The following is a 72089-nucleotide window of genomic DNA, read 5'->3' on the forward strand; positions in this document are numbered from 1 at the left end:
TATCTATATTAATAGTGAGATAACTGAATCATATTTAAAAATATAGATTTCCAAGTATTAAAAATATTCTTTAAAAACAGATGTTCTGATATGAAATATATATGAATTCAAAACATCATAAGATCATAAATTATTTGAGTTTTTTCTTAGAAGTGTGTTTTGTCCTTTTTTTTCAGAGGGAGACAGCATTCACAGTAAAGACAAATGTCTATTTTTAACACTATTATTACATTGCCAACTATTTTTTTATTTTTTATTATTATTATTATTATTATTATTTTAAATGGTTCTCTGGCCAAACAAGTGTAAAGAGTTTTGCTATCTATATTCTATCTTTTGAAGATTCCTGAAGAGTCTATGAAATTTTACAACAAATTAATGGATTTAAATTTAACTCAGTAATTTCTAAATCTGCCTACTCATGGGATATTTTATATGGGGGATGCCTAATAGCAAAGCTTTGGGAAATGCAGAACAAATTCTTGCTGTCTGTCTCGAGGTCATTTATGAACTTAGAAGATGGCTTAACAGTTAAAATCTGGTACATAAACCATCAAGTATTCTCTATGGTACTTCAACAATTGCACCATTATTAAATAAGAGAATTCCAACAGAGAGAGAGTCCTTCTATTTGTTAGGTGTTATAAACCTACTACATGAGATGGAAGAAATGAAGCTGCCGTTTTAATAGCTCTGATATGATTTTCGTGACCTGAGGACTCAGGAACCCACAAAGTCTGCTCTATTCCACCTCCAACAAATAGAATTAATAAGCCACAATAGACTTTGACTCTCTTGGTAGCACACCTTCTTATCAAGGGCCGCCCATACAGAATAGCAAAGATAAAAATAAGTAGAGACAAAATGGTCTTTGCTTTGAGATGAAGTTTATTTTGACAAGCTAGATCTAGTGTCACTTCCATAAATTAGGATTTTCCTAATGAGACCTTCAACATCTGTCTGACTGACAAATTTCCCTGCCTTTCCAGACCCTCATAGTAAAATTAAGGTACAGATTCCACATATGATAATAAACCAAGGGCTACAATTAATGCATGCAGGGTACCCCATAATATGTTCCTATTAACAGAGTCAAAGCTAAGGAAAGAGCAATGAAAACAATTCTCCGTTATTCCTGGAAGTCTACTCCATAAAGTGATGGTGAGTAAAAACAATGGCAAATTGTAGAACATACATATTTGCCTGCTCTGCTTAGAGATGATTGTCTCTAAAGTCCCATGTCTATGACACATAAAGAAGAAACTGGGATAAAGAGATCCTTCATGCACAGCAGATCTGGAACTCTGGAATACCTGAAATACCTACCAAAACCTTAAGCTTTCCCAAGTGGAACACAAGTCTCTAACTTTGCCTAATTATCTTTTGCCTGCTATTATACTATCCTGGCATTATATTCATTGTATTTATTCTATAGTTTGGAACACCAGTTAGATCTAACTTAATTCCTTTATGCTGATTTAGCTACAATTTTTTTCTGCTATTCTCTAGACATTAATAGATTATGCTCTGTATTTTTTCCTAAGATAATGCGCCCAATTCAGTCTTTCAACAAATATTTGTTGTGCACCCCCTAAGTGTCACACATGACTCTAGGAACTTTGGGTATCTCTGTTAATAAAGCAAAGATCCCTGACCTGTGGTTCTTATACTCTAGTAGGAAAAGATAGACAATAAACAATAAATTGAAGTAAACGCAAAGGGAAAATGAGTAGAGTAGGGCAAGTAGTGTGGGAAATGTGGGGTGACCCAAACAAGTAAGAAAATTAGCCAAGCAGACATGGAGAAAAGACGGTTATGGGCAGAGGGAACATCTGCAGCACAGGCTCTCAGGCAGGGCACCCCTGGCATGTTGGAGGAAAGCAGAGGCCAGTCTGGAAGACAGACTGGGGTGAGTCATAGGAGAGGGGGTCAGAGGGCGTGTTGGGAGCAGTGAGACCTTGAAGGGCCTGTGGGCCACAGAGGAGACTTTGGCTCTGACTTGAGTGAGATGGGGAGTCATTTGCAGGGTTTGAGCAGAGGGGTACCCTGATATGATGCACATTTTAAAGGGATCATACCTCCTGCAGTTAAGAGAGTAAACTCTGGGGGGCTAAGGGAGACAAACAGGAAACTCATTAAAAGGCAAGTGCCATAATCCAGGCAAGATAATGTGATAGCTTGGATGTGGGTGGTAACACGAAGGGGGTGAGAACTGGTGGAGGAAGCCAAAAACAGGACTCAGGGATGACTCCAAGCCCAGTCGCCTGAGAAATGTCATCAATACAGATGCAAAAATTGTGGGTGGGTGGAACAAGTTTGAGCTGGAAAGATTAGGAGCTCTGTTTTGAACACATCAAGTTTGAGATGTCTTTTAGATGTCCAAGTGGATATGTAAGTAGGAAGTTGGATACATGTGTCCAGAGTTACAGATAGAGGAGGTAGAGATTCCTTTTTATTTCTGATCTAACACTCTACTCAAAACTAATAATACATTCATCCAGGAAATTAGCACATTTCCAATGTGGACACTGAAGACGGTGAATTTTGATGAAAGCTTTGAAAACAGTTTCTCTGATTCTGGATCTTAACTAAAAATATATCCCAAAACATAATTTGACTTGATTTTGATTTGATTCTCTCACCTTAACATTCTAAGCAATGAAGGAGTGAAATTTCTCTAGATGGCAATGGCTTTCTGCATAAAAACCACTATTCATTCATTCATGATATAAACACTTATTTAACTCTTACAACATGTAAGGCTCCTATTCTTTGCCCTTATCTAATTTGAACAGCAAACCCAGCCAAAGGGTCAGGGGGTAAAATGGTTTTGAAAGAAACAAGTTGAGATCAGAGCAGAAATCAATGAAACAGAAACCAAAAGAACAGTAGAACAGATCAATGAAACTAGGAGCTGGTTCTTTGAAAGAATTAACAAGATTGATAAACCCCTGGCCAGACTTATCAAAAAGAAAAGAGAAAGGACCCAAATGAACGAAATCATGAATGAAAGAGGAGAGATCACAACCAACACCAAAGAAATACAAACAATTATAAGAACATATTATGAGCAAATCTATGCCAGCAAATTAAATAACCTGGAAGAAATGGGTGCATTCCTGGAGATGTATCAACTACCAAAACTGAACCAGGAAGAAATAGAAAACCTGAACAGACCTATAACCACTAAGGAAATTGAAGCAGTCATCAAAAATCTCCAAACAAACAAGAGTCCAGGGACATACGGCTTCCCAGGGGAATTCTACCAAACATTTAAAGAAGAATTAATACCTATTCTCCTGAAACTGTTCCAAAAAACAGAAATGGAAGGAAAACTTCCAAACTCATTTTATGAGGCCAGCATTACCTTGATCCCAAAACCAGACAAAGACCCCAACAAAAAGGAGAACTGCAGACCAATATCCCTGATGAACATGGATGCACAAATTCTCACCAAAATACTAGCCAATAGGATCCAACAGTACATTAAAAGGATTATTCACCATGACCAAGTGGGATTTATCCCTGGGCTGCAAGCTTGGTTCAACTGCAAATCAATCAACGTGATACAATACATTAACAAAAGAAAGAACAAGAGTCATATGATCCTCTCAATAGATGCAGAAAAAGCATTTAACAAAGTACACATCCTTTCATGATCAAAACTCTCCAGAGTATAGGGATAGAGGGTACATACCTCAATATCATAAAAGCCATCTACAAAAAACCTACAGCGAATATCATTCTCAATGGGGAAAAGCTGAGAGCTTTTCCCCTCAGGTCAGGAACGCGGCAGGGATGTCCACTATCACCACTGCTATTCAACATAGTATTAGAAGTCCTAGCCACAGCAATCAGACAACAAAAAGAAATCAAAGGCATCCAAATCGGAAAGGAGGAAGTCAAACTCTCACTCTTTGCAGATGATATGATACTGTATGTGGAAAACCCAAAAGACTCCACCCCAAAACTGCTAGAACTCATACAGGAATTCAGTAAAGTGGCAGGATATAAAATCAATGCACAGAAATCGGTGGCATTCCTATACACCAACAACAAGACAGAAGAGAGACAAATCAAGGAGTCAATCCCATTTACAATTGCACCCAAAACCATAAGATACCTAGGAATAAATTTAACCAAAGAGGCAAAGGACCCGTACTCAGAAAACTATAAAATACTCATGAAAGGAATTGAAGAAGACACAAAGAAATGGAAAAACGTTCCATGCTCATGGATTGGAAGAACAAACATTGTGAAGATGTCAATGCTACCTAGAGCAATCTATGCATTCAGTGCAACCCCCATCAAAATACCATCCCCTTTTTTCAAAGAAATGGAACAAATAATCCCAAAATTTGTATGGAACCAGAAGAGACTCCGAATAGCCAAAGGAATATTGAAAAAGAAAAGCAAAGCTGGCGGCATCACAATTCCGGACTTCCAGCTCTATTACAAAGCTGTCATCATCAAGACAGTATGGTACTGGCACAAAAACAGACACATAGATCAATGGAACAGAATCGAGAGCTCAGAAATGGACCCTCAACTCTATGGTCAACTCATCTTTGACAAAGCAGGAAAGAATGTCCAATGGAAAAAAGAGTCTCTTCAACAAATGGTGTTGGGAAAATTGGACAGCCACATGCAGAAGAATGAAACCGGACCATTTCCTTACACCACACACAAAAATAGACTCCAAATGGTTGAAAGACCTAAACGTGAGACAGGAGTCCATCAAAATCCTAAAGGAGAACACAGGCAGCAACCTCTTCGACCTCAGCCGCAGCAACTTCTTCCTAGAAACATCGCCAAAGGCAAGGGAAGCAAGGGCAAAAATGAACTATTGGGATTTCATCAAGATAAAAAGCTTTTGCACAGCAAAAGAAACAGTCCACAAAACCAAAAGACAACCGACAGAATGGGAGAAAATATTTGCAAATGACATATCAGATAAAGGGCTAGTATCCAAAATCTATAAAGAACTTATCAAACTCAACACCCAAAGAACAAATGATCCAATCAGGAAATGGGCAGAGGACATGAACAGACATTTTTCCAGAGAAGACATCCAAATGGCCAACAGACACATGAAAAAGTGCTCAACATCACTCAGCATCAGGGAAATCCAAATCAAAACCTCAATGAGATACCACGTCACACCAGTCAGAATGGCTAGAATTAACAAGTCAGGAAACGACAGATGTTGGCGGGGATGCGGAGAAAGGGGAACCCTCCTACACTGTTGGTGGGAATGCAAGCTGGTGCAACCACTCTGGAAAACAGTATGGAGGTTCCTCAAACAGTTGAGAATAGAGCTACCATACGATCCAGCAATTGCGCTACTGGGTATTTACCCCAAAGATACAAATGTAGGGATCCGAAGGGGTACGTGCACCCCAATGTTTATAGCAGCAATGTCCACAATAGCCAAACTGTGGAAAGAGCCAAGATGTCCATCAACAGACGAATGGATAAAGAAGAGGTGGTATATATACCAATGGAATATTATGCAGCCATCAAAAGGAATGAGATCTTGCCATTTGCAATGACATGGATGGAACTGGAGGGTGTTATGCTGAGTGAAATAAGTCAATCAGAGAAAGACATGTATCTTATGACCTCGCTGATATGAGGAATTTTTAACCTCAGGAAACAAACTGAGGTTGCTGGAGTGGTGGGAGGTGGGAGGGATGGGGTGGTTGGGTGATAGACATTGGGGAGGGTATGCGCTATGGTGAGCACTGTGAATTGTGCAAGACTGTTGAATCACAGATCTGTACTTCTGAAACAAATAATGCAATATATGTTAAGAAAAAAAGAAGAAGATGATGATAGCAGGAAGGGAAGAATGAAGGGGAGTAAGTCGGAGGGGGAGACGAACCATGAGAGATGATGGACTCTGAAAAACAAACTGAGGTTTCTAGAGGGGAGGAGGGTTGGGGGATTGGTTAGCATGGTGATGGGTATTAAAGAGGGCACGTTCTGTGTGGAGCACTGGGTGTTATGCACAAACAATGAATCATGGAACACCACATCAAAAACTAATGTAATGTATGGTGATTAACATAACAATAAAAAATTTAAAAAAATAAAGTAATAAATTTAAAAAAACTAAAAATAAATAAAAAAGAAAGAAACACGTTGTAGAACAAAAGTTAGAACGACACCCTGGCAAGTCCCTGATTTTGAGAAGAATTGCACTGAGGTGTCCTGATGTGAAAGCCACATTTCAGAGAACATAATGGCAGCAAACAAAAGCACTGTCTGGTGCCATGTGAGTTTCTGTGGCCCACATAAGATTGTTGAAGAAATATTTTACATGTAATACATGCATTCTTTCCAAAGAACCCTAAGGTTCTTTGGAAACTAAAAACTGTCTTCACATATTCAGGGTTTAAAAAAAAAAACTGGAGAAACAGATGGAATCAAGAAACTAATCTTAAAAAGGTATTTTAAAATTTCCTCTTTATTTTAAATTCCATGAAACACAGTCTTAGAAGGATGAGGGATCCTTGCAGATAGAATGCAAAAGATAGCAGATAGTAGTAGAAGTCCATTAAAAGTAGAAATTCAATTCCACAAATATGTGTTTAGTGTCCCCCATATTCAAGGACTGGCTGGAAATATGAAGAGTAATGAGAATCCTTCTCTTCAGTGTTCATAGCATAATAGGATAGAGAACTTCACATGTACACACCAATGGCATTAATACTAGGCCGACTGTTAAATAGGGGAGAAATAATTAATTGTGAGAGTAGTATGATTATGCTTCTTAGAAGAGTAAGGACTTCTGCTAGGTGTTTAATAAAATACTACTACTACTACTACTAAAGACTAGAAACCTGGATGGAGTGGAATTTCTATGCAGAGAGAACTTGAGCATAGATCTGGAGGCAGGAATGAAATGAAAGGCATATGTGGAACAGTTAAGGTCCAACATTAGCAGACCCTTAAAAAGGTAAAGGCTAAGTTAAATGTACATACTCAGGTATGTATAAGTAATATTATGCAAGTGAAAGCATCTGAGCATACTGCTCAGCATAAAAGCTCAGAAAGTTAACCAAATGTTATCTTGCATTTGACTATAATTCAGAAAGTGTGACAATAACTAAGAATGAGATGAAAATGGTTCTGGAAAAAGTAAAACTTAGTAATTATGGATGGACACAGCTAGTGAAAATTTTTCAGACTGCATGCAATTAGAGATATTTTTACAGCTTTTGAAATATGTTTCAAAAGTTTGATTGAGGTATACTTCACAAATAATTAATGGCATATATGTGAAGTGTACAGTTTGGTAAGTTTTGACATATGTATACAGTCATTGAACTAATTCCACAATCAAGATAATGAACATATCCCTCATCCCCCCAAATTTTCTCGTGTCCCTTTGTAATCCCTGCCTCCTTTTCCTCACAATTCCCAGGCAACCAATGATCTGCTTTCTGTCAACCATAAGTAGTTGGCATTTCCTAGAATTCTACATAAATGGAATTCTAAAGTATGTTCTCTTTTTGTCTACAACCTTTCACTGGACATAATATGGCAGAGTCAACCACAGTGTAGTTTGTATCAGTAGTTGATTTCTTTTTATTACTGAGTACTATTTCTTCATGTGGATATACCACAATTTGTTGCTAGCCACTTGTTGACAGACATTTGGGCTGTTTCCAATTGGGGGCTACGATAAATAAAGCTGCTATGAACCTTCATGTACAGTCTTTGTATGAACATATGCTTTCCTTTCTCTTGGGTAAATATCCAGGCAAGAAATGGCTGGATCGCATGGTAGGTATACATTTAACTTTTTAAGAAACTGCCAAATTTGTTTCCAAAGCAGTTGTGCCATTTTACATTCCCAGCAGCAGTGTGTGAGAGTTCCAGTTCCTCTGTATCCTGGCTAATATTTGTATAATCTGTCTTTTTAGAGGCTTATTATCTCACTCAAACAACCACACACAAATAGCCCTTCTCCACAGATGGGTTAAGTTCAATAGACAATGTTTTCAATAAATTTAGAAAATAGCAAAATATCTACATTATTCAGAAAAATAGATTAATGCCATGGAAAATAGCTAAAAGAGTTAAAGGGAGTGATTTCTAGAAAGTAGGATGAGAGGTGGGTGAAAAAAGGAGAGAATACCACTGGTATTTACTGCATTTTACAGACTATTGACTTTTTAAAACATACCATGGATTATTGTAACAGAAAATTAAAATATTTTTGAATGAATAAAAAATAAAATAAAATAAAATAAAATATTTTTGAATGAATAAATGAAAGCAGTCTTAAAGATCTTTTCACAAATGCATATAAGGACCCCATTAGCTATTTTTAATTAAAATTTACTATAACATAAAATCCTTATTAGTTACTTGGCATTTTCTTTTTTTTTTAATTTTTATTGTTATGTTAATCACCATATATTACATCATTTGTTTTTGATGTAGGGTTTCATGATTCATTGTTTGTTCATAACACCCAGTGCTCCATGCAGAATGTGCCCTCTTTAATACCCATCACCAGGCTAACCCATCCCCCTACCCTCCTCCCCTCTAGAACCCTCAGTTTGTTTTTCAGAGTCCATCATCTCTCATGGTTCGTCTCCCCCTCTGACTTACTCCCCTTCATTCTTCCTCTCCTGCTATCTTCTTCTTCTTTTTTCTTAAAATATGTTGCATTATTTGTTTCAGAAGTACAGATCTGTGATTCAACAGTCTTGCACAATTCACAGCGCTCACCGTAGCACATACCCTCCCCAATGTCTATCACCCAGCCACCCCATCCCTCCCACCCCCAACCACTCCAGTAACACTCAGTTTGTTCCTGAGATTAAGAATTCCTCATATCAGTGAGGTTTCAATATACACTGTGAATTAATCATCATAATTAATATATTTTGTAGCCCTAAAATCAGAGAAAGCATCATTTCAGATAACCTGGAGATGATAAAGTGTTCAAGAATCTCTGTTTATCCTGAGCAGAGTTCACCCTGAAACAATGCATAAACATTATGAAGACAAGTAGTTTTTATAGTTATTAATCACACTTCATTAAATGTTTCGCTTTTGGAAAGTACTGGCATAGATTAAATTTAAATAACTGACAAAGGTTAGAATCATTTATAATTAAAGACACACAGCTTTAATTCAAGTGTATCAAGGTTGTGGAGTCTTATTATTGCTACCGGGACTACTCTGATTACAAAACAGATAAGGCCTGGAGAGGCACATGGCCTTTGGCTTCAGAGCCCCTGTTTAAATCCCGACATCACTATTTACCAGGTATGTGCCAATATATGTAAAGCAACATTACAAAGTCTCAGTTTCTTTATTTCTAAAAAGATTAAAAAAATTTAAAAACCCTTAATCATATAAGCAATATTTGTAAGTTATAAAAAGGATATTTTTCTGGGTCAACTATTAGGACTTAAAATGAATATACCTCTGGTTTTCCGAAAATAGGTCTGTTTTTATGCTAATTTACAAAACTATAAACTCTTTTATTTAAATAAAAATGGCTGACTGTTATAGAGCAATAAGTTATTCTTTGACTAAGTCTGGAAATGCTGATGAGCTACTCAAAAACCTGGCCTTATTTAAGAATGAATCAGTTCCATAAACACTTCATAAGTTACTATACTGCCATAAGATTGCGCTCCCCTTCAAAAATGCTAAGTAGAGCAAACCAAATACAGACAAAAGCCAACTTCTCCAAGATCTGTTCATAGAAAGCACCTCTCTAGAGGTGACTGCACCATCTCTGACTGAGCTGCTATTGTCTGACTCCATCAGGCCCACACCTACAAGAGCTGTGTGAGGAAGCATGCCGATGGTTTCATGAACTGCTCCAACATAAGAGCATCCCACCGCTCAACCCACAGCTAGGAGTTATACAAAGTATGTTCTGGCCCGGACCCTTCCACAACACCTTTGTAAGTCTTCTGCATTCTCTATTTCTCACTTACAAACCCACATTTGTTTTCCCACTGAAATGCTCATACCTCATACAGTTATTATCATAAATACTCATCTATATGAAACTACAATGATTTTTTTTTAGGGTTTCTTCATCTTTTTCTGCATCTCATTCATGTAAGGATGCACTTTCCATCCTCTCTTCTTGTACTCAGCAAAACAAGCCACCAAACTGGAGATCTTTGCATGTGATCCTATGCCTGATACATCACTTATAACTAGTAAAACCATTTTTAAAGAAAGAGTATGTGTCACAATGAGTGAGGTAATTAATTTTTTATGCAGTTGACTTTTCAGTCAGCTGTGGTGCCTTTGTTTGGTTAGGTTGTAATCATCTACTATTCACACAGAAATGCGAAGTCATATTAAGTGCAAAGTGTAGATGTCTTAAGTGGGCTCTGAAAACGCCAGTGTGGTAATCATTGAAGCTGGATGATGAGTTTATGGTGGCTTATTACCATATTCTCTCTAATTGTATGTTTGAAAATTTCTACATTAAAAATTAAGTGTAAAAAAATAGGGGATTCTTGAGTACAGCAAGTCACTCTTGAGTCTCCACTTGACTGGGACCTATGAACAATTGACACCTTAAAGTGCACGTATTTAGAATTGCTGAACTGTATTTGGATTAATCTCCTACTTCCAGGTATCTATGGTCGGGAACTCTGTGGAAACTGGAAAATGAAATAATTAGTGGAACCAAATTCCCTTTCCTACAACACTAATTTTTGAGAGCAGAGTCCTCATCATCTTTATCATCCCTATGTCCATGTCACTTGCCCTTCACCGGGCATTTAGCTATTACAGAGGTGACGCGCACATTGTCACTTCTAGTGTTGACTGTTGCGCCACCAACCTTGATCCTCCCAGACTCATCATGAAAAATGTAACTGCTACTTAGAAAAACTTGAATGCCACTCTATTTAGTTATGGAGCTCCTGCTCCCTGGCCCCCTCATCACCTAAGAATGCCAGATTTATGAGGAAAACCTGCTAAAATTTCTAGAATTAAAATTTTATGTTGGAGTGATTACTGAACAGTAAATTGTGGAACCTTAAAAACAATCATTCATCCTTTCAAAGACTTGAAGAAGTTCCTTGGTATTTCTTAGCATGTTTCTATTTATTGAACATGTTTCATTAACAGGAAATTCTCTCCCTTATTCTTTAGCTATATACTTCATACTAGAATTAAGTTTTATAGGTCCCTAACTTGATCATTTCCATGGGGTATTATTTACTCTATTATTTAGTTGAATCCTGAAAACATGCCAGGCATTCTTTCAAGTGTTGAGTATATAATGATAAACAAAATAAACAGGGAGTTCTAAAGGAGCTTATATTAATACAGAAACAGACTATAAAAAAAATAGTATGCCAGATGCTGAAGAGTGCTCTGAAATAAATAAAGCAGTAAAAGAGGGACAGTGTTGCTGAGGGGGAGAGCTGATGTTTTATAAAGGGTGACCAAGAAATACTTCATTGATAAGTTGATTTTTGACTCCACAGAGTTTTGACATGAGAAATAAACAAGAAAAATATTTGAAGGAAGAATGTTACAGACAAAAAGAATAGCAGAGGTTTGAATGCAGCAGCATACTTAGTGAACTCAAGGAACAACAGGAAGCAGGAGGAGGTAACAGAGTGGGCCAGATCCTGGAAACTACTGAAAGGAAATTATCTTATAAACTGAGCCAAACGCAAGCAGGGCTTCAAGCATAGGAATGACAGGACACAATTTATCTTTTTACATGGATACCTCTGGCTACTGTTTTAAGAACAGACTGTAAGGGGGCAAGGTTAGAAGAAAGACCAGTAAGGAGGCTAACGCACAATCCAGGCCAGAGCTCAAGACCAAGTCCACCACAAGAGTAATAGTGGTGGAATTGGTGAGTGGTGATTAAACTCCGGAAGTATTTTTAAGACAAGGTCAACAGGATTTACAAATAGAATGTATACAAGGTATAAGAAATGTGAAGAATGACTTGAAGATTTCTGATCTGAGAAGAAAATAATTGCCATGTGCTGAGAAAGGGAGGACCAGGAGCAGGCAAAGCAGTATGTAGGCCTGGGTTGGTTGCTTCTTACTCCTTTTTTCCCCCAAATTGCATGAAATTCACAGGTACATTATAAGAGCCATGAGATAGCAAGGTTTATCACTACCCTCTGAACAAACACAAGAATGGGCTTCCAAGAGCATTTCCTTTCTACTCTCTCTACCCCATGCCTCTCTCCTAGAATACAGAATAGAAAACCTAAGTTCGGAAATTTGGCATATCACTGCTGAAAAGCTGTGAACTTAAAGTATGAAAAAATATCCAAGGGCTCTTTTCTTCCCCATGTCAAGTAAATACATACTCTTTCATCTCTCTCTCTCCCCTGTCCTGTTTGTCATTCTCATTGCTCTTTAAGAATTCTAGGTGTGCTCTTTCAAGAAACATAAAGGTCCAAGGACAGATGTGTCTCATTCAGGACACAGGTTTGTTCCAAGTGACCATGTGGGCCCTAGCACCTGTCCTGAGTTTACATTCCTCTTGTTTTGTAGGCAGGGTTACTCAAAGGTAGTTGCCAGAAGTCAGAAATCAGAATTTCAGACTCTACCATCAACAGGGTAACTTCCCCCATAACTGAGAGCTAGAAAGATAACTCATTTTTCTGACAGAGATTATAAATACTAAGCCATCTCACCATTCAACACCACATTGCTATTTTTCTTTTCTTTATTATGTTATTTAGTCACCATATATTACATCATTAGTTTTTGGTGTAGTGTTCCATGATTCATTGTTTTCGTGTATAAAACCCAGTGCTCCATGCAATACGTGCCCTCCTTAATAATACCCATCACCGGGCCAACCCATCCCCCCACCTCCTCCCCTCTAAAACTACATTGCTATTTTTCTTTGAAATAAATATACCCAGTGATTTGCCTCTAAGGTATTGTTTCTTAATCTTCATTCCCCATATGCATTTATCTTACTTGGTTTCCTACGTCTCTCTTGAAAGGCTATGCTTCATCCTGGCTTGCCTCTGTAAGAGCATTCCCTTCCCTATACAGCCAGGATGGGGATGTGAGCCCACTGGGGCTACAGCGGTCAGTCCACTTGATTGTGAACTTTGACTCTACAGCAAAAACAGTGAGTACAAAACAATTTTCTAAGGGTTACAATGTGCAACTTATCATGCTGGATAGAGATAAAATGTAAAAAAGGGCTTACTCTCTTGAAGGCATGAAAAATCTCACAATTTTTTCTGTAGACATACTAATCACTTTAAGTCAGAAACTATTTAGTGTTTTAAGATAGAAGGTAAGATCTATGAGAGCTGAGAGGCTGCAAACTGCCTACAGCTGTCAGAGAAAAGAATGCCTCATAAGAAGCCAAAGTCAAAATCCCTTCCCAAGGCTCAGATGAGTACAGTGCAGGTACCACCTGAGTTCGGGGCAGAAGCAGGATTGAAATGGCTCAGGAGCCTGTCAAACAGAGAGAAGGAAGATTACTCAGCAAGAATGAGGTTCCCAAGGAGCCAGGTCATGCATAGGTAGCCTAGGGAAAAAGTATGTGTCAAATTCTAGGTGTGGTAGTGGGAAGTCCAACAGATGGGGCCGTGGGTCAAGAAGAAAATCTGGGTTGAGGCTGTAGATGGAGGGTAAATATAGCAGGAAGGCAGAAATCTTGCCTGGCTGGATAATCACCTCCTGTGGGATTTCTTCCTGGATTCCCCCTCCCTCAGCCTCATCACCCCCAAGCAGAATTGATGTCTCCCTTGGCACCACCACATACTTTGTACCCTTAGTGCCAGTACCCACGTTGTATGTATGTTTATGTGCCCAACATCTGGGCAGTTCTCGCACACAGTGAAAGTTCAAACACTTGTGGAACTGAGCTGAAGGCAGGGGGTCGGGGGATGGGGAGGGCACAAGAACAAAACTGAAGGCACCTAGAATCTCCTCTCAATGCAAAGAAACCAGAAGACAATTGTATTAGTTTCCTATGGCTGCTGTAACAAATAACCACAAACTTGGTTGCTTAAAGCAATACATATTTATTCTCTTACAGTTCTGGAAACCATAAATCCCTGTGTGTGTGTGTATGTGTGTGTGTGTGTGTGTGTGTGTGTGTGTGTGTGTTTATATGTGTATACGTGAGCATACATTTTCTAGAACTGCCCCCCTAGGGACTAGAAGCAAACACACCCCAACAATAATGAGCACAACTTTGCACCCAGAACTTGATCTCTAATACCATCCCCTATTTAAAAAATAAATAAATAAATAAAACAAACCCACCAGGGCCCCTCAAAAAAAATGGTTAATTCCAGAACTTGAACAATGCAGATTATAAGAAGAACCCAGAATGTCTTACACTATAAAGTAAGGAAGTAGTCAGAAAATGGAGGAACAGGGCACTTGGTGGCTCAGTTGGTTAAGCGACTGCCTTCAGCTCAGGTCATGATCCTGGAGTCCTGGGATCGAGTCCCACATCAGGCTCCCGGCTCAGCGGGGAGCCTGCTTCTCCCTCTGACCCTCTCCCCTCTCATGCTGTTTCTCTCTCACTCGCTTTCCAATAAATAAATAAATAAATAAAATCTTAAAAAAAAATGGAGGAACATGTCACAAGGCACAGAAGCTCCCATTGGGACTCCCACTAGTCATATCTATGATACTTTGAGCACTAACATAATTAAGGGCAGTAATGAATTACAAGCTACTGAAAAAGTTGGAATCAATGATCTATTTTCTAATATATAGATGAAGGATAAATCCATTAATGAAAGAGAATAGCAGGTTTTTGCTCATAGTAAAATGCCAGGTACAGATGGAAAAATGCAGGAGTGCTGGTGTTGGCAGATCACCATTCTGCAGCCATCATATTAAAGGTTGGTTGAGCACCATCAATGGGCACTAAACCAAGGGGAAATTTTAATTAAATTTGTGTTGTCTTAAAGTTTCTCCCCAGATTGTTTATTAATTACAAGGAAAAAGATAGTGATTATTCAGTGGAGAATTGAACATCTTGACTGGGTTCACAAGTTAACTATCACCATTAAGGGGCAGATGGGCAAAATGTACATCAAGATGCACACCTGAGAAGGATAAAACATCATTTATGAAATGTTCCAGCCAAGAATATACAACCTGAATGCAAGCGTGAGAAAACATCAGACAAACTCAAAGTTAGAAATATTTTCTTTTAAAAATATTGTATTCTTTAAAAATATCAATACCAGGGAACCTGGGTGGCTCAGTCAGTTAAGCGTCTGCCTTTGGCTCAGGTCATGATCTCAGGGTCCTGGGATTGAGCCCTGCATTTGGCTCCCTGCTCAGTGGGGAGTATGTTTCTTCCTCTCCCTTAGCCCCTCCCCCACTGCTCATGCTCTCTCCTCTCTCTCTCTCTCTCTCTCAAATAAATAAAATCTTTAAAAAAATTTTTTAAAAATCAATACCATTAAAAGACAAAGAAAGACTGTGGAAATATCCCAGTTTAAAAAGCCTGAGAGAGGGGCGGCTGGGTGGCTCAGTTGTTAAGGGTCTGCCTTTGGCTCAGGTCATGATCCCCGGGTCCTGGGATCAAGCCCCAAATCGGGCTCCCTGTTCAGCGGAAGGCCTGCTTCTCCCTCTCCCACTCCCCCTGCTTGTGTTCCCTCTCTCACTGTCTCTCTCTCTGTGTCAAATAAATCAATAAAATCTTTAAAAAAATAAATAAATAAAAAATAAAAAGCCTGAGCGACATGATAACTAAATGCAACACATGATCCTAAGCTGGATTCTGTACTGGGGGAAAAATATTATAAGACATTATTAGATCAAATGATGAAATTGAAATATGGAAGATACATTATGTAAAAGTATTGTATTAATGTTGAATTTCTTGAAGTTGGTAACTATATTGTGTTTATGTGAGAAGATATCCTTATTCCTTTTTTTTTAAAAAAATTTTATTTATTTATTTTATTTTAGAGAGAAAGTGGGGGCAGGCAGAGCGAGAGGGAGAGAATCTCAAGCAGACTTCTCACTGAGCACAGCCCAACACAGGGCTCGATCTCATGACCCTGAGACCATGACCCAAGCAAAAACCAAGAGTCAGACGCCCAACCACCTGAGCCACCCAGGCACCCCAGGATATCCTTATTCTGAAGAAATAATACAGAAGTATTTAGGGGAAAAGGACTATGCAATTTACATGCAATTTACTCCTAAATGGCTCAGAATAAATGTTATGTGCATAAATAAGAATATATGTATGTATATATATGTGTGTATATATGTATATGTGTGTATGTGTGTGTGTATCTCCGGGGGGCACAAACCAGTTATAAAGCTTATGGAGTAAAATGTTAGCAATAGGGGCGCCGGGGTGGTTCAGTTGGTTAAGTGTCTGCCTTCAGCTCAGGTCATGATCCCAGGGTCCTGGAATCCAGTCCCATGTTGGGCTCCCTGCTCAGGGGGGAGCCTGCTTCTCCCTCTCCCTCTGCAGCTCCCCCTGCTTGTGCTCTCTCTCTGTCAAATAAATAAACTCTTCTAAAAAATAAAATAAAATATTAGCAATAGGTGAATTTGAGTAAAAGATATACAGGTGTTCTTTGTGCCATTCTTATTCTTGCCATTTTTCTGTGACTATGAAATTATTTCCAAATAAAGTTTTAAGAAATAACATTTTTCACTGTCATTTTTAAACTATTAGAAGACATAGCAAAAATTAATGAACCAACAATAGACCTCTTTGAAATGAAAATAGTACCGTGAAGAACTTTAAAAAGAGGCATCACTTCAGGCAGATTTTTGTTGATGCTAAGCCCTCGATTTTCCAATTATCTCATCATAAAAGTCTGCACACCCAACAGCAACATCTCAGGATCTTCACATTACTCCTCGTTCTGAATTCAAGCATGAATGAATCACTATTAAGTAAACCCACCCCTTATAGAAATCCTTCAAAATAAAAGATAAAGGTAACAACATATGAAAGATAAAAAAAAAATTCTAGTAAAAACTTGGTCTAAAGAACCATAACTCCACAAACTATGGGCTGATATTTTATTGATATTTACAACACAAGGTTAGCAACCAAAGATAAATAAAATTCTTGAATAATAAGGCTGAGGTAGGCTCTAAAAGGATTGCTAATTATTTGAGCCAGAGAACAGACAAACTTTACACAGTATTAGACATTTTATTTACTTGAGATCTTCTATATTAACCTTGAAGAGGAACTTTCTTTCACAGGTTGGGTTCTCAAAGCAGAACCTTAAATGGGACTAGGGATGAGATGTGAATTAGGAGTGAGCTGTGTATCACATTACCTGTGAAAGGTAGGGGAGGAAGCAGATTGGGCAGAGGGAGAAGCCAGATTGCAAGCCTGATGAAGGCTTTGTCAGCCTGCTAGGGAGCTCTGAACCAGCAATTGCCCATCAGAGTTGTCCTGCATCATGCAGACCCAACTGGATGTACTCCTGATTCGCTCAGGCACTGGTTGTAAGATACCCTGGGAAGGACCCAACCTGAGGGGAGGTACTCTCTGCAATGGAGACAGATTCTGAAAGAGCTAGCAGCTGGGTAGCTGACCACACTTCCTAGAGTTGGGCAGCAAATCTTGCCTTGAAGGGTGAACCTGATGGCACATATCCATTTCTACCACGGTTAACTCTTTGTCCCACTCACCTCCACTTCTCCATATATATTCATGGAGCAGCTCCTCCAGAGTTTTGGTGAACCTCTCTTCTTGAGGGAATCTTAGAAGAGGGACTAACCGCAAGCCCCACTGTGGAAGCTGGTCTCAGGGCCACAATTCACACATTATCTCCCTCCCCCACTATCCATTCTAGGTTCCTTTTACCTTCCAGAGCCACCTCGTCTGGCCTTGCTGGCTTACTGGATGGTGTGACCCAGACCCTGAGAGGTCTCCATGATTACTTATTCCAGGTTTGCCAAAATTTGTATTCACTGTTGGCAAAAGGGTGCCAAGAGGTACCCAGATGGATCACCCTGGATTCTACACATGTTTTTCCATGTCTCTTATTTCCCCCTAATGATCAGTATCAATTACCCCTGCCAAGACAGTGACTTTTTTTGCCTGCCAGTCTCTGGACACAAGAAACATAAAGTGCCCTGGAAGCATCCACAGCTTAGAATTCAGTGAGATGCTTCCTGGGTTCCCTGGCTAAAGTGCTCCATTGTTAGAAATCAGGCTTTTATCCCTGCAAAGCCCAGAGGTATAGGAATGAGAAGCATGAAGTTCTCCACTGAATCATGTAATAGTAAGTGCAGTCACTGCTGTTTCTACTTCCTGATCCCAGAACCCAGTACCACACAAAGGAATGGTGCCAGGTAAGGGTCTCAGCATTGGTCCCTACTGTTGACTGGACATTCAAAGGCAGCAGTACCTAGATCAGTAAGTTTGAGTTTAGGCTGTTGGGCCCATGTGTAACCTCCATCTCTGCTGCCGTGGCCACTTTGTTCATTTGCCTATCATGACAACCCTGGGCTGGTCAACGATGGAGGCTTGCTGGCATATACTGTACAAATCATTTTGTATACTTCTCAGTCTAGTGCTTCTTCCAGGGTGGATGCTCTCTGGTGGGTAACATGTGATACCAAAATCTTTGCACTTCATGGCCACTCCCATATGTCCATCCACATTTCTCTAATCCAGAATCCTTGTTACCAAACATCATCTTTTCACTCCCAGATGGACCATTCACGATGTCCATGGGTCCATATGCTTTCTTTTTTTCCTTCCTTTCCTTTCCTTTCCTTTCCTTTCCTTTCCTTTCCTTTCCTTTCCTTTCCTTTCCTTTCCTTTCCTTTTTTGAAGTCATCTTATAATTTTGTGGGGTTTTTTTAATTTAAATTCAATTAATTAACATATAATGTATGACTTGTTTCAGGGGTACAGGTCTGTGATTCATCAGTCTTACATAACACCCAGTGCTCAGTACAACAGAGTCCATATACTTTCTAATTCAAGCTATTTCTTTTTCCACAAATAGTAGGTAACCAGGACCAGGTACACCATCTGATATCTTGCCCATTGGGAACAATTTCCCTTCACCCTATCTTTCAAGCTTACCTCTGAGTGGATTTTACTGACACTGCTCTCTATTTTCAGCTTGAGCTCATATACAAAGCTGACTCATCCATAAACCAAGCTCAAGCTTTTCCCTGCTACTTCAGGTGTTCTATTGGAATCCCTAACACAATCATAGGCATGAATTGGAAACAAGGTGACGGTGCAACGGAGGTGGATACTTAGGGGCCCAGATAATGTGCTCCCAATTTGCTTATTCTTATTGGTCCCAGTTGCTCCACTTCTGTCTTATGAAGGATTGTTTCAGTATTCACATGGCCTTATGACTCTGTATCATCTTACATCTCCTGGATCTCCAGTCAGCAGATTCTAGATCTGAAAACTGGCTCAGGTCTAGAAACTAGAAATGAAATTGTGGCTTTTTATAATCAACTTAGGGCAATCATCCATGATTTCTTCTTCTCATATAGACTGACTGATAGTCTTATTGGCTACCCATCTAGAAACACTGTGTGCTATTAATCATCTCCATACTTCTCTGCAGGTCAGGCCACCTTGGTTACCATTCCATTCTTGCTGACTGGAATTATAATGGCAACCCTCTGGTGTCTGGCAGTGAAGTGTCACCACCTGGTCTTTATGTTTCAGGTTTCTGTCATCTCCACTTTTAGCAGCATGCCACATTCAGGAACAACCTCACCTACTGTCAGTCCTGGCCTATAGAGGACAACTACCACTGAAATTCTTAGTGATGTTGGTGCCCCTCTCACTGGTGCACTTTGTGGCCTTGGTAAGTGATGTGTCTTCCAGGCCTTCTTGTGGAATCCTCTCATCCATTCCAGCATATCAAATCCTGAAGCCTTTTAGTCCCTAGCAATTCTGCACTTCAATATTGTTTAATTGTAGGATATGATTTTTTCCATGCTTCTAGAATGCATCTTAATAATAAATTTGCATCATCTCCTGGGGTCCTTGCCAAAATGTCAAATTCTGTATCTTGGGAGAATGTTCACTTATCAGATCTTATCTTCTGGTATCTTGATCAAGCACCCTCAACATCCGCGCTCACACACATATATCTGACTCCCACCATAACATGTTGTTTAGATCTTACAGTTCCTTTGGGGTATACTGTCTCTTCTCTGTTTCACACCCAGCATAGCCCTCCCTGGATTGTGCTGAGAATTAGCCCTAGTTCTAGGAGTAGTTGACAGAATGGGAGGAGGGAGCAAATCCTGAGATGGGCAGCTGTTGCCTTGTGAGGGAGAGTCTCTTCATTGTCTTTTAGCATGGCATTGTGTTGGCTTTTAATAGGGAGGTGTGGGTCCCCAGAAGTGGACCACACCAGATGATTCAAGGACTCTGAGAAATCAAAGTATTTGGGAATATCCACTCATTGTCTCCACCCTCCATGTCAGGGGTCTCTAATTTTCCCAGTCAGGGCTCTAACCTTGGCTTAACAATCTGCCTTGGGCAGAAGATCAATAATTTTTTTTTTAATGCATCCACTCTGACTATTAAGTTCTAGTATTGGTCCTCAGCTTGCTTTACCCTCTCATTCAGTACATGCAAGTATCTTTTCATAAAACCAAAGAGTACCTCCAGATTTCACATCTAGCTTTTAGTTGTATGTTGCTCACTCTCAATTATTCCTGTAATAAAGATAATAACACCTACTAAATCTTTATTCTATTCCTATTATTTTATTCTATACTTATTTTATTTATTCTACTTGTAATTATATACTTATTCTAAGACAGACAAAGTGAGGAAAATTAAATCAATAGACAACTTTAAGATTTTGAAGTAAAAATTTCTGTTTCTGGCTTAAAATACTTAAAAGTTTCTGAGAAGTAAAAGTATAAAATAAAAAGAAAAGATGATTCTTGCATCTCTGTCTGTCAAGAACAAAGAAGAAGACCTTGGAAATGGAAGGACAGGAATTGTTCATTGCAGTGGGTTCATCATAAGATAACCAGAACCTGAACTTGAGGAATATTCCCTCTATCCCTATACTCTGAAGAGTTTTAATCAGGAAAGGATGTTGTATTTTGTCAAATGCTTTTTCTGCATCAATTGAGAGGACCATATGGTTCTTCTCCCTCCTCTTATTAGTGTGTTCTATCACATTGATTGATTTGCGAATGTTGAACCACCCTTGCATCCCGGGGATAAATCCCACTTGGTCGTGGTGGATGATCCTTTTAATGTATTGTTCGATCCTATTAGCTAGGATTTTGTTGAGGATTTTGAAATCCATATTCATCAGGGATATTGGTCTGAAATTCTCCTTTTTAATGGGGTCTTTGCCTGGTTTGGGGATTAAGGTAATGCTGGCCTCATAGAATGAGTTTGGAAGTTTTCCTTCTGTTTCTATTTTTTGAAACAGCTTCAGTAGAATAGGTATTATTTCTTCTTTGAATGTTTGGTAGAATTCCCCAGGGAACCCATCAGGCCTGGACTCTTGTTTTTGGGGAGGTTTTTGATCACTGCTTCAATCTCGTTACTGGTTATTGGCCTATTCAGTTTGTCAATTTCTCCCTGTTTCAGTCTTGGCAGCTTATAGGTTTCCAGGAAGGCATCCATTTCATCTAGATTGCTCCGTTTATTGGCATATAGTTGTTGATAATAATTTCTAATAATTGTTTCTATTTCCTGGTGTTAGTCGTGATCTTTCCCCCTTCCATTCGTAATTTTATTAATTTGGGTCCTTTCTCTTTTCTTTTGGATAAGTCTGGCCAGTGGTTTATCGATCTTATTAATTCAAGGAACCAACTTCTAGTTTCGTTGATCTGATCTACTGTGTTTCTGATTTCTAATTCATTGATCTCTGCTCTAATTTTAATTATTTCTCTTCTAATGCATGGCTTAGGCACCGTTTGTTGCTTTTTCTCTAGTTCTTTAAGGTGTAGAGTTAGTTGGTGAATTCGGGATTTTTCTATTTTTTTGAGTGAGGCTTGGATGGCTATGTATTTCCTCCTTAGGACCACCTTTGCAGTATCCCATAGGTTTTGCACAGATATGTTTTCGTTCTCATTGATTTCCATGAATTGTTTAAGTTCTTCTTTGATTTCCTGGTTGACCCAAACATTCTTGAGCAGAGTGGTCTTTAGCTTCCAAGTGTTTGAATTTCTTCCAAATTTTTTTTGTGATTGAGTTCCGGTTTTAAAGCATTGTGGTCTGAGAATATGCAGGAAATAATCTCAGTCTTTTGGTATCAGTTGAGACCTGATTTGTGACCCAGTATGTGGTCTATTCTGGAGAAAGATCCATGCCAGCGGACCTCAGAAGAAAGCTGGGGTAGCAGTTCTTATATCAGACAAATTAGATTTTAAACTAAAGTCTGTAGTTAAGAGACACAGAAGGACACTATATCATTCTTAAAGGGTCTATCCAACAAGATAACCAGAACCTGAATGCAACATAGCTGACCACCTCCTTTCTTCCAAGCATCCTATTACTTTGGCTGCCACACTGTATACCCTTGGTTTTGCTTCTCCTTTGCTGCTTTTCAATCTCCTAAAGTCACTCTTAGGAAAATCTTTAAAACTTCCCATTCTTTAGGGCTCTATTCTAATGCCTTAAATTGACATTCTGTCCCTGGATAATCTTATTCATGCTCTTGACTGTGACTGTCATCTATGTGCCGGTGACTCCCAAATCACTATCTCCAGTTCAGACAGGAGTCCCTGAGGTCCAGAGTCACATACACAATTTTCTACTCAATGTCTCCAACCCATAAGTGACACAAATTCATGTCCAAACTTCCAAAGCTGTTTCTTGGTGGTTTCTAGTTCAGTAAATGGCATTATCATGCAATAATCACCTGGGAGTCATTTTTGACCACTCCCCATCACACTCCATCCATTCCTACTTAATCCCCAAGTCCTGATGATCTTCCCACTTAATATCTCTCAAATATGTCCACTTCATTTAATCCCTTCATCACCTCCATTTCTCAGTTTCCTAGTTGATCTCCATGCATCCGTTTTTGGTCCCTCCAAACTACTCTTCACATAAGAGCCAGAATAATTATTTAAAATGTGAAATTGATTTTTTTAATTTTATTATGTTATGTTAATCACCATACATTACATCATGAGTTTTTGATGTAGTGTTCCATGATTCATTGTTTGCGTATAACACCCAGTGCTCCATTCAGTACATGCCCTCTTTAATACCCATCACCAGGCTAACCCATCCCCCCACCCTCCTCCCCTCTAGAACTCTCACTTTGTTTCTCAGAGTCCCTAGTCTCTCATGGTTCGTCTCCCCCTCCGATTTCCCCCCCTTCATTTTTCCCTTCCTGCTATCTTTTTTTTTTTAAACATATAATGTATTATTTGTTTCAGAGGTATAGGTCTGTGATTCAACAGTCTTACACAATTCACAGCGCTCACCATAACACATACCCTCCCCAATGTCTATCACCCAGCCACCCCATCCCTCCCACACCCCCACCACTCCAGCAACCCTCAGTTTGTTTCCTGAGATTAAGAATTCCTCATATCAGTGAGGTCATATGATACATGTCTTTCTCTCATTGACTTATTTCGCTCAGCATAACACCCTCCAGTTCCATCCACGTCGTTGGAAATGGCAAGAAAATGTGAAATTGATTCAGGTCAGTATCTCTGCAAAGATTTCCATGATTTCCCATTACCCTTAAGATAAAATCCGGAATCACTGAAATATTTAATTTCAAGCTACACTTCTGGCTGTTTTCACACCAGCCATATGCTATGTTTTCTGTTACTTGAACATGCCCGCTTTTTCATGTCAGGATTCAAACGTGCCATTGCCAGTGTTTGAAACCTTCCTTTTCCCCATCCCTAGCTTAGCTAATTCTTAGGTCCTTCAGATTTCCAACCTAAACCACTTCTTTCTTAAGGAGGCTTGCTGTAATAGTGATTTCTTCTCCCCCTCCTCCAGTCCTTTTTTCTCTTCTTTCCTACCCTGCTTTGTGTCCTAGAGGGTTGCGACATACCACCTGCCCCTCTGGGGTTCCTTTGCCCTCTGGTTCTGGCTAGGATAGCTAGTGAAAGCACTTGTAGGAGAACCAAGGGAAAGAAGAGAGAGAGTTCAAGGCATTTCTTCCCTTGCTCCTTCCCTGCTTTGGCTCTGGGGTTCTAGGAGCAACTGTATCCTGTTCTCAGTGGTGTTGTTCTCACCAGATGAGGTGTATGACTTCCCCATGACTGCTAGTCCCTAAATGACTTGACACCCATTGCTGGTTTGCATAAGTCTGTTGACACTTTTGTAAATTGCCTTATTATTTGAGTAGAATTCTGCTTGGACCCTGACTCATTGTTTTATGCTCCCAAAACCCTCTTTATTTTATCTGAAATAACACTTTCCAACCATGGACAAAAGAATTTGTTCAATTCTTTGTTCAGTTTTTACATTTGATTATAAGTTCCAAGCAGAGTCTGTATTTGTCCTTTCACTATTTTATCCGAGCACCTAGTACAGTGCCTAGCATGCTGTATCATTAAATATATATTTATTGAATGAAGGAATATCATTGCACGATGATTGTGGAAATGAAGGAGACATATAGGACATGAAGAGGATAGATCAAAGGAAATTGCTAAGCACAAATCAACAAAATCTTCTCATCCATTTCAGCACATATGAAGGGCTCACATGAAATACCGTATGCGACTAAACTGTAAATAATAATGCAGTGTTTTAGTATTTACATGCTTTTTAATGTTGGAATTAACTCCTCAGATTCTTTCTGTTCAACTTCTTGCTTTTTGTGTAGGTTGCCCCTTGGGTTGGAGAGAGCTGAGCTGGATGGATGACAGTAGAGCACATGGAATGGAAGATGTACCCAGACACTTGTCCTCTCTACAGACTGCAAAATGTCCTCAAATTCCAGTAGTGTTAAGAATTTCTGTAGCCAAAAAAAGAGAAGAAGAAAAAGCCATGCAAGATGCATATTTCTTAAGGAAATGGAACTTTCAGAGGAGAGTGGATCAGCTTTTGAAAAATTGGCAAATATTTCAAATGAAATATTTAATTTCATTCATTAAATTAAAAAAAAGAAAACTACAGTTAACTATTGTACATAATTACCTTCAGGGAAAAATACCAACCCATAACAAAAATAAAGTTCTGAGACTCCAAAATGGAAAAATACTAAGCCATCAATATTTCAGGAATTGACTGCTTTGGTATGTTGAGTCCCATACTAGAATAATCCTTCTATAGGTCACACTGGCACCTCCTGGTCTACAGAAAGTCAAGTGTAGAAGGGCAGTACTTAATCCTGTGAGAAAGTGGATGTCAAATCCTTTCAGTTTTTTGGCAAGTTGTTGTCAGTTTTCTTAGAAAAATAAAGACGGACTATGGAGATCATTAGAATTAGGAAAGACTAATATATAATAAATGCTCCTTCTCAAGGGACAACCTGGGGATACTCCATCTACATGCATTTCACCAGATCTTTCCTGAGCTGAATAGGAAAGACAGGAAAACATGCAGGCACTCCAGTCTCCCACAGCTCTAATCATCTTCTGGTCCACCTCTTTTCTACATACCACTAAGCTTCATCTACTCTTATTGGTCCCATATATCTCCAGCCAACCTCCAGGAAAGCCAAACCATTCATCTGGCATTCATCTTTATGCTCAAGCCAGACTCCCACCCTACCTAGAACAGGTAGGATTCTCAGGCCCCCTCAATCCACACACCGTGTCTATATGACTTCAGTGACTGTTGCTTCTACAAGAACTATGGTATCACATGACCGAGCTGCAAGAAATCTATTAGACCTAGCTCAAGCCTTCTGTTTTATAGCTGGGAAAGTCGGACCCACAGGAGCAGAATGACTTGCTTGTTTCTCAGAGTTGGAGAATGATAGGCTGAGACTGTTAGTTCTCCAGCTTGCCAGCAAGTCACTGAGTTTCCAAGCAACTCAGTATATGGTTCTGCAACTGGTAAACTCCAATGTGGAAAGGGCCTATGACTTTGCCACATTTTTAGCATAATTCATAAAACACAAACCCTAGATCTAATCAATGTTTACTTTCTGCCTTTTCTTCCTCAATTTCTCTCTTTTTTCTCTCTTTCTTCTTTCTCTCTCCACACCACTCCCTTCCTCCTTTCTTTCTCCATTTCTCCTCTTACTCTTCCTAGTTTTTCTTTAAAAGCAGAATAGGCTCATTAAAAACAATTTGGAAAATACAAAAAAGTAGAAAAACTTATCCATAATCTCACCAAATGGAGAAAATGGTATACTTTCTTCTAGACATTCTTCTGTATGAATCTGCATCTATATATGTATAGTCCCAGCGTGAATCTAAACTGAGTACCTTGGACTCTGTAAGCCCTGGATACCAACAAAGAGATCTGAAGTAAAGAAAACTGATGGAACTCTTTGTAAGTACGTACAAGATAGCATCAGGGCCTTCTAGGCACAGCAGGTGAGACTGAATTATGCAAATAGAGGCGATAGACAGTGACATTTGTGACACAACCACTCATGAGGCCTCATTTGCACTCATAGGCTAGACTAATGAAGCCTAGAGAAATTCAGGCCACAAATGTGTTATAAAATAGATATCATACACTATATACAGTTTTGTATTCTGCACTTTTAATTTTTAATAAGTGGTATTTCACATCATCAAAATACTTTAAAAACATATAGCAACTGTTCAACCATACCGTTTGATATGAACAATCACACAAAGACCAGAATGACCATGGAAATGGGTTCCAGGCATTGACACTTTCACTTGGGCCTCTGAGTGAGGGCTCCAGAGTAACAGAGCAATTCTTTTTCTCTTCCTAAATGAAGCTGGGCTAGAAACATTACAGAGTATGTTTCCTTTTATAAGCAAAAATTGACTTCTAAAGGAGCTTAGGAGGATCACACAATTATTACTCCTGTATTATTCAATGCTTTCATGGGACTTACATCAATATTCCCTGACAGTCTTTTATGATGTATTTTAGTATTTGCAATGTTGTTGTCCAAATTTCTCTGCCCTGTATCTGCACATTCTGTAGGCAGTTAAATAAATGTTATCTTTGCCCTTGAAAAAAATTGAAATGTCTAGTCTTTAAAAATGTTTATCTAAATTATTCTTATTGTTTTCTCACTCAAGTTTCTTATTACCAACTATTTGTATGATGTGTAAATAAATTGTTTTTATTTTAAACCCTATTCAAAAGGTGGAAGGAAGAGCCATCTAAAAAATATAGAATGAAAACACGAAAGTGTGAATTCTAGGGTCACATTTATGCATGTAAGTGCTACTCTATGACCACGCCACTGCCAAGCTCACAAATCACACCTTACAACTTGCTCTCAGCACTCCAACTTCTTAATTGGATTATATGTTTTCTGAGTCATTTGTGTTGTATGAGTTATTTATATATTTATATAATTATATATAAATATAATTTATATATAAATATATATAGTATATATATTATATATATAAAATAGCTTATAATTATATACTATCCCTTAATCAGATATGTCATTTGCGAATGTCTTCTCCCATTCAGTAGATTGTTTTCCAGTTTTGTTGGTTGTTTCTTTTTCTGTGCAGAAGTTTTTATTCTGGTGTAGTCCCAATAGTTTATTTTTGTTTTTGTTTTACTTGCCTCAGGAGACATATCTAGAAAAATGGCACAAGGATCGATGTCAGAGAAATTATTGCCTGTGCTCTCTTCTAGGATTTTTATGGTTTTAAGTCTCACATCTAGGTCTTTAATTGACTTTGAATTTATTTTTGTGTATGATATAATAAAGTGGTCCAGTTTCATTCTTTTGCATGTAATTGTCCAGTTTTCCTAATGCCATTTGTTAAAGAGACTGTCTTTTTTCCATTGCATATTCTTGCCTCTTTTGTTGAAGATTAATTGACCACATAATCATGCATATAATTTTGGGCTTTCTATTCTCTTCCATTGATCCATGTGTATATTTTTGTGCCAGTACCATATTTTGATTACTACAACTTTGTAGTATATCTTGAAATTTGGGATTGTGATTCCTCTAGTTTTGTTCTTTTTCAAGATTGCTTTGGCTATTCAGGGTCTTTTGTGGCTCCATACAAATTTTAAGATTATTTGTGCCAGTTCTGTGAAAAATGCTGTTGGTATTTTGATAAGAATTGCATTAATTTGTGGATTATGTTGGGTAGTATGGAGATTTTAATATTTGTTCTTCTAATCCACAAGCATGGAATATCATTTCAATTCTTTGTGTCATCTTCAATTTCTTTCATCAGTGTTTTATAGTTTTCAGATTACAAGTCTTTCACTTCCTTGGTTAAGTTTATTCCTAGTTTTTTTTATCATTTTTGGCAAATGGGATTTTTTTTTTAATTTCTGTTTCTGCTGCTTCATTATTAGTATATATAAATGCAACAGATTTCTCTATGTTGATTTGTATCCTGTGACCTTACTGAATTCATTTATCAGCTTTAGTAATTTTCTGATGGAGTCCTTAGGGTTTCCTATATGTAGTATCATGTAATCTGCAAATAGTAAAAGTTTTACTTCTTCCTTACCAATCTGGATCCCTTTTCTTGTCTGAGGGGTGTGACTAGGACTTCCAGTACTATGTTGAATAAAAGTGGTAAGAGTGAACATTCTTGTCTTATTCCTGATCTTTAGGGGGAAAGCTCTCAGCTTTTCACCACAGAGCGTGATGTTAGCTGTGGGTGTTTCATATATGGCCTTTATTTTTTTTTTTAAGATTTTATTTATTTATTTATTTATTTGTTTGTTTGTTTGTTTGTTTATTTAGTTTAGAGAGAGAGAGAGAATGAGAGCAGAGGGAGGAGGAAGAGGAAGATGAGGAGAATCTCAAGCAGACTCTGAGCTGAGCATGGAGCCTGAGTTGGGGCTTGATCTTACAACACTGAGATCATGACCTGAGCCAAAACCAAGAATTGGATGCTTAACCAACAGCTACGCAGGCGCCCCTATGGCCTTTATTTTGTTGAGGTATGTTGCCTCTAAACCTACTTTGTTGAGGGTTTTTATCATGAATAGGTATTGTACTTTGTCAAATGCTTTTTCTGCATCTATTGAAAGGATTGTATGGTTTTTAGCCTTTCTCTTATTAATGTGAAGTATCACATTGATTTGCAAATACTGAACCACACTTGCATCCCAGGAATAAATCCTCCTGATCATGGTGAGTGATTCTTTTAAATATATTCTAGGATTTGGTTTGCCAATATTTTGTTGAGGATTTTTGCATCTATGTTCATCAGAGATATTGGCCTGTAGTTCTCTTTTTTTGTAATGTCTTTATACCCAGTTTTGGTATCAGGGTAATGGCCTCATAGAATGAATTTGGAATCTTTCTTTCCTCTTCTATTTTTTGGAATCATTTGAGAATAAATATTAACTCTTCTTTAAATGTGTGGTAGAATTCACCTGTGAAGCCATCTTGTCCTGGACTTTTGTTTGTTGAGAGTGTTTTCATTACTGATTCAATTTTATTGCTGGTAATCAATATGCTCAAATTTTCTATTTCTTCCCAATTCAGTTTTCATAGGTTATATGTTTCTAGGAATTTATCCATTTCTTCTAATCTGTCCAATTTGTTGGTATATAATTTTTCATTATATTCTCTTAGAACCCTTTGTATCTCTGTGGTGTTGGTTATTTCTCCTCCTTCATTTCTTATTTTAGAGTCCTCTCCTTTTTTTTTTTAAGAGTCTGACTAAAGGTTTATCAATTTTGTTGATCTTTTCAAAGAATCAGTGCCTTGTTTCATTGAAGGGTTCTATTGTTTCTTTAGGTCCTATTTCATTTATTTCTGCTCTAATCTTTATTATTTCCTTCCTTCTGTGGGTTTGGGGTTTTGTTTGTTCTTCTTTCTAGCTCCTTTAGGTGTAAGGTTAGATTGTTTTAAGATTTTTTTCTTGCTTCCTGAGGTAGGCTTATATTGCTATAACTTCTCTCTTAGAACAGCTTTTCCTACATTGGAGTGTTTAGTCCATTCAGTTTCAAAGTAATTATGGATAGGTATGTACTTATTGCCATTTTGTTGCTTGTTTTATGGTTGTTTTGTAGTTCTTCTTTTCCTTTCTTCCTTTGTTCTCTTCTCTCATGGTTTAGTGATATCCCTGGATTCCTTGTTCTTTATTTTTTCCATATCTATTACTAGTTTCTGATTTGTGGTTACCATTAGGTTTGTATATAACATCCTCATATAGTGGTCTATATTAAGTTGATGGTCGCTTAACTTTGAATACATTCTTTATTCCTCTACCCTTCATGTTTTAGGTATATGGTGTTATACTTTACATGCTTTTATTTTATGAATCCCTTGACTGATTTTTATAGATATACTTAATTTTGCTGCTTTTGTGCTCCCTAATTTTCTTACTCTTACTTACAGTCTTTCCTTTCCAATCAAAGAGTCCTCTTTAACATCTCTTGTAGGGCTGATTTAGTAGTCATGAATTCCTTTAACTTTTTTTGTCTGGCAAACTCTTTATGTCACCTTCTATTTTGAATGGTAGCCTTGTTGGATAGAATATTCTTGGCTGTAGATTTTTCCCTTTTAGCACTTTGAATATACCATGCCACTCCCTTCTGGCTTGCAAAGTTTCTGCTGAAAAATCAGCGGATAGCTTTATGGGGTTTCCCTCATATATAACTGCTTTCTTTTCTTTTACTCCTTTAAAAATTCTCTCTTTATCACTACTTTTGCAATTTTAATGACTATGTATCTTGGTGTGGACCTCCTTGACTTTTGTTGGGAGCTTTCTGTGCCTCCTAGATCTGGATTCCTGTTTCCTTTCCCAGATTCAGGAAGTGTTCAGTTATTATTTCTTCAAGTAAGTTTTTTGCCCCCCTTTTTTAATCTCTTCTGGGATCCCTACAATGTGAATGTTTTTATGCTTGATGATGTTGCTGAGTTCCCTTGGACTATTTTCATTTTTTATTACTTTTTTTCTCTTTCTCATTCAGCTTGATTGCTTTTCATTACTCTGTCCTCCAGGTGACTGATCTGTTCTTCTACTCCCTCTGGTCTACAATTTATTCCATCTAGTGTGTTTTTAATTTCAGTAATTGACTTTAATTTCAGTTATTGACTTCATCTCTGACTGGTTCTTTGTTATCTCTATGTTAAGGGTCTCACTGAGGTCTTCCAATCTTTTCTCAAGTCCAGTGAGTATCTTCATAATCATTACTTTAAATTCTCAGTCAGGCATATGGCTTATCTTCGTTTCATTTAGCTCTCTTGCTGTGATCTTGTCCCATTCTTTCATTTGGGACATATTCCTCTGTCTCCTCATTTTGTCTTTTTATATCTGTTTCTATGTGTTAGGAGAGTCAGCTATGTCTCCTGCTCTTGAAAGTAGTGGCCTTATTTCTCCTGCTCTTGTGTAGTGCCCTGCAGTGCAGTGTCCCCCATTCACCAGAACCTGGTGCTTCAGAGATGTCTCCTATGTGTGTTGTGTATGGCCTACTATTATGGCTGAGCTGCTTTTGCCTTCAGTCCAGTTATGTGCAAATGGCTCTTTTTGCCTGTTGTGGGCAGGTTTTTGTCCCTGTGTTGTTAGTGGGCCAGTCTGGGGCTGCCTTGGACTTGACTTGAGTCAGACCAGGTATTTGTCAGAGTGGCACCAAACTGTAGAGCACTTTCCTTGTGCTGTCGCCCTGAGAAGCTTTCACTGGTGGGTGGGGCCTGCAGTCAGACCAGCTGTCTATCCCCAGCCCACTGCTGGGGCTGCAGTCAGACTGATGTATGTGGTTACCTTTCCCTCTTCCCAAGGCAGGAGTCACTTTGGAGTGGCACTGCTTCCTGTCAGGGCTGCCTGCACACTGCTAGGCTTGTGACACCACTTTGGATGGATTCCAGCCAAGTATTGGAGGGGGCAGGTTGGCAGGACAACACAGAGGAAAGGTGTGCCATGTTAGCAAAGTTTGTGCAGGTCTGTTGTGGGAGGGGACCTGGAACCAAGGCCTGGCTGGAAGGGGCACATCAACAGGAGAACGTGGGAGTGGGGCACACTGTTAGCAAGCCAGTTGGAGAGTGACCGTGCTGCACTGGTTCCTGCAGGTGTCTGTGTATCTAGGCTGGGAGGTGGGGGATAGACAACTTTGTTCTTAGAGAAATTTCCCAAAGATCCCTGCCCCTCCAAAACAGGCCCTGAGATTAGTATACAAATTTCCCCTTGCCATGCCGCAGGTGTTTTTCAAACTGCTGCTCCTATGCTCTATCTCCATGGGGCTGTTTGCTGTGCTGTCTCTTTAAGGGACTCAGTTTCTTATCACCCTCCCAGCTCTCCCAGAACTGAGCCTCATGATTTTTAAAGTTCCAGGTGGTAAGCTCAGCTGATTGTAAGAACTCTTTAAATTATGCCCCTCTGGTTTTCAAAGCCAAATGTTACGGGGATTTGTCTTCCCCATATGGGTTCCTCATGCCTGGGGTGCCTGGTGTGAGGTCCCTCCCTCCTGCAGACAGTCCCTTAGGTCTGTTTAGCTCCTGACTGCATCTCTGCCCTCCCTACCCTCTTCAGTATGTCCTCCTTTCTATATTTAGCATGGAGAGTCTTTTCTGCCAATCTTTGGGTTGTTTTCTGGGTTATTTATACCAGTTTGAGTGTTATCTAATTGTATCCATGGGACAAGGTGAGCTTAGAGCCCTCCTACTCTACCATCTTCCCCAGAAGTAGAGGTACTATAATTTGTTTAATGATTCACCTACTGAAGAACATCTTGGTTGCTTCCAAGTTTTGATAAGTATGAATAAAGCAGCTGTGTGCAGGTTTTTGTGTAGACATAAGTTTTCAACTTTTTTGGGTAGATACCAAGGAACTCAGTTGCTGGATCATATAGTAAGAATATGTTTAGTTTGGTAAGGAACTGCTGAACTGTCTCCCAAAGTGGTTGTATCATTTTGCATTCTCCAGCAGTGAACAAGAGTTCCTATTGCTTCACATCCTTGACATCCAGCATTTGATGTTGTCAGTGTTCTTGGATTTTGGCCGTTCTAATAGATGTGCAGTGCTCCTGTTTTTTGTTTTGTCTTGTTTTGTTTTAACTAACTCTGTTACTATCTCAGGACCCATCCCAGGGCCTTCACACATGCATAGCCTCCAGCTCAAGTCTTCTCCCTCTGCAGAGACAACTTGTTCTTACAAAGATAACTTATTCTTTTTTTTTAGGTTTTTATTTAAATTCCAGTATAGTTAACATACACTGTAATATTAGTTTCAGGTGTACAATATAGTGATTCAAAACTTCCATACAACAGCCGGTGTTCATCACAAGTGCACTCCTTAATCTCTTTGTTTTGTTTTTTAAACAAAAACCATAAACACTAGAAATACTGTTTTTTCCTATTTAATAAAATTGTTCGGCATTTCCAAAAGACCTCCTAATTAATAATTAACTGATTTGAAAACATTAAAGGAATTGTTAATATCAGCTGTCCAGAGCTTCCCTGTTGTGATCTGAAACCAGTCCCCTCATTCCCCCCACCCCACAGACACGCAAGGTGGAGGTCCCCAAGACACCAAGGAAAGAGACAATCCACTCCAAGTTGGTAGGTGGTAGGCTTAATAAGCAAGAGAATTCAGATATAAGGCTTGTCTTGGGCAGCCATGAGATGAGTTCTCTGCAGCTATCCAACAATTCTTAAAAGTTTCTGTAGAGGCCTTAACTAGGTTCAGTCACAGATACCATCCAGACAGTCTCAACACCAACCGTCTCAAGGCTATGTCCTTGGGGTAGCCTCTGGGAGTGGAGAATGCACATTCCAAAAACAGGGAAGGGGGTGAGGAGGCTGTGATTTCAGGGGTCCAGCTCACAGGGGTTATGTCCTCTCAATAATCTCCCCCAACACCAACCGTTAATGAGACTGAAAATTAGAAAGAGTTAAAAATAGATTCACTTTTTCACATTTAAGAAACTTTTCAATGTTTAATATGTCATTAAGTGAGAAAAGCAAGTTGATGAACTGAATAGATTATATGAGCCCATTTGTATTTTTTAAAAAGCAATACTATAGAAAATATTATGCATTTCTAGTTTCATAAGCAAAGTATGTAAAGAAAAATGTGATTCTGTTTTCTTTTTTTATTCTGTTCAGTTAGCCACTGTATAGTATATCATTAGTTTTTGATGCAGTGTTCAATGATTCATTAGTTGCATATAACACCCAGTGCTCATCACAACATGTGCCCTCCTTAATACCCCCCACCCTCCACTCTGAAACCCTCAGTTTGTTTCCCGGGGTCCATAGTTTCTCATGGTTCATCTCCTTCTCTGATTTCTCCCTCTTCAGATTTCCCTCCCTTCCCTTGTGGTCCTCCATGTTATTGCTTATGTTTCACATATGAGTGAAACAATACAATAATTGTCTTTCTCTGCTTGTCTTACTTCACTTAGCATAATCCCCTCCATTTCCATCCATGTCGATGCAAATGGTGCATATTCATCCTTTCTGATGGCTGAATAATATTCCATTGTATATATGGACCACATCTTTTTTTATCCATTCATCTGTTGAAGGGCATCTCAGCTCCTTCCACAGTTTGGCTATTGTGGACATTGCTGCTATGAACATTGGGGTGCATAAGGCCCTTCTTTTCGCTGCATCTGTGTCTTTGAGGTAAATACCTCAAATGAAAGCCTCTTAGCTCTCTACTGAAATCCGAGTCTTGAGAATTTCATAGCTCTGAGTGGTCACCCAAACAGGGAAGGATACATGGAGAATGAGAAGACCCCCTCCTTGGAGAGGTTCTTTCCAGGATGGTTGGCTGAATGGAGACTAGGAGGCTAGGAGTCACTGTGGTTGAGCACAAGGATATCCAAGAGAGAGGAGGGAGGGAGATAGGAATGGGTTGGAGAGAGAGTACCATCACAACAAAAGTAATGAGTAAACAAATGATCTGCCCAGCCCAAGGCTCTACCTTCTCTTCTCCCCCAAAAGCAGTATAAAAAACATCCACTGACACCTGAGCATGTACTTTTTGGTTTCAAAGTCCTTCCATACACTCAATTGTATTAGTCAGAATTCTCCAGAGAAATATAAAATCTCTTCATACATATACATGAAGAGACTTATTTTAAGGATTAGCTCATGCAATTGTGAGGGCTGACAGGTCCATCAGGCTAGAAATGAGGGAGCTTGTTTTATTCTTGAGGCAGAATTCTTTCTCTTTGAGAAACTGTTTTTGCTTTTAGGGCCATCAACTGATTGGATCAGGCCCACCCCTTCTGTTATGTGTGATTTCCAACTCATCTACAACTGACTGTAAATGTTAAGCACATCTGCAAAATCCTTCACAGCAGCACCTAGACAAGTGTTTGACAAACAACTGAGTACCAGAGCCTAGCCACATAAAATTTTACCACCATACTTACTAACCACAGCGCAAAAAAAAATCTCTTCTGAATGATTCAACACTGAAAAATCCAGTTCTATTTCATATCTGTACATAAATTCTTTTTTGGAACATTTCATCCAAGATGTCAATGCATGTGGCTATTTATTTCGAACTGAGGAACTAGATAAAATAAATTCTCAGTGATTTTGCCTGTTATCTGATATTAACAAGCTGACAATTTATTCTAGCAAGTGATTTTGCCTTCGTGGAACTTGGACAGTCTTGTTAAAAAATACTCATTTTCCTGCTCATATGTCAAAGTCCAGCTTAGACATAACCCTATAAAAGTTTTCCTAGATCTCCCTAGATGCAATTATTCTCGTTTCCCATGCCAGCCTCTGTCATTTTATCTAGGCTTGCTGATATTAGAGTCATTGTGATATGTGTTTGCCCACTGGATTATAAGATAACACATATGATGAAGGTTAACATGAGCTGAGCAAGAGTGCCTGCCCCACATGGTAAGCAGATACGTGATAATCATGTACTGTTTCCTTACTCCTGGGAGGAAGCAGTGTTTAATTTATCTTTGTAGACTTCCATGACCCCAGCAGTGCCATGCATATGCTCAGAAGCACTTGTCAGAGTGGGTTGCGTTTAGTTCAAAATCATCAGATTCTAAATGAACTAAAAGTCACATCATGTCTTAGATATATGAACACAGGCTCAGTTTTTTTATAAATTATTTTTTAATGGAAACTAGAAATATATTTAATTGAACACTTGACCCACTGCAATAACAGCCATTGCACTGACAATAGTGATGGTAGTACCTTACCTACATTCATAGATGCACTGTGTGTGTCTATCACACTCCCTTCGCCCCCCCAGAACATTACTTGATTCATAAAAATTATAGCTATTTTGTGCTTCTTCAACAAATACGAACTAGCATACATAATTTTCTCTTAATGCCACATATATCAGATCCCATATTGCATGTATTTGCAATCAAAAAAAGTTTTGTTCCACTCTTACATACTGAGATGCAGAAAAAAATCCTGCTGCTAACAGCTAATATGTAATTTGTTTCTACAATTAAATTTTTCTTTTTCTAACCTGTTCCTGTTAGAATCCCTGTTTTGCCTTTTTCTATGAGGGTAATCCTTCTCTACGTCTTGATCCTCTCAGCTGCTCTCCTGCCTCCCAAACCTACATCTTCAACTGCCCACAGTATACTCCCCCTTGAATGTCCATCTGGCGGTGTCTGTGAAATCTTTCGTCTTCTCAAAGAGAAACAGTGTCCACTCCTTACTCCCCAAGTCACTAATCACTAATGCTATGACTCTTCTCATTCAGGCTTAACAACACAGACATCACCTTCTGTTCTTTCCTCTCCCTTACGTCATCTCAGGCTTCACATTTGTTCTGTTCTTTGTTTCCAGTTTCTCCCTACTCTATCTTCCTTTTTCCATACCACCTCGCATAGTTCAGATTTAGTCACTCCACACATAAGCTGTTATAACAGTGTCTAAACTATTCCTAAGACAGCAATTTCATCACATTGTTCCTGTCCCAAAACTTCAATGACCCCTAAACCTCAGAATTTCTCCTAATAATCTCCTTCAAAGATCAGCTTTTCTTTCTTCTACACATTCCTTGTTTTTTCCCCTTGTACATTCAGCTCAAATTTTTTCTTCCTCTTGAAGCCTTCTTTTGCCTACCCAGCTGGGAAAGACCTCTTCTTCCACAAAATTTAATGTTTATTCCACTCATTTAGCAATAATTATTTATTATCTTATCTGCTGTGGTTCAGGCTGTCACTGGTATTTAAATTTCTTCCTGTGTATCTTGTTTCTCCAACTGGAATGTAAATGCTGAGTCTGAGGAATAGCAGGGAACCAGAGACTTAAATTTCCCTGTATCCTTTACATACTTAGCCTGGTATTTGACACGTAAGTAGACATCAAATAAATAAATATTGCTCTTTTTTTTCATTATCCTTTCTATTGCTATTAATTATGTTGGTATCAGAATCCAAAATATCCTCAATGTTCAGCTGGCTTTGAGTAACAAAGTAATAGAGGAGGAAAAAAGCTAATCCATTTTCCCCTGTATGTACTGTCCATTGTTTTTCAACCAAAGAATTTTGCTCAGATTATGAATGTGAGTGTGAAAGTGGACCCAGACATTGCATCACAAATTTCTCACTAACCATCTCCAAGAAGTACAGCATGCTGATAAGGTCTTATTCATCAGAGGTATTTCCTGGAGAAAAAAAAAAATCTGCACCATTCTTTTATTTTGAAATATGGAATGTTGACCTTTGCACATTTGCAGGAATTTGCCATAATAGATGATGCCAATCACCGGCTTTATTAATGTCCTAAACCGGATGAGATAGCTGCTCACAAAATAGAGAACAATGGTCAAAACTGTCCTCTGCTTATTACAGCCCCTTTTGAAAAATTTACCATCACAATTATTCATTTGTGTTCCATTCCTCTAGGTGATGAGGATGCTGTGGGCTTTAGTTCTGCTAATCACCTCCAGCTGATGCTCTCAGTCTCCCAGAGTTTTCATACGCCACCTTTGGCAGAGTATCAGAGCAGTAGGAAGGGAAAGATCACAAAATCGGAGTTAGAAATACTATCTCAGTCTGAGCTGTGATTTCTCATGGGCTGAATTGTGTCTCCCCAGCCCTCAAAATTCATATGTTCCCAAAACATAACTCCCTAACCCCAAACTCCAAATGTGACTATATTTGGAGAAAGCATACCTTAAGAGGTAATTAAGTTTAGGGGGTGCCTGGATGGCTCAGTCAGTTAAGCATCCAACTCTTGGTTTCAGTTCAGGTCATGATCTCAGGGTTGTGAGATCGAGCCCCGCATCGGGCTTCTTGCTGAGCAAGGAGTCTGCTGGAGATTCTCTCCCTCTGCCCCTCCCCTGTTCTCTCTTGCACTCAAGCTCTCTCTCTCTCTCAAATAATAAATAAATCTTTAAAAAAATAAAGAAGCAATTAAGTTTAAAATGTGGTCATTAAGGTGGGCCCTAATCCAATGCAACTTGTGTCCTTATAAGAAGAGGAGCTTAGGATATAGACACTCCAAATGAGAAGACTACTTGAATCCATAGGAAGACAGCTGTCTACAAAACAAGGAGGGAGATCTCAGAAGAAACCAACCTTGCTGATACCTTGATCTCAGATTTCTTGTATCCAGAACTATGAAACAATAAATTCCTATTTAAGCCACCCCAATTTGCATTATTTTGTTATGGGAGCACAGCTAACTAACACATGGTCCAAAGGGGGGAAAAATGGATAAGCAACTAAAGCTTTATATTAGTTTGTTTGCTTTGAATTTATAGAACAGCATTATGAAACTCTCATTAACAATACAAATCTCCTTGATGTTTAAAATTTCAATGAGTCCTGGACTCCTTCCAGGAAAGCTAGAAGGTAAGACTGTGGAAGAATGAGCAGGAGTCACCTCCAGTGCTCTGGCTTCTGCTGCCTTACAGGGTCTTCACATTTCTATCATCCCAAATGCCCTGTGAAAGACTTTTGGGGTTTTTTCCCACTGCATCACACATAAGGATAGCATCAGTGATTTTCCTCCCTCTTAACTCCTGAGCACCATAGCCCAATCATAACTAGAAAGAAATAAACCTTGTTAACTCAAAGCATCATTCTGTTAGCAAAGTCTACTCACTGGGTTTTATCCATTGTAACAGAATCTTGTCTCTAGTAATAAGTAGGGTGCGAATGTTTATATGCAATAATTCCCAAGGGTTCCTCATTTATGGGTTTTTGACAATGGTAAAATAATTTATTGAAAATCACTTTATCAATTTGAAGTGAGGTGAAAGCATGTATTTATAATATTGTACTTTTCTTTCTCATATTTTTCTCAAAATAATTTTAGATGACTAAGCCTACACTCTCTAGCTGAAAATGTATACAGATTACATATATTATTAAACCAACTCAACAGGATCTACCCAGGGTTCAGATACCTTCTTTGCTTCTTCCACACTAAATACTTGGAGATAAGTTCCAAACAGTATCCAGGACACATGGTCTGCTCCAGAATGAATCCTCTTCACTGTATTCCTCACTGCCTGAGTTGGAAGGTCTGTGTTTGCATTCCTGATCACAGACAATCCTTACTATTTTTTTTTTGTTAACCCCAGCAGTGATTTTGTAATGTTGTAGCTCTGTCTCTAATTTGCATACCCTGTTTCTGAGTCTCTTTGGCAGTTGCATTCTCTTTGCAGAATCAGGTGTTTTTTGTTTTTGTTTTTGTTTTTTATTGCACTGTGATGACAGAGGAGAAAATACAAGCCTGTTTGGTGAGTAAAGTCTCCTCCATCTTCAAGTCAAACTAAAAACAGATTCCTGCTTGCACAAGGCTTTATACTTCCTGTGTAATACCATTAAACATCCCCAAGTGCAGTAGCTTAGAACTTTGCTTCATGCCCAATATCTCCTACATTATATATAAAACATATACAGGGTATAAAAGAGAATTTTTATTTAAAAAAAAGAAAATCAGTTTATGTTATTAGATAATATATATTCAGCACTTACCCTTCTCTGAAATTAATAGTAATTTTATTAATGGCATATTAACATAAAATTTTTAGTACCATTTGAAATAACATTAAATTGATTACAAGGGTGATAAAGAATGTGATAACAAAGGGCTCAGTTAATTTTTAATGGAGATTGTAATAGAAAAGTAGAAAATTAAGTTTAGGTTAAGATGTCAATGAAGAAAGAAAATGGAAGTCTGTAATTATGTGGAAGTTTAAACATGTGGAAAGTTATCAAAAAATGGGACCATTAGGAAAGGAAACTTCAACAAGCTTATATATCAAAGGGCATTCTTCCACAGAGAAGTGTGCTGAATTCTGCCAATAAGGCAAGTCAATGACAGGCTATGCCCTGAGCCTTACTGTACTGGAGTGTAAATAATATATTAGGTCACTTATCAAGACCAAAGGTGTTGGTGCTAAAGATCATCAAAACTTTTATAACAACAAAAAAAAACTTTTATAACAACAACAACAACAAAAATGTCAACATTGAATGCAAGGGTGGTTCTTTGACACTATAGTCAAAACTGTGTCCCATATCTCTGACCTGTCACAGGTGACCTGTCCAGTTAATTCACCTTTGTTGTGATAAACTAACTCTATAAAAGCATGAAGGTGCCTGTGAGTGAGTATATTTGTCTGGGGGAAAACTTTTGAATAATAAAACTGCTAAATGGGCTGGTAGAGAGGGAAATGTGGAATTACTAATCAATAGGCATAAAGTTTCAGTTAAACAAGATGAATACATTCTAGAGATCTGCTCTACAGCATTGTACCTGTAGTCAATAGTAATGTGTTGTACACTTAGAATTTTATTAAGAGGGTAGATCCTATGCTAAGTATTAGTACAGTAAAATAGAATTATAAAAATAATAATAATATGTTGAAAACATAATTTTTTGCCTTTGAAGGAAATTCTTAAACTTTCTTCCCTGAGATCTTAAATTGCAAAGATAATCAGTTGTTATATTAGCCAATTTCCCAAATTATCCTAATTTCCAAACTTCCCCAATGTCCTCCAGTGTTGTCTCTAATGGGATAGCAAATTTGTCACACTGCACTCATATGAGTCGAGAAAACATAACTTCTTTTTCTCTGTACAACTGTCTTAATTTTCCTTATATATGTCTACACACTAAATAATATAAAGAAACCTTAAACTCTGTTCAGTGCAATAATTTCAACAGTTCCTTTAGCTACATCCCTCATCACTTTAAATAATATGGTTAGTCTCTCAGATTCTACTCCCTCCCTCTGCTCCACAAAAGTGGAAGGTGGGTAAAAGAGATATCAGTAAATAAATATTAGAGTGACCAGTTGATGAAGGGGTCTACATGGCATGCTACAAAAGTTGGGCATTATTCTATGGGCAGCAGGCATTCATTTGAGAAGTTTTGGGCAGGAGATTAGTTGATAAGTTTGGACTTGAAACTGCTAGTTAGCCAATATAATGCCTATTCCCACTTTCTTTTCTCCTTGTCCACCTCCCACAGTGGAGGTTGGAAAAAAATGAGACATTCACTTTTAACCCACATTATAGCTAAGAGGGCTATGTGACCCAATTCTAACCAATGAATTGTGAAGGAAAATCTGTCAGGGATCTTCTATGAAAGTTTAGTCTTCCTAGAAAAAGGAGCAGGAGTTCACAAGGCTTTGAAATATGAAGGCTTTGAAGTAAGATGTGCTACATAGAGTTGTAGCTGCCAACTTACAACCATGTGGCATCAGGCATGAAGACAAAAATCAACAACAAATAATAGCAAAGCAGAAGTAAAGAACCAGGGTCCTTGATGGTATCATAGAACCACTGAATATGCCCTGGACTCATGCCTCCAGACAAACTCTGATTTGTGAGAAAACTTATCGTGTACTATTTAAATCACCACCACTTTTGTTTTCTCTTGTTTGCAGCAGAGCAAAGCATTCAAAATTGATATAGTGTTATACAGAGTGGGGATTTGAAAGGGGCAAAACTAAAATCAAAGAGGTTACTTAGGGGGCACCTGGGTGGCTCAGTCGTTAAGCGTCTGCCTTCGGCTCAAGTCATGATCCCAGGGTCCTGGGATCGAGCCCCGCATAGGGCTCCCTGCTCCGCGGGAAGCCTGCTTCTCCCTTTCCCACTCCCCCTGCTTGTGTTCCTGCTCTCGCTATCTCTCTCTCTGTCAAATAGATAAATTAAAAAAATCTTAAAAAAAAAAGAGGTTACTTAGGGAGCTATTGCAATAACACAAGCAAAAGAGGAGAATGGGACCTGAAAAGTGATGGCAGATACCTAGATAGACAGAAAGTAAAATTTCTTTAACTTTGCTGAAGGAAGCATGGAGGAGAGGTGATTTAGGTTTTGGCTTAGGTGACTGGCCACAGGTCACGGCTCTAGAAGCAGCAAATTTGAATGTGAAGATGAATTTCAGTTTGAGAAATGTCAAATCTGAGGCTCCTATGCAATATCATGTGGAGATATCCAGCAGGCAGATGAATTTATAAGTAAAAGCATTTCTATCTAGCCATATAGATTTGGAATTCGTTAAGGTCACAGATAAAATCACCTAGGGAGCACCAAGATTTAAGAAGGGCAAAGGAGAATGGGGGGCAAGCAAAGACTAAGTAGAAGCACCAGTTCTAAGCAGCTAGAGTGTCTGAACCAGTTTTTCCTGGCTGAGTCTTTAAAGTCTATTAAAAGATAAAATCATCAGGGAAAATCTGAAAACAAAAAATCCGAAACAGGAAAACAAAGCCGAATTTTTCCTTTCTTGAGTAAAGGAGAGCTCTACTGGTCAGGTAGAGTCTTACTGAGGAAAGCAAATCGATAATCTTACATACATTTTGGTGGGGATGAGTTTGTTTGGGTTTATGTTGATTGCAGAGGTAAGAGTGGGTTGACATCAGCCTTTGAAGAATGTTCCGTGGAACATCCAACTGTCTGACTTCCTAAGTGTCAGTCTGTCACTGACTGGTTGGCTTTCAGAGGCATATTCAATGAAGTGAGATGTCACTGGTCAACTAGGGATGTTTAAAACCAGTCATAGAACTATCATTGATTAATTTAAAAGTTTAAAACCTGTTCTGGTGGTTGTTGCCATGGCTAGAGATGAATAAGACTTTTCCTAGGAGGATGTGGACTTTTGCTACTCTCAAAGTTAAATGCTGCAAAGATCAAGTCAAATAGAGACTGACATGTGCCCATTAGGTTTAGGATTTTCACCTCAGGAGCAATTTCAATGGAGTGGATAAGGAACTAAACTACTATGCTTCTTTCACTAACCTAGTCATGCTCACAATTTTCTCCAAGAGCAGGAAGCAGAAAGCAAAAAGTTGGATCAAGGAAAAATATAAAGAGGAATGGTAAAGTAAAGCTAGCATTTACTGAAGGCCTGCCAAATGCTAGCTGTTGGGCTAGGTACCTGACATATATTATCTCATTTAATTCTCACAACTATGCCTAAAGGCAGCTATTAGGGGGAATAGTAGCATTCCCATTTTATGGAAGATAAAACTCATGCTCGGGACATTAAGTGACATTTAGTGTCCAAGGTTATGCCACCAGTGATTGCATGGAAATAGCCGGAGACCAGGCTTGTGTGAATTCAAAATCTCAGCTTATACCATTGTACCATGCTGTTGCTAAAAGGGAGATGGGTGAGCTATGAGAAGCACCTGCTCCAACTCATGCAATCTTCCTCTTCTCCTCTTAAGCTATTCCCCCAACCCCCTGCAAGGCAGTGATCAGGAATACAGATGCAGCTAGAGACTCTTAAGAATACAGACCCTAAGAAACAGAGCCCAGTGAAGCAATGGCACTGCTCACACAGGAACAATGATGGAATAGCAGGTATTTCTATTCACTCATCATTAATTTAAAAATTCTTCATTTTCTGATCATATAACATAGGTGGCTAATAAAACTGCAGAACTTGGCCAAATGTCAAGCAAGTTGTTTTCTTGACTGATAGCTACTCATGCATTTGTTTCCTTATAATTATAAAATGATACTTTCTATTAAGAGAAATACATAGATCAGAAAGGAATGTTAACAATCTTGAGATTGAAATGAGTCATTCAGTAAACAAAATGCATATTGGTAATTTGGTAATAGTTTTTTATTATTATTTATACTTCTTAGCCCATCCTGGGATGGTACCTTTTTCTTCCTGCGTGCTTATTTACAAATCAGAGAAATATAATATATAATGTTCTTGAGCTCCCAGAACGTTCAGGGGAAATTTCTGTCCCCTTTGGGGACACATGGGTTGATACTGCCTCTAAAAAGACTGACAGGCCAGTTCTAAATACAACTTATTTAGACTACTGTCCATGTAACCAATCACAGAAGAAAACCACCATGGACTGAGCTGGCTATCCCCTAAAGCCCCTCCACGGGGATTTCTCATGTCTCCTTAGGAAGCACTGTTTGGTTATTTGCTTATTGAACCATTTACCTTCTGGCTGTGTCTTGGGATGATGGTAAGGCATTCAGCTACATGGTGGAACAGTCTAACTTCTCATCAATAATTACAGCTTCAAATACAAAAGACAACTTAAATTTTATAATGGCATGTGGGAAATACTTCTTTTGTGTTCCTTATCATGAAGTTCAAATGTCCACAAAATAGTGTGGAATATACATGCTGTTTTGTTATACAAAGAAATTAGCTATAACAATTTTTAATCATCATGGCATTTTACTTTGATTATGCATTCATAGCATGTTAGAAAGAGGCCAGAGGAAACAAAAATGTGAACATCTATAATAAATTCAGTAGGAATTATTCACTGAAATGTTCCATCTTCATAATTAAAAACTACCACTCAATCCCACCAAGTTCTATTTATGAATTAGCTGAGAATTTTCCAATTTAAATTAATACAGCCATCTTTCAATGTATGTCCTATGGGGATATAATCCTTCTATGGCTCAGTAGCTCCAGATGGACCCCTATAAGGCCCCCAAAATGATTAATTCTACCACTCGTGTGGAGAATAAAGTTTTTTTTTTAAATCATTAAAAGCAAATCCCTGTATCCAAAGGCAACACACGTCTTTGCAAGAGAACAAACAGCTTGTTCTGCACCTAAATGATAACCAAAGGAAAAAATCTCTTGCCATATAAGGTAGACAATGTGACACTGGCTGCTGGTAGCAGATGAGTCCATGCGATTCATGCAGCAGACAGTCACTTTGGGACAGCTGAGGGAAGGTTCTCCAGGATCATCATCAGGAAAAGATATACAGTGGGATGAGAGAGGCAGCACTCCTTAACCCAGGGAGAGGCCTTAATGGTGAAAAATCATTCCTAAGAAACAATGGGTATCAGTCAGGTTGATTATTGTTTAGCAAGGCCAATCCCCAAATGGAAGAGAGCTCTCCCCTCAATGTGGTTTCAAATTAATTCCAGCAGGAGACGTGAAGGGATGAAATCTAGCCAGGACATCTGGTTCTCCCTCATGAAATGCAAAGTTTCAGCAAGGCTTTCTGCTCCTCCAAATAGAGATAGCAACAAATCAAAACCCCCAAGCCTCCTATTGGTCCCTCCACCAGTGAAAGCAAATGGAGTGTCTGAGATCCACAATTACTTGAAGATAATTCTGATAGCTACAATGCAACCTGTCCATACAAAATTTTCCCTGGGTTGACCTTTTTGAAAACCAGAGTTGTGGGGAGAAAAGAAGTCACTATTTTATATGTCACAGAGGGGATGGTAAGAAAAAACCATATAACTAATATCAAGCAGCAACTGAATAGAGACCCAGCTGAAGATTCCATTTGACAGTCTTTAAAGTTCAGTTGGGAAAGCAATTTTCCCTTAGACAAGAGAGCCTAAAAGCTTTTTTTAAAAAATTTATTGTTATTCCCAAATATTTTGCCTAACAAATGCAGCCATGTAGCCAGACAAGCAAAAAATGAAGCAAAACTAAAAAACCTGAGCTCCTCAAAAGACAAATAGGGTTAGAAGTACACTGAGCTAGGAGCTAAAAAGTCAAACTAAACTCCTTTAATTGATTTTTAGTCCTAACCCCCTCATCTCCAAACTGTGTAACATTTTAAGAGGTGAATAACTTAAAATTCACTGGTACCTGGTTCCAAATAAAGCTGTTCTCATCATATGTCTTTGGCTCTTAACTTTGCTTTTCTCTAGAAAAAACATATCTTTTCATATTTGTCTTTAAATGGATGCTATATAGAGAGTGGAATAGGAATAGATGTACTTCAAATCTGTGCCAAGACTGAGACAAAAAAGGAAATTAGGTTTTATTGTATTTGTACTACCCACTCATCTGTTTCATTCCTCACATGTCTGACATAAAATGGCATCATTTAATGTTCCCTTGAAAATTGTTTTCAGATTCTCCTGTGAAACTACTATCAATGTTAAAAGAAGGACCACGAAGCAACAGTTAACAAATTACCCAGCAGAGGTTTTCCCCAGTCTTTAGTGTCAAACACAATGGTCCCTTGGCCAGTCATTAACCCCCAGGAATGGTTTAGCAGTCTTCTTTTACTTCTGCTTTAGTTAAACCTTTATCTACTCCTTAAATGTCCCTGATGAACATTAGAGTAAATTGATATTGTTTCTGTAGGCATTTGCCATCTATGTACCAAGAAGAGTTAATTAGCCTCCCTTTTCTTGAAGCTGTATTGTCACAGCTAAAGATACCAAGACATTCCTAGTAGCCCTTGAACAAGGAATTCTATGTAGTTTCTCCATTAAAGTACAGCACAGAGGAGTGGATAATGCATAGGAGTGATGCCTGCACCACCCACCATGCTCTCCTCAGCCCTCACCAAGCTGTCAAGAATCTGACAACAATCTGACACCGTGTGACACCCTCTGGCCCCAGCTTCACCCTACACCAGATTCAGGCTCTCCTTTTCTGTCCCAGTTCTTTCCTCCTCTTTTAAGCCCTCTCCTTCCATGTGTTCCTTCTGGTCCTCTTCTCCTCTCTTCAACGTTCTCCTTCCATTTGTCCCTTGAAGTGAGGGACTGTCACTCAGTTGGTGTTGAGGCTCACCACAGACCCATGATGTGAGCAGGAAAATGACTCTGAGCAATGCTGAGATTTACTTAGATTTTGCTGGGACTTTGGGTTTTGCTTAGATTGTCTTACCACTTAACCACTCACTTGCCATTTAAATTCAAAGATGTTGTCTGCTTCAGGTAAGTATAAAATATCCTGAGTGACTACAAATGTAAATGGCAGAGTTAGTAACTCGTGGCTTCAAGGTATAACCATTAATGACAAAACATGGATTTCCAACCCATAGATCTGAAACACAGGTGGATATGTGTGGATATCTAAATAGAAGCTTTAGGATCTCTTCTTTAAAATGAGAACTCATCTTACTGAAATTGAGATACTCTGTTTTTACTAACTTTGAAAATCCCCATTAGCCGAAGGAACCAAATCATTGGCATTTATCATAGTCCTTGGTGTTTTAACAGTAAGGTATTGATGGCCACGACTGCCTCTGCATGGGGAGCTTCATCATCACATAAAGGTGAGGAAGTGAGAATTTCACCCTATTTATAAACAGGACTGTCATAATTTTTTACACCTTCTTCAGTACACTGCATATGAAAACTAGATTTATAAAAATAAAGAAAACTTTTAGATTATATCTCTCTGCAGTATTGCAAAGCGTGTCAGTCACATGAGGTGCTCTGGCCACACCACTGCCTAAAGTATCTGATGAGGATGATCTGTGATGGTCATTGGATTATTTACTCTTTGATGCTGCTGCTGCTGCTGCTGTTAGGATTTTATTCTGGTAAATCCTGGTTTTATAGTAAATCTTGGTTCATTCATCCTTTTTCTTTTTGCATATTCCAGGGTTGTTCTTGACCTGCCTTCATTGTCATTTTGGCCATGTCCACAGAGTTTGAGAACTGGTTTTCCTTGGTATGTAATTCTGTCAATGTGGATGGAAGTGTTGCCAGAACACAGACATGACCATCGGCTTTGGCAACATGAAAATAATTTGTGACTTCGATAAGAGTAGTTGTAATGGAGTCAAAGGAGCAGAAGTTCAATGAGAGTAGATAAAGCAGAAAAGAGGAAGTAGAAAAAGAAATACTATGAGAAATCACGCTGTGAATAAGGAGCAAATAAAAGAGACCATAGTTGGAAGGGGATATATAACAGGACTTTTTAAAGACAGGATATCCTGAAGTACATTTGTATATACAGATATTTGTGTATATTAAAATCCATAGAAATATCTATTTTATTGTTTTTTATAAGAAAAAGAAGGAAAAGGAGAAAAGAAGGAGGAGCAGGGTCAAAAACAAATGGGCCAAGGGCCCTTAAATGAGAATTAAAACCTCTACCTCTAAAGAAACAGAAAAAGAAAAACTTTAGAAATTCTTAAAATATTAAGTTGTTCCCACTTCCACCAAAATGAAATAAAACAAGTATTTGGAGTCTAATCTCAGCAAAAGGACCCTTTCCCCTTACACCAACAAGCCGATCTCTCTAGCTTAAAATCTTACTGTCAGATTTAAAACTAGCCATTCCTGAGAAACATTCATTCAAAAATAGTATTGAATTCCTACAGTTCTGAGCCCTCAAATAATTATTGTAGGACTAATAAGGGTCCCGAAGAACATTTGAATTAAATAGGGGAAGTAAGACTGAGACACATAAAATTAAATACCAACAGAGACAAAAATACAAGGTATGTCACAAGATGGTTTTGAGAAGTTGGTGTAATAAGCATTTGGAGGGCCTTTGCTCTGTTTACGGGAGGATCAGAAAAGGCTCCTAGCAGCTGGGAGCGACATTTGATCTGCGTACTGAGGGAGGGTAGAATTTGACTAGGTGGTAACAATTTAAATACAGGCATATTGAGTAAAGAGACTAACCAGAACAAGCACATTACAGGGAAACAGATGCACAGTATGGTAGAGAATGATAAATAAGCCAACCAGCCAAAACAGGAAGGACATTTGGCACGTAGTGGCAGGTTGAATCCAATAAAGAAACAGTAAAATGATTTCCAGAACATAACCATGGGCAATTTATTTCATGTAATATTTTACAAAATTATATTCTAGTATAATAAAAGGAGATTTTAGTTCTAACAGTTCTAAGTGGTTAAATTTGACACAAATCTTGCACACTTAGTATATTTGAAAGCTACCTCACTAAATGGCTTATGTTTGTGTTCTTAAGAAGGTGGCTGTCTGACAAAGCTTTCGTTTCCCCTTCTCTGAAATGGTTCCTACAGTTGTAGGTTCCTATTCTTTGATTATTAATAACTTGAAAAATATTTCATTTGTTTCATAGCTCACCATTAGTAAGGTCACACAAATTTATTAGTAATGCTGGCAAATTTGGGAAAACTTTTAAGGTTTTTGCCTTTTTGCCACTGGCAGTTGTGATGGTAGTGGTCTGTGTGTATGTGTCTGTTGTTCTTCATATATAGGCTCTAATACCGGGAAGAGTCTCTCATATACTAGCTTCTAGTTCTTCTATACATTTCAAATCTTATTTCCCCTCAACTCTCAATGTACATCAAGAGTTGGGTGCAACAGGACATCACAACATGACTTCTAGCCCTGCTCTTTTGTAATTCAGCACGAGGAGTACTGAGCATATTCCTGGAAGCTCTTTCTCTAGCAAGACAGCTAACAATAGCTAATCTAGAGTTTAAAATGAGTGCAAGTCATATAAATACATCCCACGAACACCAAACTAAATCAAATTCCCCTCAGCTGGATCCCAAAATGCCTGTAGCCACTCCAATATCACTCAGTGTGAAAGGAAGTATGACAGGGGTAAGTATAAGTGGAAGGAGACAACATTGTTAACTAATTAAGGTTAAAATGACAACTATTAGAAATTATACAAAATTGTATGACCATGTGAACACATACCGAGGCCACTTCCGTGCCTTAAAGGGGGCCCTGCAGAGAAGGGGCACTAAAGTTTAAGCTTAATAGCATCATATTAACTCCATCTCTGAGTATCTGATTTAAGCAGTAAAATGGGAAAAAAAGTTAAAGGCCTCTAGCTTTCTATTTTCCTCATTCAGAGAGTGATTTCCATTTGTTCAATAGATTATCTGATATTTAAAGAATACAAATTACTAGAACACATGATCCTCGACAAGGTGATCAGGACATACACACATATGAAACAACTAGAATAATTCCTGAAGAATTACTGCTTATTGTGGTCATATTAAAACATAGAAGTGATAAAAGGGTGGGGTGTCCTAAAGTTAGCTGGTAGTGGTGGGAAGGAAAGGGAAATCATCCATAAGGAGGTATTATCTGAGCCGACCCTGTGAGACATAAATGCAATCAACCACAATGGGACAGGTCTGAGGACAGCTCTGTTTTACATCTCAGCCCCTGCAGCTCTGAAAGAAGGGGGTGGGGAATCTATCAACATGTCTAAATACATTAAGAATATCTGCCATTTTATTCCAGGAGTTACTGTACCCAACTCCTTTTCGAAAGGACAATGTGTCCATTTAATAATATTCTACTGACAGGGCAGCAGAGATTTGCAATCAATATCCATTTCTATTCTATAAGTTTTTAGCATAATAGATTTCTTTGTATCGACATTAGAAAAGCAATGCTGGCATGGGCTGTAGGCCAGACTATGGAAAAAGGCCCCATTATGTTGAACTGGATGTTATAATGGTATTTGATAAATTGGTGATTCTATCTGTGGGGCTTGGCACTCTTGGAAACTAGCACTTTTCCATAACTTTTTTTATCCCTCCACTTTGGAACATTCTTGTGCCTTTTATCACTTGGCTGGTGTCAAGCAGATGTCAAAATTATTGTTTACAATACTGATATGCTCAGAGCAGTCTTTATAGATTTTTTTTCTAAGAGGATTTTGAAATAATACCAGTGCACAGTTAAAATCGAACAACCATCTCCCAAACTCCCAATAATCAAGTTTTAATATGATCTTCATTTCATTCCCTACATAACATCCTCTATGACTTATTTAAAGAATGTAACAAAAGAAACATAAGAGAAAAATGTGAAAGGATTCATGTTTACCATTTGAATATTTCTCCTTGAAAACAGAGTTGCCATCAGCTCAGGTATATCTCTTTAATCAGATCTTGACAAATATTTGTTGCCTGTGTCAAGGACCAATATAGTTTATAGAACCCACTCCTTTCTTTTCCCTTTCTCTTTTAGGATTACAAACTAAAGCTGAAATAAATTTAAAGTAATCCTAAAAAGTTAAAAATATATGTTAAGGCCAGAACTGTGTGGGATCCAATGTTGAAAGAAAAGCATGCCAGAGAAGGAAAGTTAAAAAAACAAAAAACCAAAAAACAGTCTTTAGTTAAATGGGCAAAAAAGCCAACCATTTACATGTTAATAACCTTCCAGGAAGAACTATTGAATTTATATGATAGAACTGTTGTCATGAAATGTATGGTTTGCTCACATATTGGAGAGAGGCAAAAAATAAGAACTTTAATTAACAGGCAAATTTCAGCCAAGCAGACATTTACCATAATCCCTCTTTATCCTTGAGGGTATGTTCTAAGACCCCCAATGGATTTCTGAAACTGTGGATAGTACCAAACCCTATATATACTATGTTTTTTGCTATACACACATACCTATGATAAAGTTTAATTTATAAATTAGGCACAGTAAGAGATTCACAATAACTAATAATGAAATAGAACAATTATAGCAATATCTTATTGTACCCTACTCACCCTTCTTGTGATGATATGAGATGATAAAATGCCTGAGGTGAATGTGAGGTGACTAATGTAGGCATTGTGACCTAGCATTAGGTTACTATTGACCTTCAGACTATATGTCAGAAGGAGGATCATCTGCTTCTGGACCACAGTTAACCTCAGGTAACTGAAATATAGAAAGCAAAACCACAGATAAGGGAGGACTACTGTATTTTTATGTTCATTTTCATTTAACTAAAGTAAATTAGTGATAGAAGATGATGAATGCCAGAAAATTTCTGAAATATTTCATTTTGTTTTTTAAGAACTAATATTTATTTAGCCTGAAACAAAATGTAATCAAACTCCTATAGACTATAACTTGAACCTAGTTTTTCTCTTTCTTATTCTTATACTTATTCCCCAAACACACAGAGGTCTCCAGGAAAGAAGATTTCTAGAATTCCTCCCTACCATGGACCTGATGATCACAGATAATCCCAGTCAAAACTTTTAAGTAGGTTGTACTTGGAGTCCACATAAAATTTATCATCCAAATGAGAATAGTTTTGAAATTAAAAGGGAGTGTTATTATTAATAATTAGACCAGGGTAACAGGTTAACTGAGATCAGTAGTCTCTGATGGTACAGACCGAGCATAGCCTCTTAACTTAAACTCCCTGATTTGAAATTATTCCCCTCCCCCACTATTCCCTAAACCTCTCCTGAAGGGCAGGTCCAACTAAAGGCTTTGGCCTTGCACCTTTCCAGCTAATTGGACACCAAAGCTAGAGGCAATTGATCAATCCTAGGCGAGATTGAGCCAATCAGACTGTTCCTTTCCTGAATTTGAACAGAGACACCAGAGGATGATGTACACTGATTAGAAAGGTTATATTTTTCGTCAGTGCTAGATCAGCCCCACAAACCAGCCAAAATTACAAGACAGCAGCAGTACAGAAAAAGTCAGACTGGAGAGGAAAGTAAAATTATGAGAGAAAGAGAGATGAGGCAACATGAGCCCTGGAGAAACCTAATTTTGTATTCAATCCTCTATATATGGCTCGGTTGAACTTAAAATGTGTTCCTCAGTTATAAAACTAAATATACTCTTAACATATGACCCAGCAATCATGTTCCTTGGTACTACCTAAATGAACTAAAAACTTATGTCCACACAATAACCTGCACATGAATGTTTATAGCAGCTTTATTCATTAATTACCAACATTTGGAAGCAACCAAGGTGTCCTTTAGTAAGTAAATAGATAAATACACTATGGTATATCTAGACAACAGAATATTACTCAGTGCCAAAAATAAATGAGCTATTAAGCCATAAAAAGACATAGAGGAAATTTAAATGCATATTACTAAGTGAAAGAAGCCAATCTGAAGAGGCTACATATTCCATGATTCCAACCATATGGCATTCTGCAAAAGGCAAAACTATGGCGATAGTAAAAAGATCAGTGGTTGCCAAGGGTTAGGAGGAAGGTGGAATAAACAGGCAGAACAAGAGGATTTTTAGGTGAAACTAAAAAAACTATTTCAGTGAAACTATTCTGCATGATATTATAATGGTGGATACATGTCACTCTACATTTATCCAAACCCACAGAATGTACAACACCAAGAGTAAACCCTAATATAAACTACAGACTTTGGGTGATTATGATGTGTCAATGTAGGTTCACCAGTCATAACAAATGTACCACTCTGGTGGGGGATGTTGATACTGAGGGAGGCTATCCATGTGTGGGGGTGAAGGGTATATGGAAGCTCTATGGACTTTTTGCTCAATTTTGCTGTGAACTTAAAACTACACTAAAAAGTAAAGTTTGTTAATTTTTTAAAAGGTAAGAATAAAAACACAGAAAAAGTTCTAGAATATACACATTTCTGCTAAGAAAGTTTATCTCTAAATGGTGGATTGTGGGTATCTTAATTCCTTTCTTCTTTTTACTTGACAATCCACCCCACCCCCCACCACAAAATTAAGTTTTGCCTTTTTTTAATTTTGCCCCTCAAATATTGTATTTTAAAAATTTCATCCTTTAAATAACTTCTGTTTATATTGACTATCTTGATTGGGGTTTACTTTATGCCTCAACACCACTTCTGACTGGAAGCACAATGATGCTTTATCTTCTTCCTATAATCAAAGCCAGCATCTTTCATCCTGAGGAATAAATGACTCAAATGGACTCTACATATTTACATCATATTATAGGCAAAATCATTAAAATAAAGAAACTCTAATGTTACCCACATAGGTTAAGTCACTTTTTTTCTTTTTTCTTTTCTTTTCTTTTCTTTCTTTTCTTTTCTTTTCTTCTTTTCTTTTCTTTTCTTTTCTTTTCTTTTCTTTTCTTTTCTTTTCTCTTCTTTTCTTTAATTGAGGTAAAACACTGGTAAACCAGAGAAATATTTTGAAAATGGATTTTACCATTGTTGGACAAAACACTCAGTTGCATCCTTGAGATCAGATGACATAACTAGATGGCCCAAAGAGAAGACCCTTTAGTGGTTAAGAGCGTGGGCTCAGTTTCAGATTGTCTGGGTTAAAAATCTTAGCTCTATGGTTCTTTTGAAAGTGATCCTGAGAGGTTACTTTGATTTTAAGCTTTGATTTTTTTCAATTATAAGAATGAAATAATAATGTAGTACCATCTTTACAGGATATTATATTAAATAATGTATGCAATGCAATTATTGAATTGTACTCAATAAGCAATTACCATTAGAATGTAAATTAATGTATTATTGTCAAACTACTGAAAAGTCACAAGAGTTGTGTCCTAGAACTATGTTCTTTTCTATGACTTTCTATCATTTTTCCAGAGAAGGGATAAAGGCAAAGATGGCATAATAATGGTCACTAAGTATCTTTTGAACACAATTTAGAATACATTTAATCCAATAACTGGCTGAATAAGTATTCAGGTTTTTTCAAAATACTTAGATGATATCTAGAAACACAAGAATAGGGGCACCTGGGTGGCTCAATCAGTTAAGCATCTGACTCTTGATTTTGGCTCAGGTCACCATCTCAAGGTCCTGAGATTGAGCCCTACTGCATGGGGCTCTGTGCTCAGTGGGGAATCGGCTGGAGATTCTTTCTCTCCCTCTCTATCTGCTCCTCCCCCCCAAAATAAATAAATAAATACATAATAAAATCTAAAAAATAGAAGCACAAGAATAAAATTTAAACAAAGATAACTGTAAAATCCTAAGCTCTTGTTCAACAAAATTCAACATAAACTCAGGCTAGAAGAAAATTTCCTTAATTTAAATGAAAATTAGGAGTTTTAGTTACTTACAGTTCCATATGAACCATAGCATAAGCCTAGTTACTCTTAACTACTTTTAAGTTTTAGATATAGAGGACAATTAGAGCAGAAGAATGTGGCCAAATTGATGAGGTAATCTGACAAAGATTTTTTTATTAAAAAAAATGAGGGAATGGAAAGTGTTTGGCTTCAAAAAGGAACTACTTGTGAAGGCATTCAATTCAATTCACCATTTTGAAATATTTTAAAGGAAGGGGATGTGAATATTTTCTGTTAATTCAGAAGGCAAAAGTAGAACCAATATATGGAATTCAAAGAAAGCAAGTATCATATCAATATGAAATTCAATTTAAGAAAGAAGTAGTATTGTCTGCCTATGGGTCAGTCAGTGTGGGAGTGGTGGACCAGCCATAAATGAGCAGTATACTCATTGCAGAGTAGAGGGCTTTGTAGAAAAGAATCCTGACATGAGATAGAAATTTAGACAAGATGATATCTAGCTGTCCTTACACTTCCAAAACTCCGGGTTCTAAGTGTCAGTTCTTTTTTTTTTTTTTTTTTTTTTTGTTTTTTTTTTTGTTTTGTTTTTTTGGTTTTTTTTAAAAGATTTTATTTATTTATTTGACAGAGAGACACAGCGAGAGAGGGAGGAACACAAGCAGGGGAAGTGGGGGAGGGAGAAGCAGGCCTCCCGCTGAGCAGGGAGCCCGATGTGGGACTCGATCCCAGGACCCTGGGATCATGACCTGAGCCGAAGGCAGACGCTTAAAGACTGAGCCACCCAGGCACCCTAAGTGTCAGTTCTTTATTCACTACTGAACTTGTCTGTTGAGAATGGGTTTTCCAATATATGATACTAAAAGAAATATTTTAGAAGCAGAAGAGACCATCTAAAATTATCTGAAATTTCAGAAAGGCATTTTTAAAATTAGGTGCAGACAAAAATATCTACAATTTTCTCCTATATGAAAAGAACGGAAAAATCTATCATTTTAGGTTTTTTTTTTAAAGATTGCTTTTAACATTACAGATTCTTGAGAGTGTTGATCAAATCGAAGAAATATCTGCTCAGAAGCTGGTCTACTACATTAGCAAGTATAATTCTATACACCCAGCTTCTCCATCTAAAATGGACAACCCTCCTGCAATGCCTTCTTCTGAGTGACAGAGCATTTTGTTTAGACCTTTTGCACAACTCCTCCTCATTTGTTTATTATTGGATTTAACAAGCTCCTCGGTCTTCTTCAACAGCACAACACAGCACCATGAAGCCTAAGTGTCTCTCACACTCTCACTGTAAGCACTGCAAAGGCTGTCCATTGCAGTTCAAGTCAAATCCAATCCCCTTTTCAAGACTTGGGAGACTCCACATAATTAGGTTCCTGCAAACCTCTCCCATTGTTGCTCACATGGCTCCTCCTAGGGCTCCCAGGGCTCCAGCCACACTGGCTCCAGCCTTTGTCTTCCATATCCTTTGCCATTCCCAATTCCTGGACTCCACTTGCCCACTTTCTTTAGTTTGCAGCTTCAAAGCCACTTTGGAGTTGCCTTTTCTAAAAGAAGCATCAAAAACGAGCCTTACCTTTACCTCTGACTTATTTTCTTAGCCCCTTGTTTGCTTGTTATCTTCGTAAATCTTATCCCAATTGACAGGTTTTTCACCTGTTAGTCTGCATGTGGTTTATCTATCCCCCCTCCTGCAATCTAAGCTCTAAATGGAAAAGAACCTTGCCTTTCTTGCTTACTAGTGTATCCCTGCACTGAGACAGCACCTGGCACATGGTAAGAGCTCAATAATTACTAGTTCAATAGTTGAAAGAAATATCCAGTGAAGTACTACATATACCAAGCCAATGCATTTCCACTAGCTAACTCAGGTTCCCCCCCTCTTTCAGCCAGATTATTGCAACTTCCTCCTAATTTCACTATTTTGCCTGTTCTTTCCTCTGACTTCAATCCATTCTCTACACTACAGCCAGGGAAATTTTTTTAAATGCAAATTGGATCATTCATATCTTCTGTTTAGTACTCTTTAAGGGTCTACCTTTGCTAATAAGACGACAATGCTAATAGTACTTAAAATACAAAACATTTACTGAGCAATTACTGGGTGCCATGCACTTGTATTATTCATTTAGTCTTCATAAAAACCTTTTAAGGTATGTATTAGTAGTCCTATTTTATAGATGAGGAAACTGAGGCACAGGAAAGCTTAAAACCATAACATCACTCACAAACACCTCTAGCCCACACCCATATCTTCAATCTCATTCTATACAAGTCTCAAACTAGACCGGTCTACTCCCTTATCTTCAAAAGGCCGTAACCTCTGCATGGGCCTTTCCCCCACCTAACTATGCTGCTACCCTGTGATCCTCCTGTGTAGATCTAAATGCTGTCCATCTTCTGGAATCCTGCTGCAGTCACCCCTCTATGATTTTGTCCCATTCACCTTAATCCAAAACCTTCCACTAAAATCCTATTAATCTCATTGTTGATAATAGCCTCTTGATAAATGCACAGTCTCTTATTAGTTATTTGTCTGGCTCCTTGAATTAACTGCCTTTTTATGTGCATTGACTCATCTCTCAGCAATAATATAAGCACTTCAAGAGCAGGGATCACATTTTATTCTTCATTCTTCTCTTGCATTGTCCCTAGCATACTGCCTTGTAGGTGTGTCTTATAGGTGCCTAATAGGTGTCCATTGTTTGATTTGTCAATTAGTTTTCTTCCCACTTTCTGTGATCATTGTCAGGAGAGAGTTAGGAAATATCTGGCATTGAGCTCCTAAATATTTAACTATCCAAAATGAATCATGGTATTTCCATCTCATACCTAGAAGTAGTATTCTACTAATTATAGAGTACAGCTGAGAAAATCCTTTTCACAATTTTTTTTTTTTACTTGGAATTATCTCCATACAAGTTCTGTCATCAGGGAAGGTAGAGAAACACTGAGCACAGCTCCCAAAAGCTATGTTTTCCTCGTGTTTGACACATCATCACACACACATCTGCTCTGCCTCTGATAGCATAGCTTTGCAGAGTCTGTTTCTATGGTAATTTTAAGCTTATATAACACCAGCTCTTCATCGTCTTTATGAACATTTCTTAAGTTTGTGAAAATTACATACATTTCAACTTCAAAATGACTCAATTCATTGTGTAGACATTAAGGTGATAATTATGGAATAAAACTATGTAACAATATGAAAATACATTATAACATTAAGAGAGGAAAAGAATATAAATTCGGATCTGTGCTGAGATTATAACCATGGAACATATGAGGAAGGTGCTCTTGGTGGCCTTCCCAACAGCCATCATCATTCCCAACAAGACCATGGTTCCTTCTTCTCAAGACCCTATGTTCTGGGAAGTCTGGGCCCAGGCTATTCCCTGTCCAGAGGATAGGTCACAATTAGATGAAGCCAAAGATTCTTAGCCTGAGGAAGCTTTTGAGGTGCCAATGCCTCGCTCCCTCCCTAACTTCTTCCTCCCCTTTTTGCACCCTTCCCTTCCAATTTTGACAGTTCTGGAGTGGGGCCTGAGTTTTTCATTTCTAACAATTCCCCCAGGTGATTGTAATGAAGCCAGTCTAGACCACACTTTGAGAATTCTTTGCTCTTGAGAATAAGCTCTTCTCTGGAAATTTGTTTTATATGTGATGCTCTGAACTGCGATAATTTTGGTACCAGCCTACAGATGGTACCAACACACAAGAGGGTGGAGCCAAGAGCCTCTCAGAGGAAGGTGGAGGTAACCTGAAGTGACTCCTCCAGCCCACCTACACAGGCACTTAATATGTGAGTTAAATAAATCTCCTTATTTTGAAGTCATCAGAGATGATGCATTTGTTGTTTGCTACTGAAAACATTCTACCTGATGTCTTTCTAAGGTAAAAATAGGTGTTTCAAATGATGAAAATAAAACAATTTTTCTTTCACAATATGCTTCTTATGCAATAAATATCACAAAAAAATAATTTGTTCGATTAAGAAACATTTTATATCCTCTAATATAAAATGAAAGAGAAAGATGAGACTATTCTACATCCTTACTCCATTACAAAATAATTCTACCACTTTTTCTTGTGGTATGTTTTTATTTTCCAAAATATTTTCTATTGAAAACCTCATTCAGAGACAGGATACCAAATCTGAAGCCTTGCTTCTCAATTTTCAGAAAAGGGCCATAGCAATGCCTCCAGATGAAAAAGTTCTTCAGAAAGATATATTGGCCTGATATCAAGAAGTGCACAGCAACCTGCTACATTAACAGACAGAAGACTGAGGACTTTCTCTATTAGGACCATTGCCTTGAACCTCCACCTGTCTTTGTTTTAACTCTGTTGAATGAGTTCCTTGCGTGCTCCCTATCCATTTGTTAATGCAAACATCTAAATTTAAGGATATGGGAATGAATACCTAAAACCTACTTCTACCACCACCTTTCTTATCATGGCATAGAGCACTGCTGTAAAACATTGTCTGTTGGTAACTAAACACCGATTCCTACTCTTCCTGGTGTGCCTTCCACTCTAGAGGCTGGAAAAGCTAGATGTTCACCTTGCCAATCTCCACCACGACTATGAGTGGTCATGTGACACAGTTCTGGCTAATGTACATAAGCAAAAGTCTTCTATAGAGCCTCTAGAAAAGTTTTACCTTCCTGATAAAAAGGATTCACAGTGTCTCAAAGAGAATAACTCATTATGAAAGGTAGAGAAGTGGGGAGATGAAATTTCCATAATATTTTAAGCTATATAGGAGAAAAAGTGCTGTTAGAAATAGTTTGACTGAATACTCAGTAAAAACAGTATTAATGGAATCAATTACAACTTGAAAGTAAAATATGGTAAGAAAGTGTGCCATTATCTAATTACTGCCAGAAAGACTGGTGATATGTCAATTATTCAAAAGCCAATTTTTTCATTTTTAAATGGACTCACCCAAAATTTAACTGGTTTACATCTTATAGCCATTTAGGAGCAGGTAAAATCACTGGGACTTTTGGGATACATTTTGCAATCTGTTTTCTTTGGAAAGTTCACCAAGAAATTACATGTTTAAATCTACATATTTCATAGATGTTTACCGAATTAGTTTTTATGGTTGAGTTAACTTTTTTCCCACATCCACTTCAAAAAATGTCTAAGCCAAAATTACTGCGTGTAGGTCCTTAGGAATAGAACTTTGTTGCTTGCATCATTAATTTTTCACTGTGCTTGACAAAGCAAAACTACTATCTTATACATGTGAATTACCTGGGCTCACTTTTAGAAGTGGGATCCTCATTAGGATCTCCAAATTTGAAAAGAGAATGTCAATCCTACTTTCTAGCCCACCTGACTGTAAAGGACTAAGATTCTAAATTTAACCAGTAATATGGACTGTCTGCACTCCAGGAACTTCTAAAGGAATCATAACCTCATATCTACTGTTTCCCAGTAGCTATCAAAGAATTCCATTGAGAGACCCACCCAAACTTAATAACTTAGTACCCAAAGACACACACATGCACACTCCAGCATGAAATTCAAAGCAGACACTAGGTTGTGGATCCCGGTTATCAGACTAAGCTAAAGGGCAGAGCAGTATTTGCAGATCAGCACCCAACAGATCAAGAACCCAGGGCACCTAACCAGACCAAACAATTTGCAGCTTAGGCAAAAGAGAAAACCTTGGCAAGAGCACTAGCATCAGTGTGACAACTGAAGCCAAGAGTCTAGGCAGGAGATAGGAGCTAACATATTTTCCCCAGTCAATGGTTGCTGGTCTATTTTAATAGCAAAAACCAGTCCCCATGGGTGGAAGTCAGAGTAATCCCCTAAATAGGATGAAGCTAAAAGCCTGGAAAAAAGATAACAATAAATTCCAGTGAATGGACAACTAAGAAGAACAAAAGCAAGATGGTTTAATGAGCACAAACAAAACAAATGGAGTTTTTTGCTTTTGAAGGGTATTTATATTAAATTCTTATGTTTCCTCAGAAGTTTTCCCTCATATTTTTGTGCCAATAAATGTAACCAGTCATGTAGAGTCTGAGCATCCCCTTTCCTGGAGAAATACTCACAAGGTTCTAATAGTCAACTGCTCTTTTGACATTTTTCCTGCTATTCCCCATCCCATGTGCTTCATGTCATTCTGCCTCCAAGAAGTATAGGGGCTGAGGACTGGGGCCGACCAGGTTGCATCTGTGACCCAGAGTCTGTGTCTACAGTTCCAGCCTTTGACAAAGGTCAGGAGAATTGGGGTTTTTCAGAATGATAATCTTACCCCTACAGGTTCTGAACAAAATAAGAAATAAACAGAGTATCAAATGGGCACCAAAATACTATATTTTTTTCTGGTAAAATTATATTGAAGAGCATGACTTTGACCTACAGCCTAAATCAGCCTTCTCTTTCACATAAAAATGAATCTAATCGCTCTAAGGTTGAGTGGCTGAGTAAAGGCAGCCCACCCTGCACAGACACAGAGCCAGGTGTGGCTTCCCTTACAGAAATGGGAGTGAGTCTCTCCCTAAGGAAGAAGCGGTCAAAGAGGATATAAAGGGGGACAGAAACTACTCCCTGATATTTCCTACAGGGTGAAAATTCCCATTTTATAGGCTAAGAGGAACATGGGGAACAGGAGAAAATGGCCCCTCCCTTACATTTTCTGTTTGTTCTCTGGAGCCACCTGGCTTACCAGCCCAGCTGTGGCCAGCCAGGGGGGTGGCAGATCCCTGCAGGAGGAGAAGAGTAGTTTCTCAGGGCAGCCTTGCCTACTCCTTCCCTCCTAGACTTGCTCCTTTGTTTATTCTTTTTTTTTTTTAATTTTTATTGTTTTGTTGATCACCATACATTACATCATTAGTTTTTGATGTAGTGTTCCATGATTCATTGTTTGCATATAACACCCAGTGCTCCATGCAGAACGTGCCCTCTTTCATACCCATCACCAGGCTAACCCACCCTCCCACTCCCTCCCCTCTAGAACCCTCAGTTTGTTTTTCTTCTTGGAAAGATGGTGGCATTTCCAGTTTCTGTCCCCAGAGAGCTCTAAAACGTGTTAAGACCTTTAAACTAACTCCACGACTACGTTTTACCTGAAGCTAGAAGTTTACCCTCCATTCTATTTCCCACTTCAAATTATGCCCAGTCATCCTGTCCAATAGCATAATGAAGCTTGAAAAAAACCTATATAACATGGAAAAAAATCAACATATATTTTAATATGCCTCAAAGTCAAACAATATCAACCCTTCTATTATTAAATTTCTAGACGAAAATTAAAGTCCAAAATTACAGACCCTTGTGAGTTAAAGACCAAAGAAATAGAAGTCCCAAAGTCTTCCATCCAAAATGTCTTATTCAGCTCACTTTCAGCCAAGAGTTTCTCTTGGTAGACTTGCATTAGTAGAATTGGAGTTCCTTCGACCGTGGAACCTAGGCTTTCTCTTAGAATGCATGGAGCTCCTGCAACACCATCTAGAGGTAGTTACCATGAAGCAGAGAGCAGATGAGACGTGGGGGAGGGAGGTCATCAGAGGAGACATTAGAGGAGTGTTTCCAGACTGAGAGATGACACATCTCTGCCAGTTATCCCAAGTCCAGGACCTGTGACCCCAGCTGGGTCAGGAGAAATCTCACCTCAGGGGTTGCTGATGGCCCCTGTGGGTATGAGCCATGGTGGGTTGGAGAGGTGGTGGAATTCCACCAGTCCCTTCTCCTATAAAATGGCACTTGAGATATTCTGGTCTTCTTGCAAAATTTAGAAAATTGTTCTGGGGTGACATCCCCAGCCATCACGGCTTACTCGAGGCTGTCTTATTCACCATCTCATACACTTAAAAACTTACATTTCCATTTCCCTTTGAAGCCTTACCTTCCTGGTAGACAAATGCTGCACTGAGCCTGGGATTGTCTAGAAACAGGTTCTAGAGGCCCTGATTTCCTGCCTTCAAAAATCAGAGCATCCTGCATTGTAAGGGCCTTGCCTTCTCCCACAGTCTTGTCTCCTGCTTCTGTCTCTGCATTTTCTCATCTGTGGCAGGGTCTCAAGACATTTTCCCTGAGTCACAGGGGCTGCCGCCAGTGCCTCTTGCTCCTTCATGTCTGAAGCCTTCAAAACCTGCTTCTTGGAGCAGTTGCTCCCTCATCAGCACACCTGTCTCAGCAGGATAATCGCCCCTGGCAGTCTCCCGCACTGAAGCTCCTCCTGATGCTTTTGGAGACTATGCCTTTGAGGATAACTATGAACCAGTAGGTTTCCTGGCATGGATTGTACAAAAATCTTAAAATCCTCAGCTCTTGAATTTTCCATGATTCCAGGACATCAATTCCATTGCCTCTTTCTTGGTAGTTGTGGAAACTACATCTAGTGCTCAGGTTTCCTCTAATGTGCCCCTACTCCTTTGAGGTCAGCTTAGCTGATTTTTAACATTCTAACCTTCTTAAATTGGTCCCTTTCCTTTTCTGCTTGTATGTCTACATTACTTGCTGGATTTCAGCACCTTCTTATCTTTTATTTTCCCTTTGTTTGGGGATCTAAACATTTATTTTTCTTACACACATTTGAGGTTCTTTCTGTTAGTCCCCCTGCCCCTATCCTGCCCATAGTGGGAGAAATAAGGACATGGGATTTGGGCCCCCCTCAAATGAAAATGTAACAGAATGTTAAATTTGGCTTTTCCTGGTGCTAAGGAATTTTGGTGGAGACCTCAAAGGTCCATAAACACAATGTCCGTCAAGGACTCCTGGAAGAGATGCTCTACACTACCTATGCCAAGCAAGCTAAGAGAGTGGGAGCCGAGGTCTGCCAGCATTAATGCTCACCCACCTGCAGCCTAATGGGGGTGATATTGGAGATGCCAGGGAAGAAGGATTGTCCTGAAGGGTTGTCAGTGGACTGCACAGGACCTCACACCCCCACGGAGCATGCAAGAAAGATCTTTCCCGGGGCACCTGGGTGGCTCAGTCAGTTAAGCTTCTGCCTTCAGCTTAGGTCATGGTCCCAGGGTCCCTGGGATGGAGCCCCACATCAAGCTTCAACACAGTGGGGAGCCTGCTTCTCCCTCTGCCTCTTATTCTGCCTGCTGTTCTGCCTATTTGCGCTCATGCTCTCTCTCTCTGTCAAATAAATAAATAAAATATTTTTTAAAAAGAGAGAGAGAGAGATCTTTCTCCATTATTTCAGGCCAAGTGAAAGTGGGTTTTGAGATAACTACAGGGAGAACTTGTCCCATGTTTCCCTGGCACTTAAGAGGGTGGAAACAGACTCTTTCCTGTAGGAAACAGAGGTTGTAGCTAGAACCACCTCCTAGCACTAAGGAGAAAGGAACCTCCTATGGGAGTGATGCTCACTTCTTCTGATGATAGGGAAAGGATGCCTGAGATTTCTCATGTCCAAAGGAACCTTTTAAAAAGTACCTCCCTCAGCCTAAAGGGGTGAGGGACCCAACAGAGATCATTTGTTTGGGATGGTCCGTAAGAAATCCAGTGGTTGAGCTAGATATGATATATAAAATAGGCATTGACTACAGCAATGTCACTATAATTAAGAGGTCCCTACGAAGTAGATCACACACACACACACACACACACACACACACACACACACACACACATTTGAGGGACCTAGGGCAAGAATACAATTAGAGGCCTACCTATGATCACCTAAATACTTAAAAGTATAAATGAAGCTAATAAATTATTGAATAAAATATGTTTCATCTTCCTACTTTAAAAATATAATTTCAGAATGATCTAGAAGACCAGGTTCAGATGAACAATTTTCACTCTTCAGAGTTCCATGGTAGAACAGGGCAGCAGGGGCATGTAGGGGGAGAGAGTTGCCAGCCCCCAGTCTCCAGTCCTGACTCCCTTTCCAGTGCAAGTGCTTGCATATGAACCCCCAAACCCAAACCACCAAGCTCTGCCCACTTACCACCACCAATAAAAAGTCACCGTTGCCCATCCCTTGGGTGTAGGAGTGCACACAGTGGGTGTGGCCTGTTCTTGGAAAATTGTCCTGGCTAAGAGGCATGAGCAGGGACTGGAAAGCAGGGTCAGAGCCACTTGTAAAGGTATTCCAGGGTCCTAGTATAGAGAAGGGGTCTGGAAGGGTAGGCGTCTAGTCTCGTAGAGCTTTTGGAGTCTTCACTCCATGGGGAGGTGCATACTACAGAATGGAGGCCAGGGCAGGGGCCCCTGGCTGAGTTTAAAGGTGATGTCGTGTACCCACTCTGGACACACACACACACACACACACACACACACACACCACTGGAAAAAGAGCTAGCAAAGTGCCTCAACCACGTCCAGAAGGAACAAGGCATTAGAACCGTATAACCTCACCTAGAATGTATAAACCATGCCTCTTGTAAATTCCCTCTCCTCCTTTGGCTTGAGCCCAAAGTGTTCAGAAACTTCATCTTACAACTGAGGAAGGGAAGCATGGTGTGGGGAGAGAAGTCAATCACATGGCCTCCCCATTACGGTCTACCAGCCCGAATCAGGCCCAACCGAGGGGAGGGAAGAAAAGATACCAATCAAATGAGGTTTGAAGTTTTGACTATTACACTCAACTGGACCTCTTAATTTCTAAAATGAGCCTGTTCTTTGCTTCAGATTCCCCAAAACTCTAGGACTTGCCTTGGATTTTTTTTTAATCTAGGCACATGAAAGAATAGAATTTGAGACCAAGTTTTAAAAGGAACAATTAAAAAAATTTTTTTTCTTTCCTCTAGCATCTCAGTGTCCTGCTCCCAGCTCATTCAGTTCGCCAGTTACACATGCAGAGCTCAAAGAGATAATAATGTGGTAGGAGTAAAGAACTTAAGTAAGAGTAGATAACTTGGTTCTAATTATCCAAGGATGAGGTAGGGCTATGGCACAGGGGCACAGCAGCTCAGTATTAAACATGCCATATAATAAATGATCCAGAGTCCTTGCTCAGAGGTGAATCACTGCCTTATACATGATTATATAAATATAACTTCATAGGTTAGTGCACTCTTCCTGCTGTTACTATAACCCAGAGGGTCCTTCTTAAGATGTCCTCAGGGCAACACCCTGTTTAGAACAAGATGCAGGGAGCTGAAAACAGACCTCATGAGAAGCCCCAGATATGCCTCAGTAGTATTGTATGTTTTTTTCTGTCAAAAAATCCACACTCTGCTGAGATCTTTGGAATTGTGTTTTTATCTTATATTTTTAGCATAGCACACAGGTTCCAAATTGATTTTGCAATATGGCTTACTAAGTGGAAGAAATTTTTATGTGCAGCGTTTTGCATATAATCAATGAAGCAATCTTTGATGTATGCTTTAAAATATTTGTATGGGGTGCCTGGGTGGCTTAGTCGTTAAGCATCTGCTTTTGGCTCAAGTCATGATCAACCTCACGCTCCCCGCTTGGCGGGAAGCCTACTTCTCCCTCTCCCATTCCCCGTTTGTGTTCCCTCTCTCTCTGTGTCTCTCTCTGTCAAATAAATAAATAAAATTTTTAAAAAATAAATAAAATAAAGTATTTGTATAATTTTGACAGTCAATGTATCTAAAAATGAATGTAATTTAAATTACTGTTACTCAGCATTTGCTAGTAAACATCGTGCAAATTCACTTAAATCCCTTCTGTTTGAATTATCACCCCTCATTGTATCAAGTAGAAGTGGCCAAAAGAGCCTACTAACACCAGTGGGATTCTTTAGTGTTTGTAAACCTTTTTCCTATAACAATTGGCTGGATGGCACAGGATGGTGCCCTTCTGCTAAAGCTATCTGGAGAGCACAATTTATACTGTTCTGCTATTGCATGTTACTGTATAAAATGAGAAGCCTACACTTCCAGTATTACTTTACCTAAAGACATTCTTTTTCTCTTGTGGGAGTTACTCCTATACCTACGCCCCAGGTTGGCTTATTTGTTTTTTAGCATAGTGTGCCATATACTCTGTTTCTTTTCTGTACCACTGAATCATATTTCTAAGTTTTTGCCTTGCTCATGAGGAACTGATTTCAGGAACTGACATATACTAGAGATAGGATGATATAGACTATATTTTAGTTAAGACTGAGTCACATTTATTAATACTTTCAACATGTGTGGTATCTACATCTAAACTGATTAATTCCAAACAAGGGAAGTAGAATTCTTAATATTAAATGAACTATAAAACCATATAATAACAACTACACATCTATTTGGACATAAATGGTTAGATTGGTGATTCAACTTGGGTTAATAATTGGTGTAGGCATATTGGCCTTTGTACTTATTCATATATATTGTTATTTGTGGTATCACTGGACTACCCTGATTTAGAATGAGACAAGTGCATTTGAGGGGAGTGCCATGAGGACCAGCGCTATGGAGTGTTGCATGTTCTCATTCTCATTTTGTTCCTCTAAGAATATTAAGTCTAAAATGTCTTAAGCTACTCTAGGTCCTTTAAGCTTTAAGTTCTAAACAAAGTTAATTCCTGGAAAGGATTCTAAGCACAAGCATTGGTTTCTTATTCCTTTTCAGCTTTTGTATTCATAATAAATTCATTGAGTTTATTCTCTACCATAACCCAAGGATATAGTACATCTTTATAATATGGACAACCATTCACTACCACCCCACCTCACTCCTCTTTATCTGTTTATTGGCAAAATCTGCCAGTCTTCTGTGGTTGGACTGAATTCCTAGCCTTGGTTTCTAAAATCCCAACACCATGATGAAGATGTATATAATCAATAATCCAGAGCTAACTTGTGGTAGGTGTGAGCTACAGATCCCTGTGAACAAGCTACAACATTATAAGAGATTAGTCTCTCCAGTTTCATTTTTGTCCCTAGATTCAGTTCAAAATAGCATACAAAACAGAACTGAAAGCAATGCATGCAAAGCATAGCTGCCTTCACAGTTACATTCCAGTGTTCTGCCTCTGTTGGAAAACATAGTTAAAAGAGCGAAATCATTTCATTATCCAGTTAGGGCATTGATCTCTAGAAGAGGTAAGCTGTGCCCAAAGCATCAAAGGTGCCATCTGAAGACCAAGATAAGGGACCATGAGGCAGAAGCTCAACTCAGAGACAGAGGAAGCCATGGAAAGTATGAGTAGAACAGGCAAGAGACCCATGAACCAGGACGTGAGAACAAAGAAGAAAGTCTGAGCTGTCAGCTATCAAAACAAGTCACCAGCTTACAGAAGTGAGTGCTAATGTAAGGAAAGGCAAACTGGGTTTCTGGGACTAAAGCAAGCAAACATCTGGACTATAGGAATTCGGAGAGGGTAAGGCAACAGCCATAATAGCCGATAGAAGGAATAAGCTGGATCCAGAGCCAGGAGAGAGCCTCCTCCTCCTCTTTTATTCTTTCTTACAGAGTGTTGAGCAGAAAAGAACTGAAAGGTGGATGCAGCAACTGCAGTATGGGGAGGAAAGTGTTCTGTGGCATTAGGTGTGTCCACATTACAGCTAGGTAAGGGAGGAGAGCTGGAATGACAGCAGGCAATGTAAGGCTTCATTTATCACAAGTCATACAACAGGAGACTCTCATCCAGTATAACAGGACTGAACCAACAAATTCGTTGGTTAGCTGAAAAAGATGGATGGTTAAACCAAAAGATCATTTGAAAATGATACATGACAAGGGTGCCTGTGTGGCTCAGTCAGTTGAGCGACCAACTCTTGATTTTGGCTCAGGTCATGATCAGACCGAGCCCTTTATCCGGCTCCTCACTGCACTGGGCGGGGAGCCCGCTTGGTATTCTCTCTCTCTGTCTTTCTCCCCCACTCTATCCCTCTGCCAGCCCTCTCCAGCTTGTGCATGCACACGTGCACTTTCTCACTGTCTCAAAACAAAAAGAAAAAAGATACATGACACGTAATCATACATAATTCACTTTGACTAAAAACACATTAATCTGCCAAGATCTTGGTTTAGAACCAAACTTTTCATTAGCATATGGATTCACCAGTTGGAATTCTGCACTGCCTTTTCATAACTGATGATACATTATCTATTGCTGTCCAGTGTTAAGTATTTTAAGTAAACCAAGAATTTAAGGGCACTTCCAGATTTTTATGGCTCCCCCTTCCCTGACTTTTACAACATTTTGTCCACACCTACTTTTATAGCAACATTTTGTTTTAGTTTGGACGGCTTACTTTTTTTTTTTTTTACTAACATATAATGTAATATTTGTTACAGGGGTGAAGGTCTGTGATTCATCAGTCTTACACAATTCACAGCGCTCACCATAGCACATACCTCCCCCACCCTGTCCATCACCCAGCCACCCCATCACTCCCACTCCCCTCCACTACAGCAACCCTCAGTTTGTTTCCTGAGATTAAGAGTCTCTAATGGTTTGTCTCCCTCTCTGGTTTCATCTTGTTTCATTTTTCCCTCCCTTCCCCTATGATCTTCTGTCTTGTTTCTCAAATTCCTCATATCACTGAGATCATATGATAATTGTTTTTCTCTCACTGACTCATTTTGCTTAGCATAATACCTTCTAGTTCCATCCACATCATTGCAAATGGCAAGATTTCAGGGGTTTTTTTGATGGCTGCGTAATATTCCATTACACACACACACACACACACACACACACACACACACCCCACATCTTCTTTATCCATTCATTTGTTGATGGACATCTAGGCTCTTTCCATAGTTTGGCTAATGTGGACATTGCTACTATAAACATTGGGATGCAAGTGCCCCTTCGGATCCCTACATTTGTATCTTTGGGGTAAATACCCAGTAGTGCAATTGCTGGGTCGTAGGGTAGTTCTATTTTCAACTTTTTGAGGAACCTCCATACTGTTTTCCAGAGTGGTTGCACCAGCTTCCATTCCCACCAAAGGTGTAGGAGGGCTCCCTTCTCTCCGCATCCCCGCCAACATCTTGTTAATTTTCGCCATTCTGACTGCTGTGAGGTGGTATCTCATTGAGGTTTTGATTTGGACTTCCCTGATGCTGTGCGATGTTGAGCACTTTTTCATGTGTCTGTTGGACATCTGGATGTCTTCTTTGCAGAAATGTCTGTTCATGTCTTCTGCCCATTTCTTGATTGCGTTATTTGTTCTTTGGGTGTTGAAGTTGATAAGTTCTTTATAGATTTTGGATACTAGCCCTTTATCTGATATGTCATTTGCAAATATTTTCTCCCATTCTGTCGGTTGTCTTTTGGTTTTGTTGACTGTTTCCTTTGCTGTGCAAAAGTTTTTATCTTGATGAAGTCCCAATAGTTCATTTTTGCCCTTGCTTCCCTTGCCTTTGGCGATGTTTCTAAGAAGAAGTTGCTGCAGCTGAGGTCGAAGAGGTTGCTGCCTGTGTTCTCCTTTAGGATTTTGATGGATTCCCGTCTTACATTGAAGTCTTTCATCCATTTTGAGTATATTTTTGTGTGTGTTGTAAGGAAATGGTCCAGTTTCATTCTTCTGCATGTGGCTGTCCAATTTTCCCAACAGCATTTGTTGAAGAGACTGTCTTTTATCCATTGGACATTCTTTCTTGCTTTGTTGAAGATTAGTTGACCATAGAGTTGAGGGTCCCTTTCTGGACTCTCTATTCTGTTCCATTGATCTTTGTGTCTGTTTTTGTGCCAGTACCATCTGTCTTGATGATGACAGCTTTGTAATAGAGCTTGAAGTCTGGAATTGTGAGGCCACCAGCTTTGCTTTTCTTTTTCAACATTCCTCTGGCTATTCAGGGTCTTTTCTGGTTCCATGCAAATTTTAGGATTATTTGTTCCGTTTCTTTGAAATAAAGCTGATGGTATTTTGATAGGGATTGCATTAAATGTGTAAATTGCTCTAGGTAATATAGACATTTTCACAATATTTGTTCTTCCAGTCCATGAGCATGGAACGTTTTTCCATTTCTTTGTGTCTTCCTCAATTTCTTTCATGAGTATTCTATAGTTTTCTGAGTACAGATTCTTTGCCTCTTTGGTTAGATTTATTCCTAGATATCTTATGGTTTTGGGTGCAACTGTACATGGGATCAACTCCTTAATTTCTCTTTCTTCTGTCTTGTTGTTGGTGTATAGAAATGCCACTGATTTCTGTGCATTGATTTTATATCCTGCCACTTTACTGAATTCCTGTATGAGTTCTAGCAGTTTTGGGGTGGAGTCTTTTGGGTTTTCCACAAAAGGTATCATATCATCTGCAAGGAGTGAGTTTTGACTTCTTCTTTGCTGATTCCAATGCCTTTGATTTCTTTTTGTTGTCTGATTCCTGAGGCTAGGACTTCTAGTACTATGTTGAAGAGCAGTGGTGATAGTGGACATCCCTGATGTGTTCCTGACCTTATGGGAAAAGTTCTCAGTTTTTCCCCATTGAGAATGATATTCGCTGTGGGTTTTTCATAGATGGCTTTCATGATATTGAGGTATGTACCCTCTATCCCTAAACTGTGAAGAGTTTTAATCATGAAAGGATGCTGTACTTTGTCAAATGCTTTTTCTGCATCTATTGAGAGGATCATATGGCTCTTGTTCTTTCTTTTAATAATGTATTGAATCACATTGATTTGCAGATGTTGAACTAAACTTGCAGCCCAGGAATAAATCCCACTTTGTCATGGTGAATAATCCTTTTAATGTACTGTTAGATCCTATTGGCCTGTATTTTGGTGAGAATTTTTGCATCCATGTTCATCAAGGATATTGGCCTGTAGTTCTCTTTTCTGATGGGGTCTTTGTCTGGTTTGGGGATCAAGGTAATGGTGGCCTCATAAAGTGAGTTTGGAAGTTTTCCTTCCATTTCTGTTTTTTGGAATAGTTTCAGAAAAATAGGTATTAATTCTTTAAATGTTTGGTAGAATTCCCCCGAGAAGCCATCTGGCCCTGGGCTTTTGTTTGTTGGGAGATTTTTGATGACTGCTTCAATTTCCTTAGTGGTTATGGGTCTGTTCAGGTTTTCTACTTCTTCCTGGTTCAGTTTTGGTAGTTGATACTTCTCTAGGAATGCATCCATTTCTTCAGATTGTCTAATTTGCTGGCATATAGTTGCTCATAATATGTTCTTGTAATTGTTTGTATTTCTTTGGTGTTGGTTGTGATCTCTCCTCTTTCATTCATGATTTTATTTATTTGGGTCATTCTCTTTTCTTTTTGATAAGTCTGGCCAGGGGTTTATCAATCTTATTAATTCTTTCAAAGAATCAGCTCCTAGTTTTGTTGATCTGTTCTACTGTTCTCTTGGTTTCT

At 38.7% G+C, this 72089-nt stretch overlaps 1 long non-coding RNA gene across 1 annotated transcript; it reads right to left on the reverse strand.

Moving 5' to 3' along the window:
* Nucleotides 1–24719: 24719 nt before the first annotated feature.
* On the reverse strand, nt 24720–44446 carry LOC141372887 (uncharacterized). Its single transcript, XR_012378410.1, has 3 exons — nt 44367–44446; nt 37806–37921; nt 24720–24905 (listed from the first exon to the last, which is right to left on the reverse strand). It is a non-coding gene; the product is annotated as an uncharacterized lncRNA (long non-coding RNA).
* Nucleotides 44447–72089: the final 27643 nt, after the last annotated feature.

Source organism: Callorhinus ursinus, unplaced genomic scaffold (assembly GCF_003265705.2).
Source record: "Callorhinus ursinus isolate GAN/ISIS: 27379988/994484 unplaced genomic scaffold, GSC_fseal_2.0 scaffold6, whole genome shotgun sequence".
Classification (NCBI taxonomy): domain Eukaryota; kingdom Metazoa; phylum Chordata; class Mammalia; order Carnivora; family Otariidae; genus Callorhinus; species Callorhinus ursinus.